The 72,089-nt window shown below is 41.1% G+C and overlaps 2 protein-coding genes across 3 annotated transcripts; one reads left to right on the plus strand and one right to left on the minus strand.

Annotated features, from left to right (window-relative positions):
• Positions 1–10,514: 10,514 nt before the first annotated feature.
• On the minus strand, positions 10,515–21,134 carry LOC147892158 (DNA repair RAD52-like protein 2, chloroplastic). The gene is made up of 4 exons (XM_087388214.1): positions 20,055–21,134; positions 17,823–17,860; positions 17,371–17,465; positions 10,515–11,142 (listed from the first exon to the last, which is right to left on the minus strand). Exons 1-4 carry the CDS (start codon positions 20,432–20,434, stop codon positions 10,996–10,998), a joined length of 660 nt encoding a protein of 219 aa, XP_087244340.1. The 5' UTR covers positions 20,435–21,134; the 3' UTR covers positions 10,515–10,995.
• Positions 21,135–37,794: 16,660 nt separating this feature from the next.
• Positions 37,795–42,953, plus strand: LOC147892159 (putative LL-diaminopimelate aminotransferase, chloroplastic). Of its 2 annotated transcripts, none has more exons than XM_087388244.1 (10): positions 37,795–37,880; positions 38,393–38,440; positions 38,627–38,694; positions 39,119–39,235; positions 39,465–39,527; positions 39,687–39,791; positions 40,700–40,750; positions 41,031–41,345; positions 41,430–41,639; positions 42,555–42,953. In XM_087388244.1, exons 2-10 carry the CDS (start codon positions 38,431–38,433, stop codon positions 42,846–42,848), a joined length of 1,233 nt encoding a protein of 410 aa, XP_087244370.1. In that variant the 5' UTR covers positions 37,795–37,880; positions 38,393–38,430; the 3' UTR covers positions 42,849–42,953. The 2 variants fall into 2 exon arrangements, with proteins under 2 accessions (XP_087244370.1, XP_087244369.1); XM_087388243.1 differs by having other exon boundaries at positions 37,863–37,997.
• The last annotated feature ends 29,136 nt before the right edge of the window (positions 42,954–72,089 follow it).

Below are 72,089 nucleotides of genomic sequence, written 5' to 3' on the forward strand. Positions count from 1 at the left end.
AGGATCACAATCCTAAAAGAACAAGTAGGATAGGGATACTACACGTGTAAGGTAGATGACCCCGATGCCCAAAAAAAAAATTCTAGTTCCTCTCTTAGAAAATACAAATAAAGAGCATGGACACGTACATCACATAGTGGCTTGTTCAAAAGGCAACGAAGGCGGTGCATGCTGAGGGTGTAATTGGGCAAGGGTCATTGTGCTAGTGACATCATTGACCAAGTTACCAAGATTTAGAATAGCAAATACAAGGGAAGTCACATAGGGACACACTTGTGCATGCCTATCCATAGTGGAGTAGACATGACCTCTCGTCACCCTAGGAAGACATCTTCAATGAGACATCAAATTGGGAAGATCAATCAAAGGAGACAATGACTGTGCCAACAAATCAACAAAACAAAGAGCCATTGAGTCTAAAAATTGAATAGCCAAATGGGACAACAAAGTAGGCAAGAATGATGAAGTGCCACCTTCGTTGGGCGCTCGTTTGGTTATTTTTGGTCCCTCCACCCTGATCGACTGGCACATAGCTACAGTGTCTTTAGGACTCGCAGGGCATCATGCACACTAACCCACAGGAGATTCTTGACAAAACTCATCAACTTAGAAGGCTTCTTTAACATCTACGACATAGGCAGGAGGGACATGTAAAGTGATTGTCTTCGAGCACGTGGGGTCTGTGAAGTTGATGCACATGTAAAGAGGGTAGGGCACATCCTTTGCTTTGAATGTTCCATATTTTGCAAGTGCTCTCCCCTCAAAAGTGAAGCGATAAGAGACAAACTTTGAGAGTGTACTTATTGGAAGTATGGGGAGAGCATTTATATTTGATGCACGTATGTTTGCACCCAAAATTTTCCCATTGGGTCCACTTCCATTATTCATTCTAGTTCCTATTGGGGCCTCATGCAGGCAGCTAAGATACTCTTGAGGAATAGTCTTTGGAACATGCGCCCCAGTATTTGAACTCATTGGAAAACAAAGAATATACACATTATGAGTGGGAATACATTGAAAGAAGTAAAGGAACACCCATGTTTCTTTTTTAATGTTATAAGATTTCCAAGTGCCTTAGAAGGGAAACTAAGAATTTTGATTTGTGCTACTGAAAATGTGGATTAAACCAGGTTGTGATTTGACGTAAGATATCCCCTTTAAAAAAGTATAAAGAAAGCTTATCTCCGAGTTTGTATATACATACATAGACTATATTTTTTTGGGGAAAATCTTTCGAATAAGTAAAATGAACACAAGAATTGTATATGGAATAAGTGAAGTGCACATAAGAAATGTATATGAAATAATTGGTCTTACAAGGAATGAAAAGAGGGAATAATTTTAAACTTTGTTTATAAATCATATTAGACTTAAATATGTCATTGGCTTACAATTGTAGTGCAACGAGCTATGTTTATAACCAATTGACTTTGATTAATGAGTGTTGCTTCAAAAAGAGTGTTTGGGAAGGAAATAAAAAATGCTATCATGTCTACTTTTTTGTGTACTTAAAGAAAAAAAAAAAGCCCAATGGAAAAATACCAACATGTTGTAAAGTAAAATGGTTGATTCATTTATAATTAATTTTTTAATTGCATATCCACTTTCAAAAATAATAGAAGGAAGTAACCATTTGATATTTGCAAAAGAAAAAATCTATACGAGGTAAAGTAGTTTTAAAAAAGATTGCAAATACAAATAGACCAACTTGAAACAATTGTTCGGAGTGATGTTTTTAAAAGCAAAGTAATTGGAAATATTCTAAGCGTCCAAAACTTCTGAGCCACTCTGTTCCTCAAGAATAGGTGGCCTCACGTCAATACTAATTACACACATCAATTTTACATTGGACCCTTTATTGCATGTTATTAGGCGAATTGGAGCACAAAAGAGAAATTATGGAAACCTATGGGAAAAAACCAACAATGCAAAAAAAAAAAGAATTGAATTTTACCCTCGGCACATGCTTGCATGGCACAGCATGGAATGTAGTCTTCACTGTCGGCTTTGGATTCTTCTGTATATTGCCCTCCTTCCTTGGGGCAAGATTCAAAGGCATACTTGCAATTGATGATGGCTTGAGAAGCGACATTTTTATCAAGCAGGTGCCTAAAGTGGATACCATACCTTGTTGTGCTAGAGCACAGATGGCATCTCTCATTGGAGGACATAGTCCTCGATACAAGATGATAATGAAAAGAGAGCCTTGTAGGGAAACCCATTGTTTAATGCAAGAAAGCAACAAATGGTTGGGTAAAAGTATGGTTACCTCCCATCGGATTGAAAGGCTCATTGATACAAGGTGAGTTTCTGATGGAGTTTTTCGATACTTTGTGATGTATTAAATGATCTAAAAAAATTTTGCTTCATTACGTGACGATCAAAGAGAAAATATGTAGCAAAATTGGGAAAAATGTTAACCGAGAATCGATTAGAACAGGCAAGAAACCAACATCTTTGGCTGAATTTATTTCTTTTGGATATTGCTCTACTGCAAGGAGAGTCTTTTTGTGTTGGGGATGTATATCAGGAAGCTGCACCTCCTCTGGTGCACATAGCCATTCGTCAGCTTTGCCCTTTGATTCATGGACCTCTTTTGCAGCAAAACAACAATAGAAAGTGCTTAGCGCAATTACTCTGACAGAGCCAAATGAGGTTTAATACGAACAAAAAATTTTGTGATTCATGAGAGGGAGAAAAGGCTACACAATCAACTTTGACGCATCAGTCAGAACTGGTGGGAATAGACACTAGTAGTTTGTTTCAATCGTTACCTTCAGGGAGCAAAGCTAAATTGTGCTTTGCTGGCTTTTTGGATTCCGCCATGTTCATCAACCCTGGGAACATGACGATTACATTAAAATGAAAGCCAAAATTGGATATACACTCTGAAAGGAATCACGAAAAAGACTAGGAATCAAAACATCTTTCAAACTCCCCACTGCTCGTATCCATTGATTCTCTTGATCCTGTGATTCATTTTGGGATGGGGACTTCTATGTGCCTGGGATGATCGAGATAAGGAAGTTGGAGATAAAATATCAAGCACAGAGAGCAAGAGAGCAAGCAAGAATGGACAAAGGCGTAGAGAGAGAGAGAGAGCAAATAAAAACGGGCATTGGAAAGTGGCTTTTATAAGCCAGCCTAAGGATCTCAGTTTTCGAAAAGAAATAGGTGTGCCCATGCCTCTCTTGATCCTTCTAGTGATGCGATTGAGTTCCTCCCTTATTAAGCAGAGATGACTGTGTTTCCCATGAAAATCTCCTGGGACTATCTAACATGAGATTTCGTGGATACATGTTATAAATATTACCAAAAGCATTGAAGGCAAAACAAAGACTTAGTCCACATAGACAACTAATTCATCCCTTTCTTTTGGAACCACATCTATGACGAAAGACGATCAAATTTACTACGACTGTGTACAATTAACGATTGAAGAAGATGATCAAACCAATCTTGCATGGGGTTGATAAAGCTTGTCTGAAGAGCCTTTGCTGACGTCAGTCTAAAAATCCATCCTTTATCTATCTATTATTGAAAGTCAGACACTTCTATGGGTGTTCTCAATTGGTCAGTTTTCAAAGGGATAATGATGAGGAGAGGAGCAACAAAAGGAAGATGAAGAAGAAGAACAAGGAGCACCAGTAGAATCAATTGAGAAGCCAGGCTTTGAGGCGCTTCCAAAAAGATATTTCATTATTTGCATGAAATACCCGGCATCTTCAAAGCAACGATCTTTGCTCCTCCTACTGTAGCATCGTGCATGTCCTCCACACAGTTAACAATTGCCTTTCCTTTATGTTTACACTCGAAGTCACAACAGAGACTCAATGGAGCATAACAGACGATAGTTGAAATCCTATTTCCAACATACTCGACGGAACTCACCACAAGGACTATTAGTCACCTTGAACATCCATGCAAACAACTTCTTGAAGCCCATACGAATAATCGGCTGGATCCTTCTCTTTGGTCGACAGATGAATCCTTCGTGATTTTGGCCTGCAAGAAGTACATATGACCAATAGAAAACAACATGATCAAATATGGCATACACCAGATATCAATGTATGAGAATGCTTTCCTCGGATTGAGCCTAAGAAGTAGATGATCCCGATGATTGTTAGTATGGGTAACAATTATCTGGAAAGAAAAGCATTCCTAAAACTGGCCCGAGAAGCAAAAACAACTTTTCCCTTGTAGGTGGGGAATCTAGAGGCGACATTCTGATCGCAAAGATTTCAGTTCATTGTATGGATGGATCATCGAGGAAGAAGAACGTCACAATTCGCTTGCAGAGTGTAGCGATTGCTAGTAGCTACAAAACTCTTCTGTCTTGTGGTTGTTTTCAAGCGCCCGTTTTGTTATGGGAAGAACATAAAAGTGAGAACTGGCATAGCGATGGAGGCCTATCAGACCATCATGCAAACATCTCTACCTACATGCAACGGTGAAGTGTCACATGTAAGGTAACCCACCGAGGACAGGATCTCGGCAAAAAACCAATCATGATAGGACAAGTGTCAGGAGACCTTGGAACAATGCAACCCATGTGTAAAGTAGCCCACCAGTGCCTTCATGCTTTTGGGAGACGAAACAGGAAAAGACATGTGCCAAGAGAGCCAAAAATTAACTGAAATTCAATTTGGCTTATGCCCGGGTGGTCTTCACTAAAGCCTCCCGGGGCAGGCCAAAAATTTGTAATTTCACTTCTAAGAGGAGTTTTATTACTAAGGGGCTTAACACATGGGAAAAAATAGGATGGGAATGGGAAAAGGTGGTCCCATGCATATTTCTATCCTATTCCCATCCCACCATGTGCTAACAAAAAAAGAACTAGGTATGGGTTTAGGAGGAAGAGGACACATGGCATCATTTCATGTGTTTAAGAGGTGGGGACCTTGTGGGGACAAGGACACATGTCATCCTTCCATGTTTTTGAATTCCTAAAAATGGGGAACCCATTCTGGCTCCTAGGGTCTAGAGGCCATGGTCCAAGATGGGAGAAAAAGTGGCTACTCCCATTCTTCCTAGACCACTTGGTGTAGGATGGGAGTAATGATGACAAAAATATTCCCATCCTAAACCCATGCTAGCCCCATCCATGTGCTAAGGCCCTAAGGCTACCTTTCAAGTAGGTTGTTTGTATTGACTTTCGTCTGTCCCTGGTCTTTATTGTTGCTTGAATGGTGCCTAGTAAATGATAGGGACTGGCAGGTTCATTGTGCTCATAGCCCTTCAACCACTTGTTCTATCATGTTTGGATGGGAGCATTGCCTAGCTGCTGTGCCAGGTCTCCATCTTTTGGAAGAAGCTCCGTTGCTTTGACTTCTACGTTAGTTGAATCTCGGTGTTCAACGGGCATGAAGTGCAGTCTAGAGCTCTTGCTTAGCATACTAGGTTGGGCATATGCTCCCAAAATGCGCACTTAGCTCTGTGTCTTGATGGGGTGGAGTCCTCAAGTGAGAAAAGCTAGTAAAAATATGTAGCAATGTGCATGATATGAGAGGATTAGTTTGAAGAGCTGTACGGTAATTCTTGATGCCCTCTCTGTGATGTCTTTGGCCCATGGCGGATAAGAAGTGCTTGTTATGTCTTCCTCTAAAATCCAAGGACCTGTAGGGTTCTTCTCCTCTCTTTGAAGGGCACCCAATCTTTGTCTCAATACATTCTCTTGAGGTAGGACTGTGTGTCTTCTCTCTACGATGGTAGAGATCTCTAGTCAGCTGAAGAACCGAGCGAATGTCTAGGAGGCTATTTTTATCAGTTCATTCATGGTTGGGCTAGATATCCTTAACTTGCTCTATGAGCTCTGCATCCAAATACATAGAGTTCGTATCAAGACTTTGGCACACGATGCCTTTTGTCTGTATATCACCTCTGATGAGGACAATGGGAGGTGATCAAAAGTAGTGGCACATGTAGAAATGAAAGTACAACATTCTTTGTCTAGCACCCATAGTATAGAAGCAATCAATCCTAATGTTAATAATCCCCTTGAGTTTACTATTTGACCAAGAGTCTTTTACGTGTATCCCTCGAGCCATCAATGTTAAACAATTTTGTTTTGAATAATAAAACTTTTATGCATGAGCATTCATGCGCCCGCATGTGCATGTGTGTTATACGAGAGAGAAAGAGAGAGAGAGAGAGAGAGTGTTTACTTAAGCGATCATTTGTGGCCCATTATAAAGCAATCCATTTATGTTTTAAACCATGTAATGAAAATTTAAACTTAGCTATGCCATCTTATCAAAAGAGCTACTCTATATGTTGAAGTCCCCCCTAGAATCCATGAGTTGGCATGTAGCAGCCAAGTAGAGGCCTTCTTCTGAAAGGCATCTCGATTTCTTCTCGGATTGAGCACCCCAATTTGAGAGCTCCCCAAAAGGAGTATGATCGTTGAGCTCTAGCTAGAATCAAGAATCCATGTGCAAAAATGTCAAAGTAAGGAGGTTGAAACTTGTTGGTAAACTGAAAGGAAAGGAAAGAGTGAACACAAACTCAGAATACTTGCATTATGGAATGAAGAAGAGTGAGGTCCTTAAGTAGGCACCTCATACATGCTCACTGACATCACTGATGACTTCAGAGCTCCACAATCATCTCCTCAATCTGCTCCTAGATTCTCTCAATCATCCTATGTGGCTTTCCACCATGGCCTACATCATAAGGTGACCAGAGGTGGAGGACTATCCAGGCTGAGTACCTTGACATAAAAAGAGAGATCTGGATCATACATAGAGATGTTTTAAAATGCATAATCTTCAAAGGATGCCTCATCTTGTGGAGGCTCATCAACTGAAAGTAGATTTGCATTTTCTGTCTTTGCTTTGGCTCTGCAAAACTTCTCATTATGGTTGTTCTTGCCACAGTGCTTGCATGGATTAATTTTGAAGCAGTCCTTTGAAAGGTGATTTGTCTTTCCACAGTGATTGCAAGGGGTATACTTGCCCTTCTGGACTTTTACAACATAAACAGTGTCATTGCCTTTCCTGAGCTCCATATGCCTTTCTTCTTCTTGGAGAGCAGAGATAATACCTTCAAGATTAGGATTAGGAAGATTTTTCAAAGTGGTAACTATGTGATCATATTCTTCAGGCATACTCTTAAGTAACACTGCCATAGCATCATCTGGAGTAATAGGGGAGTTGATAGAAGCTAATTGAGTCATAAGACTCTGCATATAGTTGACATGAGCTGCTAAAGTAGTACCACTAGCCATCTTCAATTCAAAGAAAGAGATTTTAAGTGATAGTTTAGAGATGTGAGAGCTAGCACCAAAAATCATGTCAAGCTTCTGCCAAGCTTTTGAATGAGACTCCAAGTCAGAGATATGGTGAATGTAATCATCTCCTAAAGCAAGAGCAATGATACCATATGCTTTTTCTTCTCTAGCTGGATCCCTTGCCGGTCGTGTCGGAGTTGAGGATTCTCTAGCATTGGAGGCCGTAGAAGAAGCAGTAGGAGTAGGTTTGACAAGTCCCCATAAGTTCTCCCTCATCAATGCAAATTTCACCTTCATCTGCCATGTGTGGAAGCCCTTTCCATTGAACTTCTCTAGATTCAATAGGGTAGCCATGAGAGGGTCTAACCCAAATATTGGGCAGTGTCTTTCTCTCTTAGAAGGCAAAAAATAATTGAAAAACTTCCAAAATATGAGCACTTGATGTAGCAAAGTCTAGTGACCAATATTCAATCAATGATGCTTCTTCTTACATGCTTCATAGAAGTGGCTAAAATGAATACTTTCCAATCAAAACCAGGTCTAGCAATTCAAAACAAAACTGAAGCCACACTTGTATTGAAGTTATTGAAAGTTTCAATAGAAATGCTACAGTAGCATTTTATATAGCATCATCTTCAAAAACTTGTCCAAAACTGTCAAAACTAAAAGGCTGAATTTCGAGGGCTTGTAGCTCACTCTTCAAAGCAAGGAAAAGAGGGCTTTCTAAAGCAAAAGAAAGCTCATATACCAGAGAGGGTCAAGCACAGAGGTTGGATGAAATGGTGCGCACTTTTGCCCGGGGCAGTTGCTACAGGCTGAACCTGAGTTTTGACGATTTCTCCCTCGTTACTGAACCAAATGAGCTTTAAAGAAAAAAAGTGTTCGATTTCCTAGCATCTCTTTTGGCAGGCAATTTTGGTTATTTGGGAGAGATACTTGTACGTTGGATTATGTTCAGTTCTTCAGTCGATGTCGTTATTGGGCACTGTGGTCTTTGTATCATTCTCGTAACTCTCGAATATACGGAGCACTCTATATGGATATTTATCATTTCTTAAGTTCATCCCTCCATCGCTCTCTTTAGAATGCGCATTTCATGGGAGATCTTCTTGTAGCCTACTTAGAAGTGTTCTTCCACTGTTTTTAGATTTACTGTACTAGCTACTTTTTCAACACTTTCTTCTCGTCTGTGAGTAGTAGCTGTCTCACTTTGGGACAGCTATGAATGTGTATTCTTCTTAATGAAAGGTCCTTTTACAAAAAAAAATTGTGTGAGTGTAGGTAGTGTGGAAGTGTAAAAAGTTATGTATGTGCATGCATGTGTGTGTTTGTGAGGGTAAGGAGGACGAAAGTGTGTGGTGGTGTGTGTGAGGGCTGGCAGTAAGTATTTGTTGGATGGGAGGGAGAAGGTGTACAAGTTTGTGAAAGTGAGCATATGAGGGCATGAGTGTGTGTGTGAGTGAGGGAATGAGTCACGTGGGATTGTGTAGACTGTGAGGGTTGTGCACGTGAGAGAGAGAGGTAGAGTGGAGCAGTAGCAGTAGCTAGGGAGACGAGGTTATATAGGTGTAAGTATGACCTGTACAGATAAAAGAGTTTGGTGGCATGAGGAGGACGAAAGTGTGTGGTGGTGTGTGTGAGGGTTGGCAGTAAGTATTTGTTGGATGGGAGGGAGAGGGTGTACAAGTTTGTGAAAGTGAGCATATGAGGGCATGAGTGTGTGTGTGAGTGAGGGAATGAGTCACGTGGGATTGTGTAGACTGTGAGGGTTGTGGACGTGAGAGAGAGAGGTAGAGTGGAGCAGTAGCAGTAGCTAGGGAGACGAGGTTATACAGGTGTAAGTATGACCTGTACAGACAAAAGAGTTTGGTGGCATGAGGAAGACTAGATAGGCTGGGAGCGGAGGGATGGGGAGAGGTGAGGTGAGGTGGAGTGGCTGAGAGGAGAGGCAAAAAGGGGTGGAGAGTTGTTGATAGATAGGCTGAGAGGGTGTTGGGTGGTGAGAAGGGTGGTAGGATGGGGGGGGAGGGATGGGTGGCAGGATGGAGGGACATTTTAACATGGGGTCAAGGAGCAAGACCTTTAGTGGTTTGAATCAGAGGGGACATTTGCTAAAAGTACTTTGACGTTGAGGTAGTTTCTGTGAAATTCCAACCAACAAACTTGTGAGCTTTTCCTTGGTTTAGGTGTAACATTAGCATTTGGTTCCATGGCATAGCTTGACATGGAGTGGAACTTCCCAAGTTGAGCTTGGTTGGGTTGACCATATGGTCACCCAAGAGGATCTAAGTGGCTCTCAGATAATACATCGTAGTTGGATTTAAATGCACAACAGTTGAAAAGGTCCTGCTACATTGAGTTTTAGAGCTGATCCTAAGAGCTAGCCAACCAACACAACAATGAATGTAACAGTAGTATGGTTGGAACTTGGAGAAGCGAACCAAATTGACAAAGCTACAAGTTCACACTGTTATCCAACTCTGATGTAGGATAAGTACCTCTTTCTTTGATGTACAAATTTTGGGTCTAACCGATGTTGCAAGAATGCGAACTCTTATAAAAAGGGTATAGTGGTGGTGATTGCTTCTTAGAGATTGGTCTTCCTTGCAATCCATTGGATTCCATGCTTTCAATTATCAGTGCATGACATTCTGAACATTCTTTGTGTGATAAGATGAACCAAATCTAGCTTTGTTATCCAATATTTCTTATTCTTCTATCAATATGGCATCCAATTTATGATCTTTCTTTGGATCTGATCTCTTTTATGCTCTAGCAACATAACCCCAATATTTCCCAAACTCCATATTTCACAATTTTTATTGTTCAACTTTTCTAAGGCTGAAGATGATGCCATTTACAAAGAATGGTACAATTTAGACTATTAGGCTATGAGCTCTTCTTCTATTGGGTTCGCTTTTGGGCTCTTTGAACTATATAGAAGGATCGCAACCATAGAGTTTTGGGAGACCCCCTCTTTCATAGTTTCTCTTTCTTCACGGCATCATTAAGGCATTTTTTCTTTGATTGCTTGCAAGCCCATCAGATTGCTAGTACTACATATATGTTGTATAATGACCTCTTCTGATCTTGTAATTGCTTCCCCCTTCTTTTAGGGGGTTGCAAATTGTAATATAACTCTTACTGGACTTCACCAAGAAAAAAGCGCGCGCACACGCGTGTGTGTTTTCACACTTGAGTATGAGTGTGTGAACAAACAAGTATATCCAAGCATTCATACATACATGAACATACATGAGTTTATGGAGGCGTATATGTGCAATTGTGTAAACATATGTATTTGAAAGTGTTCTTTGACACATTTTAGCAGCTGAAAGGTAACATGTGGGCATCCCAGGTGCATGAGTTTGTACACGTGCAACAAGTGCTGCGCACGTGCGTGGCTGCCTGCGCCTGTGCATGAGAGTGGATATGTGCACATCCTGAGCTGTTGCGCGTGCAGGCACACACGTGTAAATTATTTGTAACAATCGTACATAAATGATGTGCCAGCTCTTAGCAAATGTAGACATTCTTGATGTGTCGTGGTGTGTGAGGAACAGATGAGTTTGTAGAAGGCATAAATCCGAATTTGCAGAGGATCATTCTCAGATGGTTAAGCTCTTAGAGACTACTTAATCATTAGCTCACCAAATTTCTAGTCTCTTCTTTAAAAACAGATAATATTCATGAGATGGATAATATCTTTATGCGAGCCCACTGCCTTCCAAAGTAGGTGTTTTATTACTCCATGTGAACTACCCTTATCTTGCTTCTTCCTCATGGTGCAGGTATAGCCCTAGTCCGAACCGTGCACATGCTCGACAAAAAGCCATTTCTTCTGCTTTCTGAATAGGGTCTTCTGATTTTGTTTCAGTAGTGCAAATTGTACCTGAAGCCTCTCGGAAAGCCTGAGCAGGATACATGTTATACATTTCAACACACATGATTAGGCAAAGGACAAAATACTTGAGTTGCTAAATCCAAGAGGAAAAGGAAATTTAAAGCAACAGAAGATTGCCGCTCGGTGTATTCTATAGAAATACATTAAATGTCAGCTGTTGTCAATCAGTCACACACATTGTTCATTTCACTTCTACACTTACTGTTCCCAGCCTTGTGAATGACTATCATGAGATTGAGACTACACACTGTGTTGTGTCTTCAAAGGATGAGTTTGGGCATGTTCCTGGAGTCATCTCTCTCTCTCTCTCTCTCTCTCTCTCTCTCCCTTCCTCTCCACACACACACACACACACACACACACTTTTCTAATAGTGAAAACTTTTGATTGATTATATTACAAGAGTAACGACCTCAAAAACGAGGCAGCCAAAAGTACATCAACTGAAAATCTCCGTGTATGCTAGATATACATCATGATCTATGCAGTGCGTTTGCAAGCAATCAAAGAAGGATTGCTGCAGAGAACACTACAAAAAGCCAAACAGGGAAAATATGGGATCACCAAAGACTACACACACACACACACACACACACACACACACACACACATTATTGCACTTAAAAATAAACATATATAAAATGAGGTCTCTTGTCAAAACAAATTTGAATATCAGGGTTATTTTAGAGGTATCACTTTCAGCTGTTTATAATTGTGAAGTCCTGTAAAATTTAAATGATGTGAGCTGCAGTGAAGCACTCTGCGTGATTCAAGCTATCATATACAGAATTTCAACACGGATTGTTGAAGGAGTTGCACATTGGATAAATAGTTTTTCAAAAATCTATAGATAAAGGCTAGGCCATGGTCATTCTGCATAACAGGGATACTTACCTTTGATAAAATCTCACATTAGCCTTTGCATTAAGAATTATGACGATTAAAAACTGCAGAACAATGTGTACAATGATAAACCCTTAAAACAAATGACACTTACAAATGAGAACGACCGTATGTTGCAGTCAAACATCCTCAATTAACAAGCTACTCTCACTTGCCTCTCCTAGTGCCTTCAGTCTACATTTAAAAATGGTTATAGAGTTTCACCTTTATGCAAACATTGCAGGGAGTATCTATGAGTTCTGTTTGAAGAGCTGATCTGCAGCTAAATCTATCCTCTTTGGTATAAAGATAATGCAATTTTTCTTTGTACGGATATCACACTAATTTTCTCTTTCATGTGTGTCTAAAAAGTTTTAGTTCATATATACTACAAGCTTAGTATTCTACGAACTGGAGAGTAAACTTCTTTCCCCCCAGCAAGTTACAGAGTCAACTTGAGCTTTTCATTGATACACGTCAAAAGCAATCAGGTTTTATAACCAGTAAGTCTGCCATATTTACAAGGCTAAGTTATGGGAAAGCTCCATCATTGACGTCACATGCATCCTGTATAGAATGAGGTGGCTGTTAGACCTAGCTAGAATTAGGCAGACCTGCCTCTTGTGAGACCCATTTAGTGGGACAATGGATCAGGTGATGTGCATAAAATTTGGTATCATTATGGTAAGGCGCACAAGTTTGACAGCTTGACGTAGAGAGTGTCTGGCCACAAGCAGCAAAGGGAAGCCAAGAGGGTGCCATGTCATCTTGGGCGGCAAGGGCAACTGCATGGGCGGGCAGGAACAGCAGGGTAGGAAGTGGATAAAATAGTAGCATAGGAAGATCGCAGGCTTGCAGCAGTCATATAGCTTCCACATGGCAGTGCAGCCACTTGGCAGGCCAGCAGACCAGCTTAGCAGTTGGACAGATCAATTCCTTTGGTGCCCAGTTTATGGAAGGTGGGCTGAGCATATTGAAAGGGCACTTGCAGCCCTCATTCTGCACACTTCTGCCAGTCTTGGAAAGCCTCCATAGGGTTCAGGAAGTACACAAACCGCCAACAACTAGCTTGTTCTGGAGGTCCTTTTTGGATAACGAGGGGACAAAGTTGAAATTTTCACCTCCTTTTCATCCCCAGTCAAATATTTGGTCAAAGCCAGATTGCCAATTCTACGGTGCTAGATCTCGTGAAGTGCTGTGTCTGAGTAGAAGGCTGAATGGGAAAGTATCTTCCTCTCATGGAATTCGCCTATGATAATACACTCACAACTCCACAGGGAAAGCCCCAACAATCCATCTGGTGCTTTTTGGATCATTAAAGCTTCGAAACAGTCCAACCTTGACCTACTTTAACTTTTGAGCACATCATGGCTTTAGAGCACAGAAGTTCAGCTATCAAATGACCCCGCCAAAGGAGAGTTGTAGAAAGACACAGAGATGATCGTAGTATGTTGCCTGTCGCACAATGTGACCTTTGATCGCCCTCAACTGCAAAAGTCATGGATGAAGATAGGGCCATCCATGACAGCCTACATCGGTCTGCAGTCAAGGAACCATGACCCCTACCTTGGTAGAGGCATGTGATCACATGGGATGCTCTATCAAGTTATGCTGGAGGTGCCCCAAACACAGCTTGAATGATCTGATATGTAACTTGTTGATCAACCTTTTGGTATCCTCAATGATGATGTTACCATATAGCTGAGTCAAAGTAGAAGTAAGGGGGGGTGGTGAAAAAATTGTTCCACGAGTTTGAAGATTGTTAAGAAGAACATCTACTACTTGTGGATCACACACCTTCTCACCCTGCATTGCTAGTTGATCTATCACGTCCTTGGCCTGATTCAAATAGTTGTTCACATTTTTACCTTCTCGCATTTAAGCTTACTCAAAATTGTCTTTTAATGGCTAAGGCTTTTCGCACAGTAGCATCCTCATAGGTCTTTCAAGCTTTAACTGGTGTTTTCATGTTTCTCATAACTCTTGAAACTCTCTCTTGTACATTTTTCATTCCTATCATAATATCCCATAACTTTCAAGACTTAAGAATATATCAAACTTGAATTTGCAGATGCTATAGGGTAAAGGGGCCAATCTTGAGCACCCCTATCTTTTTCATAGTGTAAGGGGTTGTGTCTATGGATATCTTTTTCAAAATGTAAGGCATTGCATGAATGCCCATAGAGAGAGGATATAATTTTCAAAAAAAAGTAAAATTTTTAATAAAAAAATTGGTGGAAAGCCTAAATATCCAATACTAAAGGCATTGGTGGGCTAGTACTGTGCCACATGTAGACTAACTTAACTTTTCATAAGAGCTCGACACCTAAGGATATTTTTCCTTTTTCATGCCTCTTTATTGGGTCTTTCCATGGACGAAATAAGGGGGGATGCTGACTTTTTCAAGGCACCTGCCTCTTTACTAGCCCCTTTACTTTACTTGACTCCGTACTATCTGGAAGGGGCCATTCACTAGTCTGACTCCTAATAAGTGGCGTATCAGACATTCTTTGAAAAAAAAAAAGTGGCGTATCAGACACACACTATGACTAAGATGTGTAGTTTAATAGGGTAGATTGATCAAATGAAAGTAAAGGCACCGAAGCAAATATCGTAAACCCTTCTCTCAGTGTTAGAGGATAACAGGGTATCTCAATGACGATTGTCAAGTGGGTAAAATAGAGCCCACGTAATACAACTCACAATGTGTATTGTCCCTCCTTGTGAGAACAAAGAATCAACCAAATGATGAACCAAGGAAAATTTCTTCTCGATGATTAGGCAGATATACACAGTCAAGGTGTGTCTTCAGAAGCCCTCAAAGTGGGGCGCTTGTAGTGAAATGCAACCTTGAATGATGATGCTGCTGTTTGAATATGCTTCTGTTTTGCAAGCTTCTTTCTATGACCTGCAGGTGTGCTGCCATTTCTCTTGATCAGCCGCTATGCTTTGTTTTGATTGCTTCCACACAGGGGCAAGTGCAATTTGTTTTTGTGTTTGTAGGTCGCCGCTTCAACAACGTTCCCTATCCTAGACGAATATATTTGAGGTCTGTAATTGTCGGTTTGTGCTTCTACTTCTGAAGAAATTGTAGCTTGTAAATGAAAGACCCACACTTTTGATGTGTAGGTTGATACTAAGACACAATCGTCGTTTGTAACTTTGCTAGATTCCATCAGTGTTTTCTGCTCCTTCATTGTCCGTTTGTGTTTGTTCCGATGATGCTGATGTGAAATCTCGACGCTACCACTTTACGCTGCCTTGAATATTGAAGGATGCCACAGTCAAGAGATTTTAATACTCTTGCTCAGCATTGTGTGTAGATGAGGTTAGAAGACTGCCTTAGAGGTCTTCACAGGTCTGGTCCTCAAGAAACCTATGGCTTTGATACCATGCAAGCCTTCACACAAACACAAGTAGGATATATGTGCGCGCGCCCACACTCGTGTGAATTGCTGCAATGGAAATGCCAACATTGACTAGAATGAGAGCATACAAATGAATGTGTAGTCACTAAACTGCAAACATACAATAAACCTCACATATAGCAAGCAAATAGCAAACCCTAGTTGAGGAGGTGAGCTTGAGAAGCTTCTCACAGAAGCCAAGGCTTCAACCCCATCCTATGTGGCACAATGACACAATGTGCCCAATCAAAATGCATCAAACATATGCCATGGGTGCAATACTTGCATCTAATTGGTTGCCCTAGAGTGAGTGAGATGGTGAGTGCATGCCTGTGTGACACGTGGCAAGGCCACAAGAAATAATCCAGTAGATTGGTGCCATGTGGCAACCATCCCCTTCATCTATGATGGACATATGTGGAGGTTTGTCACATAATGTGGCCTAGGACCCAATGTCAACCTACCACTCTTTTTTACCTTTAATCAATCCTATCTCTAACTTACCCCAAGGGTAATGTATTGAATTAGCCCCGCAGTCCATCACCTTTTCCAACACGATGCTCATTATTATATTAAACGTGTAGGCTAGAAGGTGATACTCTTGCCCAAAAGGAGCTTATTGTTACTAAAAACAAGCTCAGATATGAGAATAGACTTATCCTAGCATTCTAAACTTTAATTCAGAGAATGGTAGGCTCGAAGGATTGGTAGGCCCACCAAAGAATAGAGCGACTGAGCTCCCTAATGGCAATCACTTAGTCAGCGTTCGCTGATGGCACAAATCTTATTCCTTGAAACACGCATCAAGAGGTATCACTGATATTAGAGTGCTTGGAGACTTTTTGCAAGGCATCAGGTTACCATAGCAAAACAGGCTACTGCCCACTTTTGCCAAAGGGTCAAACTGTACTGGCTGCTCAGGGATGCAACTTTTTTGAGATAGAGACTTCTGAGAACTCCTAGGGGCTTTGAGGAGAGGATGAAGAGTAGATGGGATTGGTTCTTTGATAAATTCAAGATCTTTCTCAAGCGTGGTCTCTCTTCAAGAAAGGTCTGCAGACCTGGGGCTCACTATGGAATAGCAATGAAATCAGATGGAAAACATGGCCAGAGATAAGAAGGGAATTTAAACTATCCAATAGAGACAGAACAATCATAATCCATAGGCTAGTGCTATAGGGTCTAGAGAGATTGCTCGTAAAGGAGATTAGAAGGAGATAGACAGGGCAATAACTCTTACCCCACATTAAAACCAGATTCAGCAGATATAACCTGTGGCTTCTCAACCACAGGTGGAAGAAATCTGATTTCCCTTTACATTTGGTAAAAAAGATTTAATTTTATTCGGAACAAACAAATTTCTGAGAAAATATCACTGCTTATGTGGCTTATCCTCCACAACGCCGTCTAGACAGACTCAAGGAGAAGTCTAAGAATAGGGAGATTTGATAGTGTCTGCAAGAGAGGTGTTTTCCATCTTTCTGTATTCTGTGCTCTACCCAGAAAGGTTTGGAAGACAGTGCACTTCTAGGTGAAACCCTAGCCTGGTCTGCCATACTAATGGGTGAAGAGAGAGCTGTCGTGTCGTAAGGAGTATCCACTAGCATAATTCAGAAGGAGACAATTCGTAATAATTTCAACTTCCCCTCATATTCTCATGAGATTCTGCAGCATTCAGGGATGCTCATGTTGATTTTTGAACCTTAAAAGGAAAAACTGGGAATTGGTAGAAATCATCGAACATTTACATTTACAGGAACTGGACCATTTAAGGCAGCAGGGAAGGATGCCCTGGCCAATCCTGACTTGATTCATTTACAATAGTGGTTCCATATAAAAAGTTAACATACTGAAGTGAGCATTAGGGACCTGAATAAACATATCATGATAGATCTTTATCCTGAGCAGAAAAGTTCTCAACATTGTGGAGTTTTGATATATCATACCTCCCCATCAGAGCCTCTTAATGTGACTCGATAAATAACTGTGACAAATTTTCCATCAGCAGAGAATGTAATATTGCGCACTTCACCACACCAGCCTGAATCAAGGTCGTAAAGAAGTTTTAATAGTTATCCAAACGATATCCTGTGACATGAGTGTTCAACCCACAGCAAGAACTCTTATGGATTAAATGAAATGGTACCAGCAGAGCAAAACTGGTAAAAATTCAGAGGAACAGCTCAAAATTACTTTGAACTATAATGCTCAATGACAAAAAGTTTAAGCTCTGGACCACAAAAATAGCAGGAGCTTGAAGGACAAATTGTCAGTACAGAAACTCAAGAAAGCAACCCTGTGGAAACAAAGGAGAGCTACATTTCTTTTCCTGATAAGACTTATTTTGATAATGTATATTCATTGTCCAAAAAAGAAACCAAAATTTTTAAAGACTAACCTGGAGCATAAAAACTGAGCATCCGGTTAGCTTGATACCTGTAACACGTAAATAAAGGTGAAATAAGCCCCGATGTACCTGGAATCTAAAATCCAGAATTGCATAGAAGCTATTTTGCCAAAGACATGCTTCTAGACTACAAATACATTACTATATAAAGACAGCAAAATGATGCATCTAAAGCTTGTAACATGGAACCCTGTTGCTAGCCCAAGAATTGGATTTTAAAAATCATTGCATCAAACTTTCCTAAGTGTCTTCTACGGTTGCCAGAGAACCGAGACTAAGAAATTAGGGTATCCTTGTTGAAAGCTCCTCTAAAGGGACAGTACCACTGAATGCTGGAATACACTTTTCAAACAGATTGATAGTACTCCTTTTTGAACTTTGATAGCCACATTCCTCAGAAATACAGTCCCATGCTCTTGAGGACATGAGACGGAAGGGCCTACCACAGGTGCAAGAATCCTATTTAACCTATACGACAGTGAACATCTATCAATATGTCAATAGCTTTTCATCTGTATTAATTAAGATATAATTGTTTGGAAATTAAGGTATAATTCTTTGGAAATTAAGGTATAATTCTTTGGAAATTCATTGGTCTTTGCTACGCCTTATAAGCAAAGTGGTTCTACCACAATCAGTCTTTCTTTTTCTTATTTTCGTTTTCCCCCTAAGAAAAGGTTCCAGCTCATTGCCAGAAGCAGGCGCTATGGTAGACTATATAAGCCTCAATCTGTGAGAATGTAAAAGTTGCCTTGCAGAGAACCTCATGGCGGCCTTGGGATCTCGTGAAACTTTCCTGCCCTTGCTGCCAAATCGACAATAGGGTGTAGAAAGTGCCCTGTCACGTGGCGAGGAGATGAAAGGCGATCTGGCATTTGACTTTTTCTTTTTGAGCAGAAAAATTGACATTTTTTCCCTTTGCATTCTCATTCACTTTCCTGATTTGGATTATTTGTTCCCGCTCTTGTTTACATTCCCATGCAACTGTCGTGACTGGCATAATCTGATGTGCCACGTGCCACAATTTTATTTTAGCATACCCAATTCGCGTTTATGTTCTGTTCCCCTCCCATGCAACTAAGGATTCATTCTAACAGTCCATGCTGATGTGCATTCAGCCGATGAACAAAATTTTTTCCCTCCTCAAAAGCAGATAAGTTGGAATCACCAGCACTTTTATTTGATATTCAAAAGCATATATCCCACAAAGTAGATAACGATCGTTTCCATGAACCGATATCTCCCAGGTCCTGCTTGTACTGAAAATAGTTCCCTAAGTATTGAGAAAGAGGTAGACTACCATCATCTTCAGAATCTAAGAATATATTTATACCAAGGTACTGGTATTACTACCTTTGTTTTTTTAAGCATTCACACAGGAAGACCCTTTCTCTTTTTTCTAGATCTATGATCATCTGTCACAAATCTGGCTACCTATTAAAAAAAGGATGCGTCTTGTCAACGAAAAGGAGCAAATAATGCAATCAAACAATGTGAATCTTTTGAATTTTGGGTACAAAGAAATTGATAGACGACAGCATAACACGTGTGGGTGAATGGGAATGTGAGTGTCTAATAGTGAATGCTAGTGTTATATACACCTAGATTTTGAGGTTGGCCCATTTTGACACACTAACCCAAGGACAAAGATAGTGTATGAACAGATCGAGTTGAGGAAAGGAATCGGAATGGAGAATGCAAGAGGCTTTGCACCTTTTCTCTAAGAGAATTGGTTTGTACGACCATTATTCAAAATCATTTCATGTCAGCATGATGTATCAGAAAGACCTCTGTGCATGTCGAGCCGGTTTGTAAGGAGGCGCGCAATTGCCATAAATCGATGACAACATTTGAATCTACTAGATAGCATGTCGCAGAACACTGGACAGAACTTTCGACCAACTAGAGGCTCGCGTAGTTCTAGTTAATAGGGAGGCACTTGAGATAAGGCAAGTCTAAGTCAGTGATCACAGAGAACCTGCAAACTATATACAATGGAACCTGCAAACTATATACAATGGACTTGTAAGATTTTCATTTTTACCTGTAAATTTTATTTTTTCAGTTTTCAATAATTGTAAAAATCAAAGAGTTTTAGAAATGAAAACCTGTAAAAATCTATAAAGTTTTGAAAAAAACCTTAAAATTATGCAGTTGTAGGTTTTATGACCTGCGGAGAAAAAAGTTATTCGTGAACACTGGTCTAAGTACAAAAGAACATACCAAGGAATATACTTTTGGTTATCGCCAGGCCCAGCTCTGTCCTTCAACACTTGATCAGGGACTCTCTTGTTCAGATCGCGAAGAATCTCGGCAAGTGGGCGCATCATGAATGAAGATCCGGAAGAAGTTTCTAAGGGGGCTGCATAGCTAGCATTGGAATTGACTAGCATCATTCTTCCACTCTCATCGGCATTAGACTTCATGGATTTAGAGTCTTTGGAAAAAAGGGATGCGGATGGGAGTACGTGTCTGATGGGGAACCCAACAGAACAAGGAGGGGGAGAATAACTCTTGGGCAATCCAGGAGTGAGGCGTACGGAGGCAGGGAGAAACAAGGACTTGGAGACAAGGGTGGCGACCGCTTGGGACAAGGTATCCATGAAGGGGTGTGGGGGATCGGAGAGGAGCTGCAGGGAAAAGAGGAGAGCGGAGGCAGCTTGGCAAAGCGTGTAGAAAGTTCAAAAGAGCTTCCCAAATCACCGAAAGGGAGGATGGAGGGGAGTAGATCGGTGAGATCCAGACGGAGGAAGATGGGACGGGGCTGGTGGAGACGTCAAATACGGGATGGTGAGGGAAAGTGACAGCAAACCTTGCACAGCAAGTGCGCTGAATTGGTGAAGAAGGAGGTAGCTGGAATTGGGTGGAGTGGTCAGCGTGAGTTGTGAAGAGAGATCAGGAAGAAGAAGGCGGCTGCTGAAGGCAATATCAAGCTGGCTGTGTCGAGCGCCATAGCCAGTTAGTTACTGAGCATCATCAAATGCTGGGCGTACCTGCGAAGTACGTCGTTGCCCACGCTTTACCCGACGGCCATGATCATGAAAAACTCGTTGTGCCTCCATATCTCCGATCTCTCAGACTTCTGCAGTCAGAATTGTAACGTCCGCCATAGCCGCAGCTTCATCCCTGCAGCTGCTCGCATCAGTGACCGATTGGTGGATTTGCCCACGCTTTCCCTGACGGCTGTCGACGTGAGAAACTCGTTGTTCGTCGTCCTGAGACTAGTTCGATCGCAAAGTTTTGAATTAAAGAGAGGATCTTAACGTCCGCCAATACAGCCGCAGCGCAGCATCAATATCCATGCATCCGCTCGTACGCCGACCTCGAATCGAGGATCTGAAGTTCTGAACGTCCGCCATAGCCTCGTGCGCAGCTCCAGATCAGCAGCTGCTGCTCGAGAACAGCACATTTGTTGCATCCATGAGTGACCAATTGGACAATCCATGGATGATTATTTTCATTATTTTGTGTTGAGCAGGAACGCGTCCAAAGATTTTCATGGTGCGAATGGAAAATTGTCGGAAGCGTTGAGCATCGTTTGAACGTGGGATTTGGACGAAGTTATATTGTTGTTGAACACGGCAAAGACTAGTCCGTCCGGTCAGCGCGTGACGTCATCCTTTTTGACTTCCTCCTACCTCGTGCCTATGTGAACATACGGGCACATGGTGGCCTAACCTTAGAGAATTACGAGCACATGGAATCTGACAGGTAAGCAGTTCATTGTAGTGCGAGCAAAAGCTATTTGACCGGATAATGGATGACTTGCTTGTCTTCTCAGATTGTGCACTCCGTTTTAGGCACCGATTGAGCTTCCGATTGCCACATCAGCTTCAACCTACTAGAAACACCCACAACTAAAGGAAATTTTGTTCATGTGCCCGAGAGAGAGAGAGAGAGAGAGAGAGAGAGAGAGAGAGAGAGAGAGAGAGAGATTGGGCACATGAGAGGTTTCTGATGGCAATCCGTCAAGGTCGGAGTCATCAGAATTAGGTAGGGGTACATGTAATCCGATTGCTTGGTTGTCCATTACCCCCTCCTACCAGACCTTACCTAACTCTGTTGTCCGATTTGCATCAATCAGACATCCGATAGGCATCCAATTGCCTTTTTGGCAAAAGGTCTCCATGTGCCCAGGGTGAGAAGGTTTATTAAAAGTTTTCAAATTTCTCCATCTAAAGGAGTACTTGGGGTCCTTATGAATTAGTACTTGGCCTCTACTTCACACGTGTTTCAATTAGATGTCAACATTCATCTAAATGTAAAAGTTAGCAAAAGAAGAGGAGTTTTTAAAATGGTTTTACAACAAAAGCGGTTTAGTTATCTTCTATATAAAGGTGCCATTGAGAAACATGTACCGTGAGCAATAAGAAGTCTATATTATCTTTTGCTTCTTCAAGAAATAATATTTCTTTGATGACCCTAGGTTTGCTTGAAGGTTGTTGTATCCTTTCTCTGAGCATGTCGTTTGGCAGCCCTATGTGTAATTTCCTTTGAGTGTGTTCGCCTTGCTTTTGGAGTCTGTCATATGAAGCTGTAGGTGAGGAATTGCAGCTTGTAGAAAAATCCTTTGAAATGAGGACTTAAAATTTGTAGTTCAGGGCAAAAGTAGGCTGTAGTGTACACCACTAGGATTAGGATGTAAGTAGCTAGCTGAGTAGAGGCTTATGGCAAAGGTGTGACATACTTAAGTCGGCTGCTGTGCTCTAGTAGCTACAGAGACCAGAAATTCAAAATTCAATAGCCATTTTTGCAACTCTTAGTGTAACAAGACTGAAAAGAGACGACACCCTGTGGATCTAACTTTTGAGGGAATGAGTGCAATCCAAATGGAGAAAATGTACATTATCGAATGTAGAGAGAGTGATGTGGTTTGATTTTGCCGGTATAACTAGCTAAGAAAATGCAAGTGCAGAGCAAATGCATGAAGCTGAAACGGGCTGGAAGGAGCATCAATTGGCGAATTCAAGAGAGGGACTAAACCGATCAAGGAAAGGATGGCAAACAATTATGGAGAAAGCTAAAAGATTGAAGGGAGGTAGGAGGAGGAGGTGATGCAACGATCATCTACAATAGCAAGATGAGCGTGAATTTATAAATCATTTTTCTATGAGCTTTCACTTTTTGATTTTTGACATTGGTAACAAATTTGGAGATTTCTAATTTGGAGCCTAGGATTTGAAGTTGCCAAGTGGCTTCATGAGGGTTGAGAAAAAATTAAAGGCTTCTATAGGTTGCCTTGCGTGAAGACCAAAGGGGTTATGAGATTAAAAAAACATGATACAATGAGCTGAAAGGGTGGAGCCTCTAAGTAGGTATCATCACCCAAGAAAACATTTTAGATCTAAATCATGAAAAATATCTAATCTCGTGTGGCCAAGGTGGAACTGTGACGTTGCATCACTATGATGCTCCTCGAGAGACTGGCAAAGGGGCGAGCTCAAAGAGAGAGAGAGAGAGAGAGAGAGAGAGAGAGAGAGAGAGAGAGAGGGAGAGAGAGAGTCGAGGCCACCTTAGAGAAATAATCCATACCTTGCATGAGATTGCGAGCCAATTTATCATCCCCCTTTCATTTGGGACCCACAAAGGCACATAGAATTATAGAGGCAACAAACTACGGCTAGGCACACATAGTCCAATGCCCACCCATGTGAGAGAAGGAGCAAGCACTATGTGGTTACACACTAAGAGGACATCACATTAAAAAAAAAGTAATAATGACAAGTGAGCATGATGGCCCACTTAGTCATGCTTCCTCACGGTGGGTGTAGGGTTCAAATCCCTTTGTTAGCCCAAATTACACACGGGTGGGGGTTTAGGCTATCCAAGTGGATGCTCCCCATTTTGTGCAATGAATCAAGTGGGTATGCTTCACGACCGCATTAGGGTACCCCTGCTACCCATGCTTGGGCACTTGGTGTGTAAGTGCCCTAAGGAAGGTCCACTCCTTGGCAACAATCCAACAAGGATCCCAAAAGATCTCAACGATTGATCAATAATAGGGTGTCCCTTCCCTTCACGAGGTAAGGTGGACATCGAATTTCATAGGTATAACAAATAACATGAGGTATTTGTGCATCTTTCTTAATTTTGGAATTTTATGATCTTATTGGCTATTACAAGGTTGCCTCTTCCATTGGCTTACTAGATTGCAACATTCATCGCTACAGCTCACCACAAGCTTAGGATGGAGACAAAGCCTGCTAACAAATCCTTGATCACTGCAGATTCTTGATAAAGACATGAATTTCAAGAAGCACTAAGCTTCATATAGTTCATCTACCATGGCCTTGACAAATGGTCCAATCCTCAATTCTCTTCCCATATGGCAATGATATCAAAACATCCCCCTAAATCAAGGCTCACAAATAGAGATACAGGCCTCTAGCCCTATAGTCATACCCTATGTAGCCTGAGGTAAAAATAATAATATATATAACATAATAGCACATTCATGACACATCTGCAAAAAACTAAGCTCTAGTCATCATGTCTTGAAGCTTCTTTGGCACATTTCCACAAGTGTCATGCATAGTAACATTCGAGCAATAAGTAGGAAGTGCATCTATTAGCATCACCTTGGAGTGAAAGAGCCATCTTGTGCTTGCAAAGCAAATTTAAAACCACTAGGTTAAGTCCATGTTCTTGACATCCTTTGATGATTCCCCAATAAACATGCACTATAAACAATATATGCTACTACCCTTAGGTCCTATTTTGACCCTATTCATCGACACTTATTACTTAATTCATCAATGAAAAAAAATCCATAGATATTGGTGGAGAAATTTGATTTTAACATGGATACATGCATCGATATTACATAAGGAACTCCTAAAAACATTGCTATTTGCTTCAATAAAGCTTAGAACTAGAAAAAAACACGTCGTCAAAAAAAGCATTGATAATTTACAAGCACTTAACCATTTACAATTTTGGATAGTCTGGGGCTTCTCACAATAAAAATATTTTCTAACAATGTTGTACCATTATTTAATCAATTGGAGCCTCACTAGAACCTTCCTTATGAGATTTCTCTCAATCATCCACGGCCAAGTCTCACATACATTTAGCATGTAAATCAAGGTCTTCTACATTGGTATCTAAGAAACCTTATGAGAAACTTAGAGTATCTTCATGTTCCAAAAATCTTATAGAAGGTGGTGTACTGGAAGTTTCTAGGTGCAACATGAATCATAAATCCCCACTGGTTGTCCAATTGATTGGGTTAAAAGCCCACCTAAGATATATATAGCTGAGGAAAAAGTATTCATGATATGTTCATGCAAGCTTTATTGAAATCTAAGGGCAAGACACCAATATAAGAAAACAGCTTACCTGCTCTTAGTGCATGGGTAGAATGAATGTGTCAATAAGGTCATCCCAAACGTTTGTTGCGAGTCAATGGAAAAAAATACAATACCTCTAAGAACTCGGAACCATTTCATATCAAATATAAATACTTTGAATTTTCTAAAATTCACTTGCAAAATGTCTTGTATGGTTCCAACATAATTTATTTTTGCAAACAATGAGATTTGTATCCCTTGCACAAGCTATACTATCTTGTGAAAAGTTGGCCATGACTCCTTTATCAATTGTGTTGCACTTTATATCAATTTTCTCTACTCCATAGTGACTAGCATAAGCCCACATTGCATTCAAGCGATGGTATTGCAAAGGTAATGGATTTTTGCATAAAGGTTATAAATGAATGTAAATAAAAAGCAATATATTATATACATGTAGATGCTCCATGCATTTTTGATAATTTTGGGGGATAATTCCTACCTCTTTTGGTCCTTCACCATGCTTTTCTATGTCCTAGAGTTGTCTTCTCTCTAGAATTCCATTGTATGAACAATAGCTATCAAACTCTTTGTTACAGTATTTGTCTCCATTGTTTGATCCGACACCCTTCAACTTCTTTCTAGTCTCATTCTCAACCAAAGATTTCCATTTCTTATAAGTTTCAAAGACATTTTATTTTCTTTGAATGCAATAAGCCCAAGTTTTTCTAGTTGCATCATCAATAAAAGTAACATAATAGTGAGAACCACCAAGAGATGATACATCACTAGGATCCCATACATCTATATGCACAAGCTCTAGCTTTTCCCTCTTCTTTTGTTTCCCAACTCTAAGAAATATGACTTTCTTTTGTTTTCCATAAACAAAATTCTCAAATCAACCTGCTTCAAACCTAGTAATAGCTTTCTTGAGTGAAGAATCTGCATCCCCTTCTCATTCATGTGTCCAAGCCTATGATGCCACAGAGTTGTATCTGCTCCTATAGAAGCTAAAGCGATAGAGGAGTAACTATTGCCAATACATAAATACAATTTACCTACCTCCTTTTGCTACTAACATTGAACCCTTTATTGACCTTCCACAAATTTCCTACAAATGTGGTTGTGTAGCCTTCATCATCCAACTGTCCTACTGAAATCAGGTTTCTTCTTAAATTAGGAACATGCCTTACCTCCTTCAGTAACCATTGGCTAACATTCTACAATTTTATCAATGCCTTGCCCTTTCCAACGACCTTTAATGCTTCATCATCACCAAAATGAACTTCTCCAAAATCACATTGAACATAGTCTTGAAAATATTTTTTATGAGGTGTTGCATGAAATGAAGCCCTTGAGTCCATTACCGATGCATCAGTGATAGTATCCAATGAAAGAATTAATGCATCTTACAACACAATATCTCCTACATCTGCTTCTTGAGTATTCTCTTGTTGTCCATCACTTGCCTTTTTCTTCACAACCAATAGTCTTTCTTCCCACAATGCAAGCACTCCAAGTTCCCTTTGGATTTGGATTTACTTCTACTTGACTTGTTGCAATGTCCTAGGCTCTTTCTCTCTCCCTTTGTCTCCCCTATTCTCAAGAGTCAAAGCATTACTTAATGTTTCATCGGTGCTTTTCCATTGCATTTCCTTGCTAAGGAGAACACCAACAACATCATCAAAGTTTAAAGTGTTTGACCTAATGGCAGCCATGACCAAGCTATCCCAACTTTTTGGCAATGAGCACAAAATTAGGAGAGCTTGAACCTTATCATCAAAGTTTACTCTTATAGACCTTACTTGGCTTGTATTCATATTGAACTGATTCAAATGATCAGTTGTAGACCCACCCTTTGACATCTTCATATTGAATAGATGCTTCATGAGAAATACCTTGCTAGAAGATGATGGTTTTTTATACGATGTATCCATTGTGCTCATCAAGTCATTTGCTGTTTTCTGTTTAGAATGTTGAAAGCCACGGACGCTGCCAAACATACTCGTATCGTTCCTACTGCCTTTCTGTCAACATTAAAAAAAAAGGGAGCTCATTTCTTTTCCTTTTAGCCCAAAAGAAAAATAGCCCTCCACCAATCAAAGGAGGGCCAATGTAATGTTGAAAAAATAAAAAAAAGAAAATATTCTCGAGTTTGCATTCAATGAGGATATTTGATCTACTTTATTATATCAAACATATAGTCTGGAATTTGGTATTTCTGACACCACTGATGCGTTTGGAGCAGGCCAAAACCCTCGAAAGGACTTTTGAACATCAAAAATAGGCACCCGGAGGCTTGAAAAACCTATTGTACAACAAAATGCGATTTAACAGGTTGGCACCTTGCATTCTATTGTACAATTGGTTTCCCGGGTCGTTTTGGCCTTTTTAAGGCTTCAAAGTCCCCGTTTTTGCCATCTTAAAAGTCCTTTTAGGGTTTTTGGTGCACTCCAGATGCATCGGTGATGTCAAAAATACCAATTATGCACCGTATGTTAGTGCGATTATAAAGTATTTCATTGTTTTAAAGGAAAGAAAAATGAAGAGATCGTGAATTTCTCTCAGGGCCCCAAAATGAGCTCCTTTTTTTCCTAATGGAACCTCCCAGTATTTGACTGACATACTTGTAGGCTTCTTTGTGATCCCACCTAATAAGATCATATTAGATAATTCGAGAAAATCTCAATTCTTAGCTTGGCAGTATTTTGATGAATTGTCGCCTTCCTCCATGAAAAACTGAGAAATAGGAGAAAGCAATTACATTATCATTCACAAAAATCATGAAATTTTAACTATGCTCTCCCTTGATAATTGCATCGTAACACAAACCATGCAATTCCGCCAAGCTTATGGGCTACCCCATGTCGCCAAGCGTTATGTGACACTACGAGGAATGGAAAAGCTACTTATTGCAGAAGGCCTAGTTGACTACAACACAAAATTCATAGGGGTGGCATCCCTATTATTTTGATTTGGAATGCGACCATAGCGAAAGCAGCTCGAGTGGTCACCCTTCTTGCCTAAATCGAACACACTGAACATCACTATGTGGTACTCCCAAATCTATGAGTCTTGACACATCTTCATAAACCCGAGGAAACAAACTAGGTAGACCATTTTTATAGGGACATTGTCAATATGTGCACATACACTAGAGAGAACATTGGCAACCCCATGTTTTCATGCCCATAATCCATCACCTCTCCCCACTGATGCAAGCCTAGAAGGGTACATTGACACTGCTAAAGACCCTACATTACTCACAGCATCAACTAAAAGGACAACTCCCTCCAAGCCGTTGTCTAAGGAGAAGAAAGAGGAACAATCAAGCGAGTAGGTAGAGGATGAAGTAGCCACCAAAAGATAGTAGGAAGAAGAAGTGACAAAGAAGAAGCAAGAAGATATCCTCCAGTAGCAGGCAGAGCTTCAAAGACTCCAAGAGGAGAAAGCATGAAATAAAGTGGCCAAATTTGCAAAAAAACTCCACCCAAAACACCATCTAAAGAGGTCAATCCATAAAGGGAAGGAAACTATTGATATCACCGAAGAGCCTAATGGGGCTAGACTCTCCCTCGTACCCCAATAGGTGGCCACCCCCAAAGTCTAACTCAAGAATAAGCCCAAGGTGGTGTAGCCAGGCAACCAACATAGGGACAATGGCAGCAGTAGCAACACAGCTGCCAAAGACCATTCGTTGCATAAGTACCTATCAAGCAATGGAGCATTGTACCTCATCCACATACACCACATCAGAAGGCTACGTGTAGCTTATGTATGCGGATAGTCAATCCGCTCAAAAGGAGTTATGGAGTCCCTTACTACCATGGCGGTTGCAACTTGTCAAATATTGGCATGGTAACAAGAGTAACGGCCCACCAAACTCTTGCAGAAATCCAACTCCATAGCTAGCTCTTGCTAGCAGAAGTGGCACTACAGCTAGAAGGAAAAAGTGGATAGGTCAGTTGTGGAATCCATGGACCAACTAGCGATTGACAAGGGTAAGCAGTTGGAGATCAAGCTGCAACAAACCAAATAGGACTTGGCCATAGAATGGTCTCGTAATGGCACCCTCCAAGAATATTATTATGCACTCCAAAGCCACGATGGACCAAGATTAGTACACAAGGGTACAAGAGGAGAAGAAAGCCATAGAAGTAAGGGTGGCCTAGCAAGCACAACAGATAGAGTGGCTCCACATACTCATTCAACACAAACAAAAACTACAGGTCATCAGCCTCCAAACATAACTATAGGCAGTGAGAGCTTCCACATGTCTACATGTGCATCCCACTCCTCTTCACTAACCACACAGTTGAAGACACCTTCAACTACTTTTTCAACACCATATCTACTGCCACACTCCGTCATGACATCATTTTTTATCACCCCTTCACAACCCATGACTTAGAGATCCTCCTCCACTGCAATACATATCAAGCTCAACCCCTAATTACCATGGCATGTTTTCATGAGGACATATTCCTCCAAGATGATGTCAACATTCTCACACTCTATTACCACCCTAACTTCATGGCGTGGATTAGAGTCCTATAGGGAGTTAGGATTTAGTAGGATTTAGTTAGGATTTGGGAGCCTCATTGGACTTCTGGGAGTTGTTAGCCAGTACGTGGCTAATCTAGGAAGGAGGCATTGTGAGGCAGTTAAGTGCATCATCATGAGGTACATGAAGGGTAGCAAGGATGTAATTTGGCAGAGGAGAGATGCATGTACTTAAGTACATAGATTTAGACTATGCACGGCATATGGATAGTAGGAGATCCACTTCTACTTATGTGTTCACCTTTGCAGGTGCTGCAATTTTGTGGATGTCTCACACACAGAAGTGTGTTGATTTGTCTACCATAGAGGCCAAGTATGTTGTAGCCACAGAGGGTTGCAAGGATGCTATATGGCTTGATCGACTAGTGGGAGATTTGGGGATTCATATAGGTGTATTGACATTGCATAGTGATTCCATGAGTGCTATTCAGCTAGCATGGAATTTGATCTTTTATGCAAAGACCAAACACATTGAGGTTAGGTGCCATTTCATCAGGGAGGTACTTGAGGACAAGCGCATAGAGGTTGTCAAGGTTCATATAGATGATAACCCTACAGATATGCTGACGAAGAGTCTACCTAGTCAGCGGTTTGAGTGTTGTTGTGTATTGTAGGGCATTGGATAGTATGTCCACTAGTTGTTCTCCCTTAAAGGCACATTGGCATTTAAGTGGGAGGATGTGGGGGTAAAGTCCACACTATGCCTTACCCGGACTATGTATAATACTCAAACACATATATATATGGATGACATAGAAGATTAGGGTGTTTTTTGGCACCCACTAAAACTTGTGTGGCTCTCTCTTTTGGCTCTCCCTCTCTCTCACCTTCTTCCATTCCGCTTCCATTGCTGAGATCTCTCATACAACTTGCCAAAATTGGATTTTTTGGAAAGCTGAATGCAAAAAATTGCTATTTTTTACTCATTTGTGAAAAAATGGCTTCCTATCATACGTCCAAAAAAACACACTGGAGAAACAGAATTCTTGACTTAACTAGATTTGCAGGAATACATAAAATTGAGCACATTCTCCATTAAACCAATTTACACACAAGGAAGCAAGGAAGGATATTGGGAAAGAGAATGTCGTGTGTCATGAAGTAAGGAAGGAATGTTGTGAAGGAAGTGAGGGAATGTCGCAAAGTGAAGGAATGTTTAAGAGAATGTCCGCACTTTTCTTTTTTAAGTTTGAATTTGAATCTCTTGCACTTCTATTTTCTTAATTTTTAAATTTAAATTTGAATCTCCTGCACTTCTATTTTCTTACTTAAAATTTGAATTTCTCGCAATCTCTCATTTTTTAAATTCAAATTTGAATCTCCCTGCACTCCCTTTTCAAATTTGAATCTCCCCGCATTCCCCTTTTCTTTTCTCTTCCCTTCTTCTCTCCCTAACATTGTTTTTTCTTTATTTTGACTCTTGTTGGTAAGCTTCCAACTCTTCCATTCTCTCTCACCAATCTACCTCTTCCTCTCTCCCCTACCCATCTCTTTCTTCTCCTCTAGCTTTTCCACCTGCTCTGTTTCCTCTACCTTCCATCCGCTTCTCCTCCTTTTGCTCTTCCTTCCATCAATGACATGACATGGAATAGGAAAAAGAAAGGAAGGGGACGAAGGATGAAGGAAGGGGATGGAGGAGGAGGGAAGGGGACAAGGCAACCCCCAATTTGGGGGATTATCCCCCCTCCCTTACCCCTCGGTGGCCACAGTTGCCGCCAAGGGGTAATAGAGGGGGGATTATTCCCCCTCTCCCTTACCCCTTGGCAGTTGCGGTTGTCAAGGGTAAGGGAAGATAATAAGCATAATTGTAAGTAATTAATTTAATATTTTTAATTATAAAAAAATAAGCACATATTAGTGGGCACATTACATATATTATTGCAATTTTATGAGTGGTGCATGCGATTGTATCATTTAGCACATTACATTGCAATTGTGTGGGCACATTACAGTTGTATGATGGGCAAAATGCATTTAACTTTACATATCTTCATTGTAAAGCCTTACTGGTTATTTTTGTTGATGCATTGTATCTATCTAAAATATTCATTGTTTTTTCATGTAGGATTTTCAATTATTATGGAGCTTGTTGAAGAGATTAGAGCATTTTTCTCTGGCACCACCTTACATTTCAATGGGAAGGAGTATGATCCTGATAACTTTCAAGAGTTATCAGGAGTATGATCCTGATAATTTTCAAGAGAATTGGACTCACATCCACATGGGAAGAAAAGTTTGGTTTCTCATTCAAAGAAAAACTGAGCTAAATCTTATGATGTTGAGGAAAGATATCAAGCAAAATGAGGAGCCATGGAATGGAAGCTTCTCTGAGAAAGATATAACTTCTTGCATGGTAGTGGGAATTACAATGGAGCCAAAGCAACCATACTTATATATTTTTGTGAAGTGTTCACAGTCTGATATTGGGGGCTATCATTTTATCTTTTTAAGAGTTGTAAACAGGTTTGTAATGCCACCTCCTCCACCATCAAACTTTACAGAATTATGAGCTGCATTGGAGGCTCTCATGGATGAATGGAGCATATTTTCAAGTGCAGAGGCAAGTAGGCTACGTCAAAAGATTATGGCTGAGTACTTTAAGAGCTCTCCACACGAGATAGAACATGAATTCGGTCAGGAGTAGAGAGGGCACAAGCAGGATTAGAGGGATTCTAGTTTGGTTTAGAATCAGAGAGGGAACCAGTAGGATCAAAGGGATCCTAGTTTGGTTCAGAAGCAGCTTAGACAAGGAGCCCCACATAAAGTCTCTGTACGCAAACTCTTTGAGATAGAAACAGAAGCAGATGCTGCAATTGAATAGAAAAATGAAGAAGCAACACAACCGTTGTGGATGCAAGAGAACTACAAAAGATAGAAGAAGAGGAAGGATGAGTCATGGCCATGTTGGTGCAATCTGTCAAAGGCAAAGAAAGATGAAAAATGCAAAAGATTAGTACTGCAAGGGCCATAGTTCCAAAAGAATCCTCCAAAAATAGACAATGTTCCTCTATCAAGAAACTACAGGTCAAAGAGTAACATGTGATAGATAAGAGAAAAAGGAAGAAGAGTTAGATCAAAAGGTTGAGGAAGATAAAGATGAGCTCATGTCAATAAAGAACCTCAATTTGTGTCTTAATGAGACAATCACGGAAGATGATGTGGGATATACATGGGGATAGAAGCCCTATGTTGTGGAAGCAGAAAGCAAATTTTTTACCAACAACCGGAATTTTGATATATCTTACGCTATGCATATATTCAAGGCTTTGGTGGATGGCAAGAAACCCGTGGTCTCTAATGTAGTCATGCATCCAATGATGTTCTGTCCAAAGATAGGCAGCTGTGACAATGGAATTAAGTTTGAAGGACCTACGCAGTTTGAGGAGACATTCACCCAATTCCTCACTCAATAACTTTGACAAATCCTGAACGAACAGTGTGAAGAGGCAAATTCCAAGAGAATTTGACAAGAAAAGTTTCTTGATGCATTGCAAATTTGAGCCTATTGATGGTCATCATTACGCTTATGCTTGCAATGAATTTGCTAGACAAGCAAGGGACTCCAGAAGACTGACTCCATAGCCAATTTCAAAGGTTCTTCCCTTCCATTTTTATATGGTCACAATATGTATTTTCAAGCACTCGACAAAATGTTTGATTGAGTCTGAAAGATTGAATGGTGATATTTTTGCAAAGCATAAGATAACCTCAACATTGGAAATCCTAATGTAGTCTAGGTGTCTATGGATGACTATTGGTTCTACAGCTACTGCTGCAACACATTTGAAAAGAACTACCACAAAAGTAGATGCAGACACATTTGTTAATTTTTACACATGTTTAAGTGCAGTTGTACCAAGGGGAAATCAAGAACGAAAAGAATCTCTCACAAGCTTCAAGGTAGTAAGAGATAGGTATGCAGACTACAAAAGTATAATTTTGTGGCCCGATGAGGTGTTTGATAAAGTTGTGGCAGTCTGCCATGCATATGAGAAGGGTAATGTCACCTATGAAGGTCCTTTGTTTCTATCACAAAAATCAAAAGTTGAGAAAAAAGAGGTGACAGTAAGAATGTGGAGGCCCTTAAAATATTTTCCGGACCCTAGGTAACCATGTAAGCAGAGAAACTCCTTAGGAAAGAATGGATTTTTGCCAAGAAGGACAAAGATCATTAGATGGAGAAGTGCATCAATGTACATGTGAAACGTGATTCAGTGGTGGTGGATAGTGCGATTAGATATTTGCTCACCGAAAAAGATATCCCTATTGGTCAGTGCAATATTGACCCTAGTATTGTGAAGCATATATCAGCTTTATCCACAACTAAGAAAAAGGCATGGGCACATAAGTGAATGAAGAACCAAGAAGATGGGTCCGAAGTAGTTAGCTCGTTCATGAGATCCCAAATCCCGCAGTTACAGGTGATTGCGTATGTTGACAAGCTTGTAGCGTACAGAGGAGTTCAAGATGAGGACTTTCTACTTGATGAATGAAGTTTAGATAAGCCCCAAGTATTCTTCATTGATGAGGTCTCTTCCAATGATATTTGCCAATTCATTGATAGAATACTATATACCACCATTAGTAGAGTTCGAATATGCAATATTGTCATTTTTGTTAATAAAGAAAACAAGGAAGAGATACATAGAAGTTTGGAGAAAATTGCCAGTGATTTCAAGATCTACAATGATGTATATGCAACAAAGAGAAGCAAGAGAGAATGCGGATTAAAGATCCAATGCCTGAATCATTCCTGTTACACATGCGATGTCCACATCTTGACCACTTGCTACATGATAACATAAGGGGGACTTCCAAGAGTTTGCATCTCATGCTAGAAGAGCAAGAAATCCATAGGTCCTCTTATCATCTAAAGCACTCCAAAATCTATGAATGTTCAGTAAAAAGTGGAAGTCTTTTGATTACTATGTTGGAATACTTGCAACCGCCTAATTGGGAGGTCACCTTATTGCAGATGGGATATCTTTTTGAATATCTTCTCAGAAAGGATATTCCACCAATACTATTGAAAGAAAGGCTTGCATGGCACGCTAGCTGGTCTAACTATCGGCTATGAGAAATAGGTGTCACATAAGAGGATTGGAGATGATCACATGGATGATCTTGATGGCTCCCAAGATGAAGAGTACGCAGATAATGATGAAGAGGATGCATGTAATGATTTAGAGATGATCGCAAATGATGACATGGATGATCTTCATGGAAGACATGGAGTCTGTGCAAATTTCTCAACAATTGGGATATGATAAACCATTCATTAATGGTGCTGCAATAAAGCGATATATAGGACAACTCCAAAGCTTCTATTTACAAAAATGATTAATGTGATATATTCAAGTGTGATGTATAATGTAACTTCTACAGCACATTATTTTAATACAAGAATGTATTTTCTTGTGCTTAGTCTCTAGAGTTTTGATTTCATTCTTGTATTTGTGAATTTTACTAGATTGGAAGACAGGAATAGGAGTAGCATGTGTGCTATACACATATACTATTAAGCACAATGAGTTCAAACCCTCTACCTTACCACTCTAGGTTCACGAGAAATTCTATGTGAGGGGTATTCACTTCATGATTGCTTATTCAACAATTATTGGAGCTGGACTTGGCTTATTTGTGCTCAAAACCATCAAAATTGGAAAAACCATTCTAAGATATGGAGGACCAAAGTACAATATTTTGATTGGAGAAATCTATGCTCATTAAGTCATCAAGCACTAGCATATTCTATTGTTGAGGATCCAAGAGTTGATGGTGAAGAGAATCAATTGTACATTGTGTTGGTGATATACATGATGGTAATGTGAGAGGCTACATAAATAGTTGTAGAGAGTGCATGGAGTACAAAAATGTATGCTATGTGTACTCACCCAACCTAGGACCATGTTATTCTTGTGAGTTTAACAATGCTGTTGAAAATGGAAACATCACTTTACAAATAACTTGTGATATCACCGTACGGGAGGAACTATTTACAAAATATGATTTCAAATTGATTTTTTGTTGTTGTCATCACTAATTTTGACAAGAGGGATCATTCCTACAATTACTTTTTATTGTAAGAATGTGACATCAATTAGGCATGAATTGTGAGTTTTGAATAGTTTCTAGAAACCAATTTTAATGAATCACTCCATCCATTTCTGAGTATTATGTAAACTCTTCGTATTAATAACACAATGTTGAAAAAATTAACACTTATCCACTACTGCTTAGTATGTGAAGTTTGATCATGTGTAGTTCGATTTGGTCGTATGGTGTAGTTTTGTCTTACATGCAAATGGAAATACAATGCTTTTCTCCATTATGATGTGCACAATTTCTAAGTACATTTGGAAGGTTATTGATTGATTTACTACTTAGTTTATGTTTTGTATCTTCTATATGGGAAAAAGCTATATTGTGGAATTTGGGAATCCTAAAATGGATACAAATTTCCCAATATGTTGTCCATACGTCAAAGATTCTTTTGAATGAAATAAAAGGAAGACATTGAATGATTGGCACAAAAGTAGACAAATATTCCTTGAAGGTTTGAGAAAAGCCTTGCTAAGTGAAGAATTCATCTACACCTAGGTGACACTTCACATCCATCTTGACCCTTAGAAATAATCCAATTTAATATTATATAGGTGGAAACAAATTCCTCTACCATCAAAATAGTCCAACTTAATATTCTAGGCATGAAAGAAAATTTCATTCTATCACTTTCTTACTCTACCCATGCATACTCAATATTGAAAGAAGCATGCATGGTCATAATCTAGATAAAAAACCAATGGTACCTATTTATCGGATAGTGCTAGCCACAAAGGTTGCTAAATCACTTCTACCTTCCTTGCATTTATGAATATCTACTAATCCTTGAAGAAAGTGTCTAGTGTCAACAATCATGCCCGAGGAGTTTACATTTGAAGCGGGAATGTCACATAGGTTCTTGTTTGTAAAACAATATGTTGGTTTTAAAAAATGTGAGAATTTCTTGTTTTGTAGATAAAGAAGCATGTTAAAAAAGAAATGTTTTGACTAGTTAGAAAAATTTGACAACTTTTCTCTTATTGCAAAATATCCAAGAAAATAAGCCTTTTCTTCTATAAAGAGGATTACTTCAAAAATACCAAACTTAGTATCTTATCTTTATGATGGATGTACATATTTTAACATTGGTTTTAAATGAAAAATGTTATAATTTTCTTAGATTTATAAATGCAACAATCTATTGTTACCTTGTTAAAATTGACTTTATGAGTTATTGTATTTTTCATTGCCATATCATCCTCGTTCCTTGTGTAAAATGATTTGTTGTTTTAAAATCCCTTTTGACACCCTCCGAGAAATCCCTTGACCCTTTTGATAGAGGTATGTAAGAAAATCACACTAAGTGCATCAACCTTGCTAGAAGAGGCATAAGGGTATGTTACTAGAAGAGGCATGAGAGGTATGCAAATAGAAGAGGCATGAGAGGTATGTAACTAGAAGGGGCATGAGATGTATGTAAGAAAATAACACTTGCACCAACTTTGCCATACAACTAGAAGTGACACATATCTCAATGAGAGTAAAATGTCAAGACATTGTAAGAAAAAGGGTGATGTAGCATTGATTGGCTCATCTTTGAATTATGCCTTGCCTTTTTAGATCTCTAAAATAGACCTTGAAGATGATGGTGGTAGTATGGAATTCTCCACCTGGGGATGGGGATGGGGATGGAGGTCCTTGTTGTCAAATGGAGATGGTGGTAGTATGGAATTCTCCACGTGTGGATGGGGAACAAAACATACACATGTGCCGGATTTTACACCAAATTACTCAAACTCTTAACAACTGAGCGGGATTTGAGCCGGTGGTGCGAAATACACTAAAGGGCAAGGGTTTTTAAAAAAGCAAGGAAACGGGATTTTCTGAGGCAAACCAAGATGTTCGAAAGGCCAAGTCAAATTTCAAAACCAAAAAAAAATTCTGAGTCAAGGGAGGATTTTCAACATCTTGACTTTGGGAAATGGGCAGAACATTCACGTGCTGCAGTGGACAGGTCGCTATTATTTAAACTTAGCACCTGCACAATCGTCGTCTACGTTAAGCGAGTTGCCGCGCGCACCACGTAACTTGTCTCCTCCCTCTGCTCAAGCCAGTTGCCGCACTCACCCATTGCTCCCTCCTACCTCTGCTGCAGGTTGGGCGCTCTCACCTTTGCCACCTTGATCTTCTAGTTTTGCCTTTCAATGGCTTTGGAGTGCCTTCGCGCTTATGTCACATCGCGCGAGAGACATATCGAGCGCGCACTCATCTCGTAATGCCCTTTGGGATCAATAATGCTCCAACATCTTTCAGTTTCAATAATGCTCCAACATCTTTCAGATTCTATGCCCTGTTCACAGCTGGCAATGAGCACATCTCAGCTTGTTTATTGGATTTTTCTTTGGATACTCAATTCCATCATGGTGTCCTGTGTATAAGCAGTCACAGCTCAATTTTCTGATATTCCTTCCTTGAATTTCTACCTTCTCTTATCGGACGAGCTCCTGATTCCTATCAGGAATATGCTGATTCTCTTGGGTTCCTTCCATGTTAAATTGTATCTACAAAAGTACACAGTGGACTGCTATTCATTGTACTAAATCCCTGTCATAAAAGGTTGATTCGCTTTTTGCAGCTAACGATTTGATTCTGTTATCCTGTTTGCAGTTAAGACTTTCGCAGAGTGTACATCAATAGACACGGCAATGGGAAAAGGTGCTTGCTTAATAGATGCAAAGTTTCTATGAACACATGCTTTGATGATAGTAACGATGCATTATCTTGGACAGTGATCACTGTATTTTGGTCATTCTTTACTGTGTTCAAACATACGTTCTACTGTTACATTTCGAAAATGACTAAAATGAGAAATGTTTTTATGACGAACGATTCTTTATGCAGGTACTGTCACAAATGTACAGCGTAATGCCAATGTAGCAAAGTGTGGAAAAGGAGTGTTCTTTCTTGAGGTATAACACAAAAATACCATAGGATTTACCTTTCTGAAAATAGTTCTTTTACTGAGACAAGAAAGTCCTGTGAAGGCTATTTCAGGGCAATCAGCTGCAAAATTAAAGCTTAATCAATACACATTCGCCCCACCATGTTGGATTTTTGTCTGACATGGATGCTCCATTAGCATATATTGCCATCTCATGTTGACATACCCTGCAAGGGGCAAGCATTTAGTTTTTTTTTCTCGAGTCACTAAAACGCAAAATCTATATTGGTGGAGCTTCCATAATTGTTGTCATTTAGTACTATATCCTTTTTCCTTTGGTATTGCACATTCATTTGGTCTAATTGCATCATAATATCAAACTTACCCACAATAATTGAATTAACTTTACCCCTGGTTTAAGTTATTCTTGACTTACGTTACATGGTTTTCAGGTACAAAAAGGACTTTTGGCACACCTTGCAAAATATCCCAACGCAAAGATAGTAAATCTAAGTGTAGGAGATGCAACGGAGCCCATTCCAAGAGTTATTACATCGGCCATGGAAGAGGTATATTTCAGAGATCTTGGTCACAAGGTGCAAAAATTGTGCATTCCATCAAATTGTGTCCTCTGTGTCCAAACCTAGGATTGAAATAGTTACAGAGAAAATTTTATCTATTGTTTGGCTTCTATGTTTATATTATATATTGTTTTTAATTCTTAAAGCTCCCACGTGGGAAAACTGATTCTACTGTTGTATATTCTTTCTTATACTAAGAATTGAGAATCTGTTGCAGTATGCACGTGCCTTGTCTACTCGAGCAGGTTTCTCTGGATACACCTTTTTTCATGGCAGCGAGGTAAGTTACAAGCGATATTCGATTATTTTTGTGCTGAGTCAATGCTAGCTACTTGTATTCCTTTTCCGGAATATGTCCAGACAGGGTTATCTATTTACAAGGTGATTCTTGATTAATTCGAAAGTCTTACCCCTAAGAAGTTTTATGGCATTTCTCCAGGCTTTACGAAAGGCAGTTGCAGAAGTACTGTATAAAGGACTGGGACTGAAAAGCTCAGAGATTTTTATGTCAGATGGAGCAAAAGGGAATCTTGCACGCCTTCATGTAAACACTTATTTTCTTTTCGTTACAGGGGTCTCTCAAAGTGGTTATACCTTTCGACTATCACTTCATGATCTTTGAAGGGTAGTTTTCACTTTTCATGGAATATTTAGCCGGGCTAGGCTTGTAAATAGACTAGGGCTCAACAATCATGATGCCAAGGAGACTGGTGTTTCCTAGGGACAAGAACCTACTAGCCTGTGAGTAGTAGCTTGGCGGAAGGGACATGTGGGATGGGTTGCATGACCTTACCTTCAAGCAGACTAGCTTCTCCTAGACCAGATCCATACTTTGAGATCTGCAAGATTGGTCATGCCAAGATCATTGTGAGTCTAAGCTATAATGGCCTATTGTGGTTTGTTTGCAGTATTCATTTGGTTTCAGACTCACGATGTAGAGTGTTGGAACTTGTGTTGAAAGAAACACATTTTTCTTGAATGAAGTCCAATACAGCTGTCACAAAGACCTATGTTTCAGGTTAGTAGAGTCTCTATTAGGAAGGTGTCTGGAAAGAAGTAGTGAAACATGTCTAGTCATGCGAGCCATGCCAGCACAACTAAGTGGGCAACAATCTCTTAGCTGCCTTCTACAGGCAAGGAATTGGATAGCATTACGTTGTGGTTGATGGGCTTACTAAACAAGCCCGTTTATCCCCTAACAAGATAAGGATTTGGCAAAAATACATATATACATGCACGCTCAGCCCAACTCTAGTAAGTGCCATGAGCTAGCACTGCTGATAACAGAAGACAAAATGGAAATGAAAAAAAGGGGCTACTGCTCTGTTGCATATTACGACAATATGGTGGAAAGCATCCTAATCTCAATACCAAAACACGTGAAGAGGAAAGTAGCCCAAATTTTCTTCAAGAAACTGAACTATTGTCATGGCATTCTTTTTTCCCTTGCAGGTATTATTTGGTTCAGACGTAACAGTAGCAGTATGTGATCCATCTTATCCAGTAAGGTCCTGCACCTTGATTTCATAGAGCTCATGAAGTGTCTGCTAGGCTGCATTCTTTTACTTAGTCTTTGAGTGCTAGCAACCAATAGTAGTTGATTGGATTTGCCAATTGGAATGTCTTTTTTTCCTACTCTACAAGCCCTATAAAATATTGATGAATTCTGATAATACCGCATATATCTCATCAGTGAACTCTGCTGTAATGATGATCCATATTGTGTTATCCTGTATTAGTGACAAGGCATGAATTGTAAGAATTCTGATTGTATGTTGTTCAGGTAATTACCCAAATATGCTCATTGATGACTGGCTCAGTTGCCAATGGTGTACAAGATGACAAAAAGCTGGTGTACATGAAATGTGTTCCTGAGAACAATTTTTTCCCAGATTTTACAGCTGTGCCTCGTACAGATATTATTCATATTTGCTCCCCAAACAATCCTACAGGAGTAGCAGCCACAAGGAAACAATTGGAGGACTTGGTTGCATTTGCAAAGAAGAATGGGTCCATCATACTTTATGATGCTGTTTACTCTTTTTTTATCACGGATGATTCCCCCAGATCAATATACGAGATTCCTGGAGCAAAGGAGGTGATTGTCAAGCCACAGTAGATTACATTTTATCTATCTTTTTAACAATGGTTTAACTCCTTTTTGTTGTGCTTTTTTATTCAGGTGGCCATAGAGATTGGATCCTTTTCAAAATGTGCTGGCTTCACAGGAGTTCGTTTGGGATGGACAATCGTTCCTGAAACACTATGCTTTGCTGATGGACAACCCATTATAAGGGATTTTGAGCAAGTCTCGGCCGTAACTTTCACTGCGGGCTCTTCAAATATTGCACAAGCTGGGGGTCTTGCTTGTTTGACCCCCGAAGGCATGCAGGTGAGAACATAGCTGGTTCGCTCTTTGCTTAATAGTCTGGTTCTCACTCAGAGATGACTTGGCATCCCAATCACACATCCTGATTATAAACTAAAAAACTAGGCCTTTTTTGGTGCAAGACATTGCTTGTATGTAATATCTCCATCAACGCAATCAATTCTATGCCAGGATATCATTGAGACAATAGTAGGTTCAGCTTTATCACCTTGATGCCTAAACCTGATGAGAAGCAATTCCTCGTATACTGAATGCTTTGAGGCTTTTCTCTGTCACCGAGGCTCAAAGTTCTCAATGCATGTCTTCATCCATATAGGCATGAAAAACTGTAGCAAAGCTCTCGCCTAAATAATAGGTAACTCATTCAAGGCTCCTTGGAGCGCCTTGAACCTCCTTTTTGGTGCCTTTAAAAAGACCCTTAAAGACCTCACCTATTTGTGACCACAGCCTACATGCTTTGCTTCATTTCTCAGCTGTTGTTGCTCTTCTTCTTTTGCTTCCTTCTCAGTCCTCCGTTCAGCTCTCCTTGTCCAGTCTCACCCTCGTTGCCCTCTCAGGCCTCTGTCATTTTTCTTTAAGGAAAGGAGGTAATACCTCCAAAGCTTGAAAAATCAGTGTCATTTGACGCTCACCTCTAAGGTGCTTTGAATGCTATGCACCTAATGACTTGTACAACCCTGATATCCCTTCAGGTGCTTTATTGGAGTTTCACTGCAAAAATAAATGTTCTCTTATCCCATTTTACTTCCTGCTTCATGGTCAAGCCCGCAGGGACTCAATATTCTGTTCTTACAAACTGCACATATCGTATGATGTTAAAGGAACATGAAATCATATGTTTGACAAAATTGAAGTTGTTTCTTGTCATTTTCAGCATGTCTTATGCAACTAATATTCAGATCGAGGTCATCTGTGCAGGCTTTAAAGACGACAGCTGAGGTTTACAAGGAGAATGCTAGGATTCTTGAGGATGCATTTGTTTCATTAGGGGTTAAAGTATTTGGAGGCAGGAATAGCCCATATCTTTGGGTAGAATTTCCAGGCTGGAGTTCTCGTGATATCTTTGCTAAGCTTTTGGAAGAGGCACACATTCTCACTATTCCAGGATCTTTGTTTGGACCTTCTGGAGAAGGATTCATGAGGATCAGTGCATTTGGTCACCGGGAGGACATCCTTGAAGTAGCAGGAAGGTTAAGACAGTTACAATTATGATTTGAAAGAATTAATGTGACTGATCTTTATGTAACTCAAACACCTACAAAAGTTTTTGTTCGAGTGGTGCGTTCAGATGAAATAAGATTTTAATTTTACGCTTCAGTGCATCATATTATGGCTCTGCTTTCCTTTATTATTTATTGTTTACAATGATGCAATGGGATTAAAGGAGTTCAGTTATATGTACATGTATGGGAGCATATGTTTATACTATCGTCTACACCCACCATTGGGTGTGTGTATATGTATGAGTGTGTGTGTGAGAAAAAGTGTGTGTGTGTGTTGTAGTGTGTGAGTGTGTGTGAGAGAGGCGTCGTGATTGATCGAGGAGCGATGGAGGAGAGGAGATCGGTGGTGAGGTCGTGAAGGTTGCTGCGCAGCCTTTTTGAGTTCCCATACAGGTCCGTGTCAGGATTCCGCTCCTTGTCCGTACAGCTGTACGGACGCCGTACAGACAGCGTTCTTCTTCCTGGTGAAGCCTCGCCATATCTGCTCGTCTTTTCCTGCTTTTCCCGTACAGCTTAGATCGACCTTTACTTTGCCTTTCGTCCTGCTCCGTACAATCTGCCCTGCTGTTCTGCGTCAGCAGTCCCTTCCCGTTCTGTTTTCCGTACAGCTTCTGTGTACTTTCACGCCTTCCGTACGTCCCAACCCCCATAGTCCTTCCATACTTCCGTACAATCTGTACCTTCCGTACGGTCCGTACAGCTTGCATCTCCAGCTCGTTCACTGTCCGTACAGTTTTGCTATGCTTCCGCCTCTTCATCAATCCCACCCTGTTTTCCTTCATGGAAGATCAGTTCAAAAGCTATTCTCGCAAGGAGTCTTCCCGGGACTCCAAAAGACAGCAAGTTGATTTCTCTTCTGCAGATTCTGTAGACGCTCACTATGTGTTTGACATGCTCAAAGATGAATTTCATCACAGCCGGAAGGAGTGGGCTAAACCTCCCCCGGCCATCAAGTTTAAGTTGAAGCTGCCTTCATTGGTTGCTCCTCTTCGAAAGTTCTCTCAGCAAGCAGTTATCATTTTTTTTCCAGGAAAGTTACCTTCAGCCAATGATGTGGCCCAGTGGGTTCAGGCACTGTTGGGAGGGTGCTTTGTTGAAGGAGTATATTTTGCTTCCAGGGGTTTTTATGAAGTGCATTTTTCGGATGCCTCATATCGTCAACAGATACTGGAGATGTCGCCCTTATTCTATGGCAGACAAATGGTGCATGTCATGCCATGGTCACCAAATAAGGACTACCACAGCCTTATTCGACATCACTGCCCTGTATGGATTGAGGTAGTGGATTTCTCGGACTATATGAGGGCTGAGTTACCAAGTTTGGCAGCCACTTTGGGGCAGGTTGTATGCCCACCCTGCCCTTCGGGTAATCGCAATCGCTTTTGCATTCTTTGGGATACAGATCACCCAACCCCTCCTTCCATTGCGGTTGAATTGCGGTTGAAGTGGAGGATGTTCCCCTCGGTGAAAAATACTTTGATCTGAAATGGGGAGTTTTTGCAGGTGCTTGTTTCACATGCCATAAGTTTGGCCACCTAGCTTCATAGTGTCCTGCAGTTTTGCATCAGCTCCCACCTACAGCTATTGCTCCAGAAATTACTCCTTCCCCTACTTATACTCCGGGGTCTAAGGCTATGCCTATCAAACTGGCTGATGTTGCCTCCAAATCAGTCCCTTCCAAAGAAAATGTGGTTCAGGTTTCAGCCAAGCAAAAGGATAAAGGAAAGGGTAAAATTTCAGAATCTCATGCCTCTACCCAGGGTGCCTGGCAGCAACCCAAAAAGGTATTCGCTCTCAAACCACGTCCGTTACAATCTCGCCATTGGGATGCTTCAACTTCTACCCCTGGTCAGACCTCTACCCCTGCTGACAGCCTTGCTTCTCAACTGTGGGTTGAGGTGTTAAAAAGGGGCATCCCAGTATGTGACAATGATGAGGATCATCGAGCTAATGATCCAGGAGGCCAGGTGGATGTTGATGTCATGGCTGAGACTTGACAGCTCATATTTTACTCTGCTTTTTGGTTTGACTGTACATATCTTCTATGTCTACTTCAATTACTTGCATTACATACAATGTTCAGGGTCTTTGTAATGTCAATAAGTGGAGACTTTTCTGGCATTATGTACATAGAATGCATCCCGATGTGATCTCTTTACAGGAACACAATCAACACTTCTTGGCTGGTCAGCAAGGCCACTATGCTGGTTATGATATTTTTTATGCTGGTACAATGCACTTTTCGGGGGTCTGCATGCTGGTCAAACATGATATGCAGCCCACGGTTGCTTACAATGACCCTCAGGGTCGATGGATGGCGATCAGGTGCAGTTGGCAGGTTGATCTTTATGAAATAGCATCTGTTTATGCTTCACAAACCTCTATGTCTAGAGCTCAAATGTGGGACTCCCTTAAACAATATCCATGGTTGTCCAATGCTTTTTTGTGTGGAGACTTCAACAACTTGCCTTCCACTCAAGATAATACAACTCATCGTTCTCACATGATCCCCACTGAGCTCCGACATTGGGAAGATATGCTCTCATCCCTGCAGATTTATGGCTCTCAACAAGGGACAGAGATATGGGTTATACATATCATCACAATGCCTTTACTCATTACTGGGCTCAACTTGACAGATGGTATTTGTTGCATGCTCAGCAGTATGCTGATTTTACATGTACACTTTGGGTTGACCATTCCCTTTTGCTCTCTGATCATTTTCCAGTATGCTTGACATTATCAATAGCACGTTTGACAGATGATATGCCTTTCTTTGGTCGTCGCCTGCTCCATGTTAATAGTGCTTATTTGCTTCATCACAACAATTTCAGAACATGGTGAGAGTGGCTGTCCGTCCCCTTCTCTTACATGCTCAGGAGGATATGGATTTTGCTTGGATCAGCCTTGCTCATCGCTTACAGGCTATTATTCAAGATTATGGACGGAGTTACATGGGAAACCTCAGGCTCAAGCTGAAATGGGCTCAATCTCACAAGCAACAAATGGATGCAATCAGTTCTCATAGGCAGCTTACCTCTTCTGAACAGGATTCTTGTGCCTCTGCGATTCATATCATTCACCAAAATGATCTTCGCAAATTAAAGAAATGGCAAATCCGAGCTCGCATGAAACCCCTTTTGGATAAGGGCTGTTCCTCCAAAGCCTTTTTTAAAAGTCTTCATGCGGATAGGCGAAAGGAGGATATTTGCAGGATCAAGAAAGATGATGGCACTTGGACCACTTCCAAATCCGAATTGGAATCGCTATGTTCTAGTCACTTTCAGCATCTCCTTTCTCTTCAGCCTGATCATCTGATGCAGGTGGATACATCTAGGTCTCAATTTCTTTTGCATGTTCAGCCCATTTGTCTCGGGAACATGCTTATGCATTGGAGCAGCCTTTTATGCTTAGTGAACTGGATGATGCTTTGAGTCATCTACGCAAAAGCAGCTCTCCTGGTTGGGATGGATTGACTGTCGAATTTTTCCGTGCATTTTGGGGTGATCTCAAAAACACTCTTCTTCTAATGATCAATCATGCTTGGGCAGAACAATCTCTTCCCCCATCCTGGAAACATGGCCTAGTCAAATTGATTCCCAAAAAAAGCTTGTGTGAGACGATGGCTGATTGGAGGCCTATATCTCTCATGCCTGTTATTTACAAACTCATTGCTAAAATGATTGTCCTCAGAGTTCGATTCTTTTTGCAAGCACGACTTCATCCTAGACAGTATGGGTTTGTCCCCAGAAGGCAGATCACTGACAATATCTCTAATGCTTTGCTTGCAATTGAGTATGCCAAATATTCTAAACAAGACGTTCTCATTCTGCAAGTAGACATTGCGAAAGCATTTGATACTGTCCATTGGGATTTTATCTCTCAGACCATGCAAAAATTGGGATTTGGCCCTCGACTCGTCCATATCATATATTGGCTCTATTCTCAGGCCATAGCGCAGTGCTTGCTTGGTGGTGGGTTATCAAGAACCTGGACTATGACCCGGTCAGTGAGACAGGGTTGCCCTCTTAGTTCTTTACTGTATGCCATTGCTACCCATCCGCTACTGTTGCATATGGATTATCTTGCAGATACAGGACAGCTTCATGGCTTGCAAATTCCAGGGGCACGGTCTTTTCTTGCACAAGCATATGCTGATGATTCATACTTTATGCCCAGGAATTCTCAAAGTGACCTTTCTCACTTGATGCATACACTGAATGACTTTGGCATAGCTGCTGGACTGCAAATCAATTTTTAGAAATCGAAACTTCTAGCTTTGAAAGAAGCTGATTGGCATGCGCTTCTCTGGCCAGGTCACATTATCTCTTCCCACACTATTGTGAGGCATTTAGGCTACCCCATTAGCTGGAATATTACTCCGCAACAACAGCTCAAATGGGTGCTTCAAAAGATCAACAAGAAGCTGGAATACTGGCATTTGTCCACTTGGCCTTTACATGTTCGACTTCGGATAGTACAGTCCATCATTATGGCATATGTGCAATTTTATTTGCCTCTCCTTCCCTGGTCTTTCAAGCATGTGGCTTCCTATATGTCTCAGGCTATGGAGATTTTTTGAAAAAGCAAATCTCATAAAAAGGCTTTGCGATTACTACCTATGCAGTCTATTTGTTCACCTAAGACTCATGGGGGGCTGAACATTCTCAATCTCCAAGTTCATATGTTGGCAAGAAAGAGCACTATGATTGCTGATTTTTGTCAGCAAAAACAGCCATGGGCTATTATGTTAGCAGCAATGTGTGGAAACATGGCATCTCATGCATATGGGCATTGGATTACAGATCACTGGGAAGCAGTCATGACCACATTTCAAGGGAAAATTCTTGGTTGCCCTGTTTCTAATGCTTTTATTCATGATTGGAAGAGAATTCTCTCATATGCAAAATGGACAGGTGCTTCTTCTCATCATGGTAATTCTCTTCGTTTGGAAAGCATCCATTGGAGCAAGGTGTTTGAATCGCCTCTTGCTTTACAGGCACCTATTAAAGCATACAATCTCATGAAATTGGGCATCAGATTTGTTGCTGATGTTGTGGATCAACAAGGTTGTATGCTTTCATTTCCACAAGCTTGCAGGACATTCTCCTTGGGTCTACATCATAGGTCCATTTGGAGAACTCTTTCAACTATGTTGCAGCCAGTTGTTCCGGTCCCTACACTGTTTGTACAGGACAGATTACTGGACTGGAAATTGACTTCCTTACCTCCTGCTACTCATACGCTCTCAATGCATAATTTGACCTCCTCGAATGTCTACAGATTTCTTCTTCCACCGCCATGGATTGATAAGCATGCCAACACTCTTTGGAATTTGGATAGGCCTCTATCTTGGTGGCAATCACGACTCATGAAAATCTGGAAAGCCAAATTGCCATTGAAACAGAGGTTTTTCTTTTGGAGATGTATAGTTCCATTGGGGCGAAATTGGCAGCACGCCGCATTGCTTCCCCCTCCTGTCCCCGTTGCTCTCATCACTGTGAAACAGTTCCTCATCTATTATGGTCTTGCCCACACTCTCGCATATTGATCACTCGTATTTCTCATTTGCTGCGGCTTCGGTTTCCCTCCATCAAATTTGGGAAACTTTTCTGGATGTTTGGATGCCTCTCATCTCAGATGTCTCCATTCCTCCTCTTCTTTCACTGGACTCGCTTTTGGGTACTATGGACCATTTGGACTCAGAGACTGCATTCCAGGATGGGTCAACAGTTTCCTCAAGCATATATTTTCTTCAGAATGTCCCTCAAGCAATCCTTATATGACAGTTTTGCTGCAAGGGACTTGGATGCTACTAACCTTGAAGTGTTCTCTATCTGTTTTTGAGTTTTTTACATTGGGCTCTAGTTTGGAGTCTAATGTCAGTGTGTGGGAGTCTTTCCATCTTGTAAATTTATGAGAATATAGATACACTGGATTTTACCAAAAAAAAAGTGTGTGTATGTATGAGAGCGTATGTTTATACACCCACCATTGGGCATTGATGGCGTCAGTGAGGATGCCATAGCCTCTAGCCCCTGCTATGCGTGATGGAGTTTATGGTTCTGACCTTGTAGGTGACTGCCATGAGGTCAAAACCGGACTATTTAAAAAAAAAGAGAAAGTTGAGTCTGGGCATTGTTCCTGTATTCTTATACATATATATAAACATCTATTAAGTATCTTCTATGCGTGTACATTGCAGTTCAATAATGATTGCAGCCACAACTACATGCCTAGGGTGAACATGGGGGGGGAAGGTGGGAGAAGTCTAAGTGAAAGTTTTTTGTTTTGTTTGTTGCTTCTTCTTTTTTTGTTGGGGAGTTGGGGGGGTGGGGGTTGGTACTATGCATGTGGCTTCTCTTTTGATAGCCTAATCCTCCTCCTCCTGTTCCTCTTCTCTTGTTGTCCATGGGACTCTTGATGGCCACACTTGGTAGTGCCCCAATTAATTGAATGCCTTTTTCTAGCAAACTTCGACACATTGTATTTATATTGAAGTGCTCCATCTTGATCAAAATTGAGCAAGGATACGTTTTGATCGTAAGACTTACATAGTCAAGCACATGGATCAAGTTTCCTTATGATGCTCTATGTTAGAATGCTTGTATGGTAAGCTTTCGGCTCGCTCTCTCTCAAAACCATTGCTATGGAGCTCGATTTTTTTTGGATACAGTTACGCCCTGATTCTCTTCCTCTTTGACTCTTGTTCCATAGCAAGACTAACTAGGGCCTAGGCTTAACTAACCTGGGATCTTGGATTGGATTTAAGTTTAGAGTGTGGTGCAAACAGGGTCAAGACAATGTAGAGTACATTGCATAGTGTACAGTTATCCCATCTTGCGCACTCCACTCTCTCCCCTGAATCTTCCAAGAAAGTATTGTACCATGTGAGAATCCAAGCCCTTGCTTTTGGCAAGGCACAAGCCCTCCTTTGAGGCATCTTCATCTTTCTTAAGCTTTTCTTGTAGAGCTCCTCCTCATCTTCAATTTGAGACGGAAAGCTCAAGATATTCTCTTTAGTATTCATTTTTTACAAGGAGTTTGCAAGGAATTTCAGCCTCCTCTGACTCTTTGGTTTTGGTCGACGGTGGAGCCTAGTGCAGCTCCTCCAAGCATTTCTGCTTCCTTTGAACGTGGTTCATTCCCACAACGGACGACAACGCTCAGCACAGAAGCGAAGGCCAACTCAGCTAGACTACTCTAGCGGTCTACACCTCGACAGGAAAAGGCAGTCAGCGACTCGGAGTGGCACAGCACACAGACGCTCGGATACAGCTTCAGCATACAACGACGAAGGCAGACAAGCGGCTAGAAACAAGGCAGCTGTGTAAGTAAGAAGCCAGGAGCGCCATCAACAAACGGCGCAGGACTACAACCAATGCTTGACGACCCAGACAAAATGCATCACAAACGATTCTACAAGCTATGCAAAAGGCTCGATTGCCAACAAATAACCACCAAGGAGACAACATGAGCATTGAGCATCACCTCTCGGCCATTCTCCAAAGATCCTAGTTGGCCCAATAGGAGGGACGGTCAGGCTCCCCGTAGATTTGTCTCTCGCCCATGAACTTCTCCAATCGCTACATGTTTGGCATTCAAATCTTGTTTAAATAGTACACTTTGAAAATATGAGTGCAATAAATGAAGAACCTTTAAAAAGAGAAATTTACATTTAGACACTAGTTTATATGTCTTTGAAATAATAAAATAAATTTAATCCACACATTCTCAATGTTACTTGTAACATTAAAGTAAATTGCTAGATTGGTTTTTATATAAAACCAAATTGAATTTAAAAAATGATACCTACTTGGATGATATTATGATATATAAAAGTATGTATTAATATTATCTTTACAAGTATGATACCTACTTTACCAACACTTTGGGAGATGCATGCCCAGGTGAGTTACTCTCTAACTTGAAAGATTCTATGATGCAAAGAGAAAGGGGTGCACAGCTTAGATCAACTAGAGGCAAAGAGGGTGACATTGTATATGCTAGTGTCTCTTGAAACAAATGAGAAATGGCTTGGGTGCACAACATTGAAAATTTTGTCAATCATAAGGATCAACATGGTTCTAGCGATTGGCCATAGAGTGTAAGCAATGCAACTCCCATCAAGGTGTAAGGAGTCTGTGGGCATTAACAGGATGCAAGAAGAAAGAAAGTCATTGCTAAGTGACATTTTTTTGGCTCAACAATAGAAGAGTTCCCAGGACACCACCAAAAAGGAACAAGATGCATGCAGTTTGACAAGCACATCATATGCATGCTTGACACAATGTAGGTTTGTACTATTGTTGCAATAAGCTAGGTTGTCTTGGAGCGCATGTGACCCGCATGTGATTAGAGAGACCTCAACAACGGAAGCGGAACAGAACAAGGTGAGAGAGAGAGGGGGAACTAGAAGAGAGAGCCACACAAGTTTTTTATGGTTGTTTCAAAACACCCTAATCTTCTATGTCATCCATATATATATATGTGTTTGAGTATTGTACGTAACCGGGGTTAAGATACAGTGACCTTTAACCCCCACAACCTCCCACTTAAAGGCCAATGTGCCTTTAAGGGAGAACAGCCAGTGAGCATACTATCCAATGCCCATCAATACACGACAATACTCAAACCGCTAACTAGGTAGACTATTCGTCAGCATATCTGTAGGGTTATCATCTATATGAACCTTGACAAACTCTATGCGCTTGTCCTCAAGCACCTCCCTGATAAAATGGTACCTGATCTCAATGTGTTTGTTCTTTGCATGAAAGACTGGATTCCATGCTAGTTAGCTGAATAACACTCATGGAATCACTATGCAATGTTAGTACACCTATATGCATACTTGGCCTCTATGGTAGACAAAGCTTGGCCTCTATGGTAGACAAAGCAACACACTTCTGTGCGTGAGACATCCACGACACTGCACCACCTACAAAGGTGAACACATAACCAGAAGTGGATCTCCTCCTATCCACATGCCCTACATAGTTTGAATCTGTGTACCCAAGTACACACATCTCTCCTCTGCCAAAGCAGATGCACATCTCTTTGGTACCCGTCATGTACCTCATGATGCACTTAATTACCTCCCAATGCCTTTTTTCTGGATTAGCCATATACCGGCGGCTAACAACTCCCACTGCAAATGCAATGTCCGGTCTAGTAGCTATCATAGCATGCATAAGACTCCCCAACCCCAGATGCATAAGGAACCTTGGCCATCATGACTCTCCTCATCTGATTTGGGACTATCTTCCTGACTCAGTTTCACATATGGAGGCAATGGAGTATTTACTGCCTTCCCTCCCTCCATATTGAAACGCTGCAACACTTTTGTAACATACTCCTTCTATGAAAACCAAAGGAGTTTTCTACTCCGGTCATGCGTGATGCGCATACCAAGAATATGACCTGCAGGTCCCAAATCCTTCATATCAAATCATGCAACTTGGCCTTCAATGCATCTAGCTCATAAATATTCTTGCTAGCCAATAGCATATCATCCACATAAAGTGCCAGGAGTATCATGCTATTATCCTTAGCCCTTATAGTGTAGAGGCAGTTATCAATCTCACTTCCTCTGAAACCCTGGGATCGAATGAAAGCATCAAACTTCTGATACCATTCTATAGGCGCTTGCTTAGGTCCATAGAGACTATTTTTCAGCTTGCAAACGAAATGTTCTTTGCCCTTTTCTTCAAAGCCTTCCGGTTGTACCATGTAAATTTCCTAATGCAGATCCCCAATGTGCAAGAAAGATGTCTTGACATCCATCTGCATAAGCTCCATATCCTCTGCTGTCACAAGTCCAAGTACGCATCTAAGTGTGGTCATCTTCACAACCGGAGAGAAGATCTCATCAAAGTACTCACCCTTATGTGGCAAAGAAACCAAGTCCCAAGTCTTATTATTCATGATTGAATTCATCTCTGATTGCAGAGCATACTCCCACTTGCATTGATCCTGGTGCATCATAGCCTCCATATAGTAGCAAGAAGGCTCCCCGCAATCATTAAGCATCACATAGTCTTCCCCTGGAACAAATCTCTTAAGAGATCTAGACACTGTAGCTAATATTATCAAGGGCATATTAGCCACATTTGGCTAATGATTTCCACCAATAGATGATCCATCATCTGCCCTCGATTGTGTACTTGCAGGAGTACCTTGGGGCACCATTTCCTACACATTTGGTACATGGATAGCTTGCTGTCTATCAACATATGTGGGCGGATTCACATCCTGGAAAGTGATTCTCCTCATTTCCATATCCCTCATGGGTGTCTTATGCATGTTCTTCTCATTGAAGAACACATTATGGTTTCGTATGATCTTCTTTGCTTCTAGATCCCAGAGACGATAGCCCCTCTCTCCACTTTCCCCATAACCCAGAAAGATGCATTTCCTAGACTTAGGATCTAGCTTCTTTCAAAGCTCTTTTGGCACATGTGCATATGCCTCACACGCAAATATACACAAATGAGAATAAGAGGGCTTCTTGCCACTCCATGCCTCTTCAGGAATACCACCCTCCAAACTCTTACTAGGTGATCTATTGATCACATGCACTGCAATCTTCATTGCCTCATCCCAAAAACCACCAGAAACACTTCCATTGGAAAGCATACATGCAACCTTTCTTGAATGGTACGGTTCATTTATTCTGCAGCTGGATCTACTCTAGAGTATGAGGAGATGTGAGCTCCCTCTTGATCCCACGTGTATCACATAAATGTTGAAAGTCATGAGACATATACTCTCCACCATTATCAGTCCGTAGGCATTTAAGCATTCTACCTGACTGATTTTTAGCCAAATCCAACAATTTTTGAAATACCTGGAACACATCGCTCTTCCGAGCTATAGCATAAGCCCACACTTTCCTAGTTGCATCATCAATGAATGTCACATAGTATTCAACCCCACCTAATGATCGTGTAGGCATGGGACCACATACATTTGAATGCACCAAATCAAGCTTTTCAAGCTCTTTCTTTCCCCTTCTTTTACGGGCTGATTTAGTCATCTTCCCATAGAGACAATGCTCACAAAATTCAAAGTCATAAAAGCTCAAATGCGGTACATAACCCAAACATCATAAGAGTTTCATTCCATTCTGGCTCATGTGCCCCAACCTATAATGCCACAAAGAAGTACTTGGTTGCTCGGTTATTGCAACAACATGATCAGACACCCCTCATACATGTAAGGGATACAAAGTACCACACTTGGCACCCCTGGCCAAAACCATAGAGCCCTTTTGAATTTTCCAACTCTGAAAGCCAAAAGTGGTCTCAAAACCAACATCATCTAGCTAACCTGCTGAAATAAGACTCTTGGTCAGCTTAGGCACATGTCTCACATTTTTCAAAACAAATGCAAACCCATTTGCAAAAGAAAACTTTATGTCACTTGCTCCCACTATGTCACACTGCATAGTTATTTCCAAGATGCACACAACCTATCTTTCCATTGTCATAAGTGGAGAACCATTCCCTATGGGGAGTAACATGGAATGAAGCACCAAAATCCAAAATCTAATCCTGGGAATATGCATCATCTGAAGTGGTAAGCAAGTCTGTAGGTAGACTAGACATGAAGAGAATGTCATTGTCACTATTATCAGTGATTAGATTAATCTTCTCGATCTTCAATTTTCCTTTGTCCTCCCTTGGACTCTCCTCCTTATTTGCACCCCAATTTGCATTCTTTTTCTTATCCTTTTGCTCTCTTTTCAGCTTGTAGCAATCCTTTTTCATGTAGCCCTTCTTGCCACAATGGTAACACTCAATGTTCCGTGCCCTAGATTTGCTACGAGACTTCCCCCTGAATTATGATCTGCCCCCTCATTTCTTGAGCTTGAAGCTGGCTGAAAATAATATTGAATTCATTCAAGTGAGAAGCAATGGAGACCCCTTCCTTCATCGGCAGCTCAAAAAACTTCTTCATGAGGTAAACTTTATTGCTAGCAGTTTCCTTCTCATAAGTAGCACATAATTTCTTCCACAAATCTTCCATAGTCTGCTCATTTACTAGTGTCAAATAAACTGACTCTGCAAGATGAAGTCTAACAATAGACTTTGCTCATGCATCCAACTTATTCCAATCATCCTCAGACATATCTACAGGTTTAGCTCCAATCCCTACCAAGGGTTTAATCTGCTTCTTTTGAATAAGCGCATCCCTTATCTGTTCTTTCCACAAAGAAAAGTTTGTCCCATCAAACTTTTTAAAGTTGAAAAACTCCTTTTCAAACATGAAAGAAGATGCCATGATCCAAATGAAACAAAATCCCAAATGCTAGTACCTGGCTCAAAGCAACAAAATGCATCTGGCTCATGTGCATATACTATGCATCCATATGAGCAAATCTGGCCCAAAAGAAAATGCCAAATGCAATGGCAAAACAATGGCAATCCCAATGCCAATAAGTGCCAAAATGCCTCAAGCATAAATGTTGTCTATGAGCATATGCATCAACAAAATCTCATCCAAGAGATCATAGCACAACCTGTGCATCCACTGCAATATGTCAAAGTTGTCCCTCAGCATAAAATAGCAACTGTGTGCTAAATGTCCATCAATAAAGTATCCAACAAGGCAATCTGGGCCTATCAACGCATCCAACAAGGATCACAATGCATCCAAATGGCCTATAAAGCATCCACTGCAACCCAATGCAAACCATGAATGAGAGCACACGGCTTAGACTACAACCAGAGTGATATGCATAAGGTATATCCAAGAAATCACGGCCCCATGGCAATGATCGCTAGGGAAAATAGAACCTGGGATGCTTCAAAACATGGGTGTCACTACATAATCGAACTCAGCAAGAAAATCTGCAAATATCTCTCTTCTACTATGGAACTCCAAAATCCCAACCGATGAATTCCATAAGGTTCACATACACCTCGATAGCTCAAACAAGCACCCCCAAGCTTTTGCAAAGTTGCAAATGCCACCCACATAGCTGTATGGATGCAGAATGACCTCCCGGGCTCAGCTAGACCACCTACTAGTGTCCGAGAGACCACCCAAGCTTTGATACAAGTTGAGAGATCTCAACAATAGAAGTGGAACAGAAGGAGAGAGAGAGAGAGAGAGAGAGAGAGAGAGAGAGAGAGAGAGAGAGAGAGAGAGAGAGAGCGAGCCACACAAGTTTTTGGTGGGTGCAAAACAACCTAATCTTCTATGTCATCCATATATATATATATATGTGTGTGTTTGAGTATTGTACATAACCAGCGTTAAGGTACAGTGGCCTTTAACCCCCACATGATTGTCCTAAACTAGCCTGACGATTGAAATTGTTATTTTGTAATAGTTTATTTGTTGAATTTCCACCATGGTAAATAAATTCATGGTAGAAAAAGAGAAAATACATATGTGTTAGGTTCAAACACTAGGATGGATGGAGTTTTAAAATTCCCCATTGATTGTTCTAAACTAGACCTTGGTTGGAATAGAAATGAATAGCAAACATGACCATCATAGCGTCGAGGCAGTAAGCAAAAGGCTCACATGTTGGATATGTCTAAAAGTATTTTTGATGTCCAAACATAGATGCTATTTTCTTTCATACATTGGATATATTTCAAAGTCTTTTCCAAGGATCAAAAAGGTTTTAAATTCTTTTTGAAAAGACTATAAAATATTTTTGATTCCAAAAAAGACTCTAAAACATTTCAAGCCTTTAAGGAAAATAGCATCATCGGATAGAATTTTAGATATATCCAATTCTTAAAGGAGAATCAAAATAGTCCAAGGAGAATTGAAGAAGAAAAAATATCAATTATACACATGTTGCTACACCCAAGCCACATTTATGTATACTGTGCATATACTTTGCATCATGTGCTATGTTTGGTCACATAGGAACAAAGCCAATATAGACCTTGAGGGGTCCCCATTAGGGGAAAGGGCCTTATTTTCAAACAAGCCATATATGTCTCGGTGGCATCATTCACCTACCAAAAAATAAACAACAATATATTTCACAGGTATTGTGCAAAATATAGTGTAATTGATGTTCTTTGTGTGCACAAAAGTTTATTTCCTATCAGGTTTAACATGATTATTCTCAACTAGCTCGATGATTTCTTATGTGTTGTGTTTTGTTATAGTTTAATGAATGTCCTTAGCTTGCCGATATTTCTTTTCCAACTAGCTCAATGGTTGAAACAATCTATCTTGCAAAACACATATAGACTTTGATCTAGCTTGGAAAACTTTTGAATTACTTGAGATGTAGTCATGCAAGGGAATTGCTTCATCGAGATAGATGCCCATGTCTTGCTAGATGAATGCTCTATTTGTAGGCTACCTAGATCCTTGTTATGTGTTGCAAGAAATACTAAGTTTGGTAGGTTAAGGTCTATTGGGGAGAAAGTCAACATGTTTGTCCAACCAAAATGAAGGAATAAAGCCTTGTTTTGTTTGAAATGGAGAAGAGATGAACAAGGAAATGTTGAAGGATTAGACACACTCAGCCGATGAACATATACATCACTTGGTTAAATCCTTCTCAAAATAGAGCTTCACAATTTTATGATTTGCTAGCAAGACAAACAATGTAAAATGTGCCTTGCTAATTCCCCCCATGACACAATTATTAATGTGCTAAAAAAGCACCAAAAAAGTGCAAAAGTGCCCAAAAGTTCCTAAACTTATCATGGTCAAATAGTGCTAAAAAGTGCTTTAAAAAATATCTTAAATAACCGTAAATCTTATTGAATCACTTAACCTATACACCCATCATTTTGGTTGCAGTTAGTTCTGAACCGCTTATATTTTATAACCACTTAACCTATACACTCAGCGTGTTGGTTGCAATTAGTCTTGAACCACTTATATTTTACAACCAGTGCGATGGTTGCAATTGGTCCTAAAACATCTTGTATAAAGGAGAATTGTGTCTCATTAAACAACTTGGATAAAGGAGAATTGTGGCTTCATTACTAAATACACAAGAACTCTCGAAAAATAAAACAATTGTTTTCTTGTTGCTAAACATACAAGAACTCTGCCAAAATGGTTTCATTAAAATTTAAACATGTACGTCTTGGAAAGTGTTGATGGTTAGTGCTATAAAATCATCATAATGGTTCAGGCTCGAGCTTCTTCCTCCCTTCATGAGGGGGCTTCTTCTTCCCTGCATCATGGCTTGGACATCAATGCTACATCTTCCCTCCATCAAAATTCACGATCTTTCTTGTTGTGGCTAATGCACACGCACCCCCTACCAGCTACATCAAGCAGGCATATTTGGTGTATCCATGACATAAACATTGGAAAATGACAAGATTAAAGCATAGAAAGGTTGCATGCACAAAAAACCCAAATCAAAACACATGCACATATTGGCCACATTGAGGCCATTGGATCTCACACTCATCAATAATGTGCTCAATGCAGATTGTTTGCTTATGACCCTACCACATCAGAAGAGGATATTCTTTGATTTGACTATTTTGGTTATCAATCATTAGGGGAGAATCGGGGTCTCAAAAGGGCCTCCAATTAGTGTTTCCTAATTTCAAGGGATTAGAGAGTGATTTGAGGTGTACCAATGAGAGTGCTAGAAGGTGTGGGGCAATGGTATGTTGAGGTGGAGGGTGGGCAAGCCTATAGAGAGCCCCTATTAGTTGCTCCCCTTACACTAGGGACCACCCAAACCATCCCTCCCCCTCTTAACCCATGTTTGACCCTCCTACCAAGTGCACCTCCCCCACATGAGCCCAAAACTGCCTTCAATGGGATGGTAGGGCCCTTGTGGCAAAATTTTTCTTCTCCCCTCCCTCTTTCTAGGACCTCTGCCCCCCATTGTTCTGGTCCACCAACCTGCCAAATCACTTAGATTTGAACCAAATCCCATGCATTTTCCCTCTTCCCCCTCTTTCTCTGCTCCCTCCTGCTCTGGCCTACTTGCTATAGCTCCTCTCTCTCTCTCTCTCCCCTCTCCCTCTCCTGTGCCTAGCTGCTCTGTCCCTCTTCTTCTCCCTCTCTTGTGCCTCTATTGCTATTGCTCTGTCCCTCTCCTTCTCCCTCTCCTGTGCCTCTGTTGCTGCTGCTCTGTCCCTCTCCTTCTCCCTCTCCTGTGCCTCTGTTGCTACTGCTCTGTCCCTCTCCTTCTCCCTCTTTTGTGCCTCTGTTGGAGTTGCATTGCCTTGTGTAGGAGTCCCATTCTTGCTGTTGCAACCTCTACAAGCATGGTGAGGAGAAAGGCTACAAGACCACGCAATGCTGTGTCCTCTTGTGTCTTCCACAACACCAGAAATGCATTGGATGAGTGGATCCCTTGCACCTACAACTTAAATGACTGGATAGTGATGAAAGGATCAGCCAAAGGTCCACATAAACATGGAGTACCATCCACATCAATCTAGAAACCCCACCTACAAACAAGGGAAAAACTTCAGTGCATGTGGATCTCACATCCCCAGATCCACATTATGTAAAGGAGCAGAAACCGATACAGGATGTGACATAGGTGTGTTGTGCAATCCACTTCCCCCATCACTTGAAAGATCTTAGGAATTGCTTCCAAGTAATCATCGTCGCTGGTTCTACTCGTAGGCCTCCTCCAGTGGGGACATTGAGAAGGCAGCCCCACAAAGATAGCTGTGACAGCATGAAGCTCATCTTGCAAGATGCCTTCGTACATCCACATGGTATTATACTCTCCCCGGATGACTCTTTTTAAGTGCTTTGTGATGCTCATTTGCTATGTGCTCTTGATATTCCCAAGAGCAAGAGAGGTGACATCTTGCATGAGTGGAAGGGGCGCATCTTGAAGTTCAAGTTTGGGAAGAAAGGATGGCTCGCAAAAGTACAACATGTTTACATGGAAAAAGATATGCGACTTCCTCCATCATTCAATCAATCTAAAATACCATCACACTGTGAGCCTTTCTATCTATTTACCTTTTTCACCTATAAGTGTAATGAGTCCATTTGGAAATTTTGTGTTTGGTTTCTAAGAGCTCTTATTCATGGTGGCAGATCTTTTCCCTTCGGACCTTGAGGAGTGGGAACCAGTTGAATCATTCATAGGCAAGTTCAATACGATTCATGAGGATTTAGGTAAGCAAATGCATGCGGAGGAGAAGTTGGCCTCCTTACGAATGAAGAATGTGTATTGGTATAATGCAACATACATCACTCCAATGACAATATCAAGCTATGGCCGTCTGCAAACCATTGCACCACCACAACTTCAAGTCATGGATTGCAGCAATGTGGACTTGAGGACATTGCAATCGTACAAGGACAAGATTGCAAAGGATGTGGACATGGCCATGAAGTTGAGTCCTCTCGCTGACATCTGGAGCTTTGGCCTTCTTTGGGATGGGGCTTCCTCGAAGTACCCTCCTCATGGGCACAAAGGTCATCTCTGCCATGGGCTATATCTCCGAGAGAGGGAAGATGGTGCTCTTCTTGGCAGTCTATTGACCCTTAGGAAGCCTCTCTATATCCGAGAGGTTATCGAATATATTTTGTTCGATTAGGAGAGGGATCTCATGGGGAGGGGAAGGCTGAGGGTCCAGGCTGAGGGAAAGGTTGAGGCTAAGGGGAAGGCTGAGGGGAAGGTGAGGGTCATGCTGAGGCTGAGGCTCAGGGGAAGGCTCATGATCTTGGGGCTGGGGAGTGGGCTCACGGGACTTGGGAGGAGAAGAAGGCTCAGGATACTGGGGAGTGGGCTCACGGGACTTGGGGGAGTTGGGGGAGGGCTCACGAGAGTCGGGGGAGGTGCCATCGGACCCGGATAGATTCGTGCGTGCGGATGCCATGGAGGTGGTGGAGCTAGAGGAGGAAGGGTGGAGGCAGCGTCCAGTGGGTCTAGCTGTGTTCTTCACTCTTGCCATTGAATAATGAGAGTTAGGATTTTTTTTAACTTTTTATAAGGGCCCATCATGTTTTGACATCCCTTTTAATTACATTTAGGGTTTCATCGTGCCCCCTACCCCCGCCCTAACCCCTCCAACCCCCCCCACCCTCGTCGCCCTCCCCTCCCCTTGCCCTCCCCCTACTTGCCCCGCCCACACCCGTCGCCCTCCCCCATCCCCCCTCCCCCCACCCTTGCTACCACTCCACCCCTCCCCTTGCCCTACCCCATGCCCCTCCCTTCTCTCCCCCCTCCTTCACCATGTCCCCACTTTTCCCAACGTCATGTGAGTACAAAAATTGTGGTCAAAATAAGCAAGATATTAAAGATTGAGTACATAAATTATGGTCAAAATAAGAAATATATTTATTTCATATTTGTATACAATTACACCATAGCTTCTGTTGGTGGTTGGACCCATCTGCTCCCTTCTCTCACTCTAGCTTGCAACCAACATGCGACTCCTTGACTCCCTATGGATGCTTTCCAAGCACCATGCCGTCTATTCTTTGATACAATTTGAACTACTTTTGCAAGTTCTGATGCCTTTTCCTTTTTAGACTTCAAAGTCCTTCCTAATAAACATCTAAAAAACCAGTCGAACATCTCATGCAATGCATTGCTGCGAGTGACACCACCACCATGCCTTGAGTTCTTGAAGTAGGCTTCCTTGGCTCTATAGTGTGACTTCTCCATGCCTTGTGTATTCCAAATTGACAAAGGACCCCAATTTTGTACAAACCATGGTCTGTGTGCATAGAGAATATGCTGCAAATAGGATGAGAATCAAATCAGCAACAAAAGCTGTTTATAAAGCAAGTGCTAAATATTACGATGGTGCCAAGATTACTATGTAATGCATAATGTGTGACTCCCCCCATGCTTTCACCAGTAATTGTATAAACTCTTTCATAGCCATCCCAAACCTTTCATAATACATCTCATCAATTTGAACCTGGCGAAGCAATTTTATCAATGCATCTATCTTTGTCCATACTTTAGCTCTCAAAGTTGCTACTTGAGAATGAGAAGCCTTATTGGTCGTGCATTCACACAATGCTTTCCCAACCCAAACTACTTTGAGACAATGTATGTTTGTCTTTGTCGAGATTGTGGTTCGATAGGAATCTCCTTGCCTTCCCTCCACCCATGGACACTTTTGCAGGAAGATTCTGTGTTGCCCCAGACATTTTCTTATCCTCCTTAAGTTTGACATGTCCTCCATGGAATCCCATCTCTGACAACAACTTCTCAGCTTTTTCAATGAACCGTGCGGATACTTCTTGTGGAATTAAATTCCAAGCATAAACAAGATGCAAATACAACTTATCAAGCGTGTAAAGTACATATGTGTATTCTCTCAAGTGGGATGGGCAAGATGGGATCCCACTTTGGATCCTTCTTGTCGCGATTTGGAGCTTGCATTTGGCTGCAAGATAGAATGCCATTCTCCCATTGTAAGCCAGCCTTTTGCTTATGTTGCAAACACATGCAATAAAGGCATGTGTTCAACACATGCAATAAAGGCATGTGTTCATTGCATTTGCCCTTGTATCACAACCATGCAAGCATTTGAGGGTTTTCAAATAACCTGCAAGATGCCATTTAACTTGAAAGGTTCCATGGCCATCGACTGTCAATGTTTGCCCTTCCTCTTGTCTTTGGATGGTCGATGAGATTCCTATTCTATCTAGAACCCACTTCAATGTCTCATGGCACTCTTTCGAAGTCTCAAATGCTGCAAGCCATCATATATCTTTCTCTGATTGCACTAAGAAATCTTACTCTACTTTTTCATCCCCTTGAACAAAGGCTAAGGCTTTATTCATAATGCAGATGCTGACTCTCTCTAACTTGTGTTCTTTCACCAATTGAGCTTCATCCATTTTGATGACAAATATGAGCTTTCCATTGCAATCTGTACAATAAAAGAGAAAAATCGTTAGGATAAACATGATATAGGAAATGAACTAAGTAAAGTGCAATGCTATAATGGATTTCCTCTTACTATCTTCTCTCATGCCATAGAATTTGACCATTGCTTGTTGCAGTTTCTCAACATCTAAGTAGACATTGTTGAAAGCATTCATCTCAAAGGTTTGCAAGCTAGATTTCTTTTTACTCTTCCAAGTCATTGTGTCCCTTACGCAATGGTACCCTCCAAGCATTTCTCTTGCACATTAGTTTGTTTCTTGCCATGCACGTCTCACAGACCAAGGTGTGGGTAGGGGCTCTACCTTGGGTTCTACATCCTCCTGTTGCATTTTCAATGTTGCATGGGTGGATTTCCTTTGTAGCCTCCTAATCTCCTTCTCATATTGGAAAAACACCATACTAAGGCAAGTGCCCATTAGGTGAAATCTAACTCTAGTGGTCTCACATGTAATTTTCAAGGATTGGACGTACTCAAATTCATCAAGTTGTTTAAAACAGTCTTGGAGATTGCTTGTGAGTAGGAGACAAATTTCTATTCAATTGCTTTACTGCTACTTGAGCATGCCAAACCTTTACCATTCCTCTTGTGTCAAGAAAGTAGGTGCCCATCAAGTGAAATCTAACTCAAGTGGTCTCGCATATCATTTTGAAGGATTGGCTATCCTCTAATTCATCAAGTTGTTTCACATGGTCTTAGAGATCGCCTGTGAGTAGGAGACCAATGTCTATTCAAGTGTTTTACTGCTCCTACTTGAACATGCCAAACCTTCACAGTCCCTCTTGTGTCAAGAAAGAAATGAATTGTCTCCTTTAAAATAGCCTTAACATATTTTGGCAAGCTCAAAGCCTTGACTTCACCATATCTAGTAATCTGAGCTTTGAGGAGTACATCTAAACGTCCTTTTCCCTCCATGCCTTCTCCATGTAACAAGTTTGCAAACTTCCTTTAAGGATGTTGAGCACCTTTTCAGTCACATGTACGTTGATTTAAAAAAAATGTTCATCCGCATACTTCTTGTGCTTGGCTTGGGCATCTTGCATATTCTTTTTAGCCAACTGTAAAAGGGCATCCATCTTCTCCAAGTCATTACGTGCTTGCCGATTTTTCACAACCATGTCTGCAATTGAAGAGGGCATATTATACGTGAGCTGCTGTTGTTCCTCGACTCCCCTTGTTGCCCCCTCTCAACCTCTCCCTGCCTTCCTCCCTGCCTCTCTCTCCTCCCTCCCTTCATCCCCCTCCTCCCTCAACCCCCTCCTTGCCTCCCTTCCCCCACCTCCTCAGCCCCCTTCCCCTGCCCTCTATGCCCACCCCTACCCCCGCACCCTCAGCCCCTTTCCACACCATCTAACCTATCCCCTACCCCTACCCCTTTCCCTGCACCCTCAGCCCCCTCCCCTGCCTTCTATCCCTGCCCCCTTCCCTCGTGCCCTCAGCTTGTACCCCCACCCCCTTAGCCCCTACCCTTGCCCCCTTCCGCTGCCTCTTTCAGCCCCTCTCTCAACCCCTTCCCCCGCCCCCTATTTCTACCTCCCTGCCCCTTTAGCCCTCTGCCTCATTCCTCCCCTCCTCCCTCAATCCTCTCCTTTCAGCCCTCCCATCCCCCCCCTTCATGTTTATCTCTTCATCATCTTAGTGAGATACACATATCAGGGATCTCTTCATCATCTTAGTTAAATACACATATCAGGGATTTGAAGATGGATGGGAGTGTGTCTCATGATTTCAGTATTGGAGGGAAGTTAGATGGGGCTATGTCTCAATGATTTCAGGATGGGAGGCCCTATCTAGATGGCGAGCCGAAGGGATCCATTAGGGAGGGGCTAGATGATGGGCTAGATGGATCTATATGGGAGGGGTTGGATGGAAAGCTAGAGGGAATTGGAGAGGGGATGGATGGATAGAATTTGTAGGAAGTTCAAGATGGCTGAGTGCAAGGGCATAAGGTTGAGAAGTCCAAGGGAGTGAGATGGATGAGTGCAAGGGAGTGTGCAAGGGTGGTTTTAATTTAGTGTCAATTTAAGAATGTAGGGATGATGATAGCTAGCTTGCATGCACATTTGGGCTTACATATAGAGTAACCAATTAATTGAATGCAGGTATACACAAGAATGTAATGATGATTTGTATAGATTATTGGATTTTGAGTATGTTTAATAATTTTTGTGCATTTTGATGGCAACTAGTGGCCAAGTGGCTTGAATATTTCCATTAGCTGGGCTCCAAATTAAGTCTTGATGATTGGTGCATGCAAGTCCAACATGCATTAGACACAAGGGTTCTCAAATTGAGTGTGTGTGTGTGTTGCTTCAATTTAAGAATCATTACTTGGGCTTGCATACACCACTAGGCTTGTAGGTTAATTTACTAGCCCACTAGCACTTAATTTGGTGGTCCTGCTGGTTGGCATGCATTAGATGGATTATTATTAGGAGAGTCCGCTAGAATGGCATGCATGATTGATTCTGGAAACTCAAATTTAGAGACACTTAATATGGTGGCCCTGTTTCCTAGAATGCATTGGATGCATGATTATTTGGAGATGCCAGTAGGCTGGCATACATGATTAATTCGGCTTGAATTTAGATTGATTGAAAGCAACTCAAATTTAGTAGATTGAACTCAAATTTAGATAGCTTGAATGAAACTCATGACTATTTGGGAGATTCTAGCAGGTTGGCATGCATGATTTATTTGTCTCTTCTCACGATTATTCAGACATATGCATAAAATACCAATTAAACTCTATTCCACCCACTATCATGGTTTAAAATAATTTACTTGTCACCATGATGGTTTGGTATGATGCCACCAGGATATTTATGGCCCTTTCCCCTAAAGGAGACCCCTCAAGACCCATATTAAGGGGACCTCTCAAGGGCCAAATTAACTTTGATTGAAGGCTACTTATGATTATCTAGACATGCCAATTGATCAAATTGCACATGCTTGACTAGGAACTACTGGCTGGTAATACTTTGATGCAGGCATAAAAGAGCACCCTTGTCTCCATGTAGATCACTATTCATGCACTACTTATCGGCTATTTCTCTCCCTTGTTCACCATATAGAAACTCTATTTCTCCATTGCTATTTGCCTATTTTGCCATTGCTCATTGCTTAGTTCTCCACTACTCCCATGTTCACCATGAATGCTATTAATAACACGACTCCTTTTACCAATATCATTCCTCTTCTATGTTCTTCTTCCTATAAGGTGTTTGCATTGCATTACATGAATAATTTAATTCCCATGTTGTGAATAGGCTTTGTGTTCTCCAATGGTTCTTGATAGGTCTCAAGATCGATGACTCGTTTTAGATGCACATGTCGGTGATGATGTGGAGCTTGATCTTTTTTCAGAGATTATTTTTTGGCCGTGCTTTGGACCCAGGCATGCTTATACCCATTGCATGAAGGGGGGGTAGGGTGGGAAATGCCTCCCCTAGGATGTCACCAAGGGGTTCCAAGGGGGGCTAATGACATCATTAGGCCCCCCTTGGGCGGGGGTTTAGGGGCAATGCCCCAACAACCAAAAATACATGAAATTTGGTGCATGAGTTGCTTATGAGTTGTGTGGTCGAAATTATAAGATAAGGGTGTGGCTCACATAGTAGGAAAGTAGTGGATATACTTCTTGTATCTTGTATATTCTTGCTTGATGGAAAAAAAAAGATGTAGGACTGAATGTTTCTCCATGCATGTAGCCCACTGTGTGAACCATGTATATCGGTGTCTTTTTGTATCTTCCATTCTGTGCTTTCTATATTGTGTATTTTACACGTTCTACATCTTGCATTGTTGCTCTGTTATTATGTTGCTCCTAACAATTGGTATTTGAGTGTTTGTTTGAGCAACATCGATTGAATCATTCAGAAGGAGGTTTTTGGTTTGAGTGGGAGCAATGATGAAAGAAGCAAGTCAAAAGTTGAGAAGTTCAATGGCAAGAACTACTAGCATTGGAAGATGTAGATTGAGGATTATCTGTACCAGAATAAACTTCTCTTGCCATTAGGTGGGAATGCAAATAAGCCTGTGAGTATGTCAGCCGAAGATTGGGAGATTCCTGACAGAAAGGAACTAGGAACATACAATTATGTTTGGGAGTGTCTGTGGCTTTCAACATTCTAGAACGGAAGAAAATAAAGGAATTGATGGCACACTTGATACATTGTATGAAAAACCATCAGCTTCTAGCAAGGTATTTATTATGAAGTGACTATTCAATCTGAAGATGTTAGAAGGTGGGTCCATAGCTAAACATTTGAATCTATTCAATCTGAAGATGTCAGAAGGTGGGTCTATAGCTGATCATTTGAATCAATTCAATACAGATACAAGTCAACTAAGGTCTATAGGAGTAAACTTCGAGGATGAGGTTCGACTCTCTTGATTTTGTGCTTATTGCCAAAAAGTTGGGATAGCTTGGTCATGGTTGTGAGTAACTCCCAAAAAGGGAACCTGGAGTGTTGGCATTGTGGGAAGAAAGGACACTTGAAGAACGACTCTTGGTCATGAAAGAAAAAGGAAGGAGATGGACAACAAAAGAATATGCAAGAAGAAAGTGTAGCAAGTAGTGTGTTGCAAGATGCCTTGATTCTTTCATTGGATACTATTACTGATGCATGGGTAGGGGACTCAGGGGATTCATTTCATGCTACACCTCATAGGAAATATTTTCAAGACTATGTTCGCGGTGATTTTGGAGTTGTTTATTTAGGTGATGATGAAGTGTTGAAGGTTCTTGGAAAGGACAAGGTGTGGTTAAATTGGAGAATGGAAACCAATGGTTGCTAAAGGACGTAAGGCATGTTCCCGACTCAAAAAGAAACTCAATATCAATAGGACAATTGAATGATGAAGGCTGCACATCATCTCACAGCTGAAGTATGCTGGAGAGATACTAAAGGCATTTAGCATGGCTCGGTGCAAGACAGTTGGCACTCCTATGGAGGTTGATGTGAAGCTCTCAAACAAGGATTCATCACCACTGGTGGATGAAGCGAAGTACAGAAGGCTTGTGGGTAGTTTGATTTACTTGTGCAACACATGGCCAGACATCAGTTTTGCGATTGGTGTACTAAGCAGGTTTTCCAATAAGCCTCAGGAGAACCATTGGAGGGTAGGGATGCGGGTGCTGAAATACATCAAAGGCACACTTGATTATGGCATCATCTATACCAAGGGCAACATCTTGACTAGATTCTGTGACTCGGATTGGGCAGGAGACGTGGACAGTAGGAGATCAGTGACAGGTTACTGTTTAGCTATGTCATGGGTCAACAAGAAGCAACCCATAGTTGCTCTTTCTTCTACCGAGGCTAAGTACAAATCAGCATGTTTAGCCTCTTGTGAGGTAGTGTGGTTGAGGAGGATTTTAGGGGACATGGGTGCAGTGCAGAACAAGCCTACGCAGTTATCATGTGATAATCAGAGTTGCATGGCAATTGCAAAGAACCCTGTGTTCCACGCTCGCACAAAACACATTGAGATTCAATATCACTTTGTACGTGAGCTCATCATGGATGGAGAGGTCAACTTGGTGTACTGTTCGACTACAGAGAATGCTGCGGACATCTTCACGAAGGCTCTTGGAAGAGACTTGTTGGAGAGGCATCTTCATCGACTTGGCATTGGGCCGAAAAAGTAAGTTCACTTGCGGGGACATTGAGGGGGGGTGTTAAATATCAATGCCCGTGAAGCCCATCATCATCACTAGCTACAGCAACCCTAATTCCTCAGCATCCAGCCTCCGTCCTCTACTATTTCCAGCATGCCATCGAAGCTTCTCACACAGGAGCGCACGACTGGGAGGCAGCGCCATCTATTGTATCAATTTTACAGTAATCAATTTTTGGATTCTCCTTACTATCAGCTTTTCTCTCTTGCATACGAGATCTTGTTATCTGTTGAGCACAGATGTTGTATTGTTTTCTTACATCCTCGACCTTGTGCTTAGGTTTTGTGCATTGAAACACAAAGTGTGGCTCATCTTTCTCGTTCTCCCGAGATTAGCAACAAACTAAAAAGTTATCCCCCTCCTCCAGACAATAAGTGAGTTCATCAAAACTCTCCCCAAACTATGGCGAGTCATTGTTTGTCTCTCCATTGTTTGTCATTCCCTCTAAACATAGAGGTAAAGCTTGAACTCGCTACCATGTCTTCACAGTTGCAATGTTCTCACAATTGTCATGATCCCCTATGATGCACGCATTGCAGAAATAAGAAGTTTTCTTGTTTTGATCAGGTGATTGTTTGAAAAGCCCCATATGCTTTGCAAACTATGAACTCCTTTTCTCGTAATCGTGCCAGCTTATCCTTTGCACTTCATCCACTTTCACTTCATGGAACACTCTACACACTATACTATTCTTAAGGCTTTGTATACTGTATGTTGAATGCGTGCCTGTGGAGAGGTTGGATGTAAGCCATGTTACAGCATCATGGAAATCATTGAGCTTTTCTTGAGGGCATGTTAATTGGTTTTTGAATAGAGCTCGCTTAATAACATCACCACATCCATCATGTTCACCCTTGCCATAGCTAGGCCCAAAGAAATTCCACATCATGCCTAGACCAGTCAGGGATTTGAACCTTGTGAGTGACAAAGTAGAATCCGCAGGCTATTTTAATTGAGAGGAAGCACCATCTGACCACACCCAATGTTGTTATATATTTTTTGTGTGGGGATCTTGTTCTTTCTAGCCATTCCCAATGCAGTAGAAAAGCATGCTGCACAAATATGGTGTCATGCTTTCCTATCACCCAAAATGTAGAAATGGTATGTACATTGCATTGTCCTGGACTCCTATACTAGCCTAGACTCCTGTGAGTTAGCAACAAGAAGATTGGCATCAGTTGTAGAAGAATCAAGCAAATGATTGTACGTGATATCCACAAGAATTGTTATCTACTTGTTGTACTAGTGAGCACTTTGTATCTCATCTTGTTCTTGAAATGAATAATTTTTTGAAATATCTATCATTAGGGGAGAATTGGGGTCTCAAAAGGGCCTCCAATTAGTGTTTCCTAATTTCAAGGGATTAGAGAGTGATTTGAGGTGTACCAATGAGAGTGCTAGAAGCTGTGGGCAATGGTATGTTGAGGTGGAGGGTGGGCAGGCCCGCAGAGATCCCCTATTGGTTGCTCCCATTACACTAAGGACCACCCAAACCATCCCTCCCCCTCTTAACCCATGTTTGACCCTCCTTCCAGGCGCACCTCCCCCACATGAGCCCAAAACTGCCTTCAATGGGATGGTAGGGCCCTTCTGGCAAATTTTTCTTCTCCCCTCCCTCTTTCTAGGACCTCTGCCCCCCACTGTTCTGGTCCAGCCTATCAAATCACTTAGATTTGAACCAATGCCTCTATTACTGCTACTCTATCCCTCTCCTTCTCCCTCTTTTGTGCCTCTGCTGGAGCTGTATTGCCTTGTGTAGGAGTCCCATTCTTGCTGTTGCAACCTCTGCAAGCATTGTGAGGAGAAAGGCTACAAGACCACGCAATGCTGTGACCTCTTGTGTCTTCCACAACACCAAAAATGCATTGGTTGAGTGGATCCCTTGCACCTACATCTTAAATGACTGGATAGTGATGAAAGGATCAGCCAAAGGTCCACATAAGCTTCCCAAGAGCAAGAGAGGTGACATCTTGCATGAGTGGAAGGGGCGCATCTTGAAGTTTAAGTTTGGGAAGAAAGGATGGCTCACAAAAGTGCAACATGTTTACATGGGAAAAGATATGCAGCTTCCTCCATCATTCAATCAACCTAGGATACCATCACACTATGAGCCTTTCTATCTATATACCTTTTTCACCTGTAAGTGTAATGAGTCCATTTGGAAATTTTGTGTTTGGTTTCTAAGAGCTCTTATTCATGGTGGCAGATGTTTTCCCTTCGGACCTCGAGGAGTGGGAACCAGTTGAATCATTCATAGGCAAGTTCACTGTGATTCTGCTACAGCAACTCTTTGCTCTACTGCAGGAGCTTTTTCCCTCTTTCTTTTCCTTCTCATATAGGATACAACTGCTCTTTCCTCTCCTACAGCTATGTTTTCCCAACATGCATGGTCTGGAACACAGTGACACAATGTGGTAATGTTGTGAGCTCTAGTGTGTTCTAGAGGCATGGTCAAGAAGAAAGTGACACAAGCTGGAAATATTGTGAGCTCTAGTGTGTTGTAGAGGCATGGTCAGGAACAAAGTGGCCAAAGATGGCAATCTTGTGAGCCCTAGTGTGTTCGAGGCATGGTCAGGAAGAAAGTGATAGAAGTTGACAATATTGTAAGCTTTAGTGTGTTCTAGAACATGAAAAATGCATTGGATGACTTGAACTTACAGATTGACTAACTAGATAGTCATGGAAGGTTTTGCCAAGGGTCCACATAAGCTTCCCAAGAGGAAGGATGTATTTCTTAGACTATGTACCTTCCTTGCCTATCTTCTTTACAAGATCCTATTTTAACATAAGAGTGGGAAGTAGTGGAATCTTTGACATAACTGACAATGGACTGTCTATAAGTTATGTGCAGGAATACCTTTTAGTCATGGAAAACGAAATGTATATTCCTTTAACTTTACTTGAAATGGTGAAATAGTAGGCAAGAATCTAGAGAAATGCATGAAAATGTCCATTTTATCCCTCGTACAACATCAAACAATGTGTTTGACTAGTACAAGTTGTCCATAAATTATAGGTTGGGCATTTTGGAATTTGCATAGGTTTTCTTCATGACTTGGAGGACATTAAAGGCATTGATGAATTTTATTTTGATGGTTTTATTGTGTGGTTTCGTGTCCAAAGTTTTCAGGTAATATGTATAGAGTTTTCATGCCTAAAGTTTTTATGTCTAAAGTTTACAGTTTATACCTATTTGCCTTGCTTGCATCATTAAAGGAGACAATGCCATGATGGTAAGCATCCTATGTATTGATTTATATTTTATGGTCTTTTAATGTAATGTGCTTTGTTAGGTTTGCTAATGTAATGGTTTTTGAATTGATGCAGGAGGCATTTGAGATCTCTCATTGGTAGTCGAGCAAGAGGATACGTTGTGGTCTTCCACATCCAATTTTTAGAATGGCCTACTTAACTATTGAAGTGGATCAAAGTATTGACAACTTGATCATTGTGATCCACATTGGCCTGCTTGCTGCAGCTCTTCTCTCTCTCTCTCTCCCCTCTCCCTCTCTTGTGCCTCTATTGGAGCTACTCTATCCCTCTCCTCCCTCTCTTGTTGCTCTGTCCCTCTCCTCCTCCCTCCCCTGTGCCTCTGTTGTTGCTACTCTGTCCTTCTCCTTCTCCCTCTTTTGTGCCTCTATTGGAGCTACTCTGTCCCTCTCCTGTGCCTCTGTTACTGCTACTCTGTCCCTCTCCTTCTCCCTCATTTGTGCCTCTG

This window comes from Dipteris shenzhenensis, chromosome 17 (genome assembly GCF_047967505.1).
Source record: "Dipteris shenzhenensis isolate YYH24624 ecotype China chromosome 17, Dip_SZ_1.0, whole genome shotgun sequence".
Taxonomy (NCBI): Eukaryota; Viridiplantae; Streptophyta; class Polypodiopsida; order Gleicheniales; family Dipteridaceae; genus Dipteris; species Dipteris shenzhenensis.

What these genes read in the sequence shown, in the direction of transcription:
- LOC147892158 (XM_087388214.1), bottom strand. Translation starts at nt 20,434, where the DNA reads ATGGATACCTTGTCCCAAGCGGTCGCCACCCTTGTCTCCAAGTCCTTG. An exon ending in AACCAAAAGTATATTCCTTG is followed by an intron (nt 17,861 to 20,054) that starts GTATGTTCTTTT and finishes TACGTGTTACAG; the next exon opens with GTATCAAGCTAACCGGATGC. An exon ending in GCTCAGTTTTTATGCTCCAG is followed by an intron (nt 17,466 to 17,822) that starts GTTAGTCTTTAA and finishes ACCTTGATTCAG; the next exon opens with GCTGGTGTGGTGAAGTGCGC.
- LOC147892159 (XM_087388243.1), top strand. Translation starts at nt 37,955, where the DNA reads ATGTCACATCGCGCGAGAGACATATCGAGCGCGCACTCATCTC. An exon ending in CCTTTTTTCATGGCAGCGAG is followed by an intron (nt 39,528 to 39,686) that starts GTAAGTTACAAG and finishes GCATTTCTCCAG; the next exon opens with GCTTTACGAAAGGCAGTTGC. An exon ending in TGACCCCCGAAGGCATGCAG is followed by an intron (nt 41,640 to 42,554) that starts GTGAGAACATAG and finishes TCATCTGTGCAG; the next exon opens with GCTTTAAAGACGACAGCTGA.